At 43.6% G+C, this 66,817-nt stretch overlaps 2 protein-coding genes and 1 long non-coding RNA gene across 4 annotated transcripts in view; 2 read left to right on the top strand and 1 right to left on the bottom strand.

Moving 5' to 3' along the window:
- Nucleotides 1–1,510, top strand: part of pias1b (protein inhibitor of activated STAT, 1b) — a 21,654-nt gene extending 20,144 nt beyond the window's left edge. For both annotated transcript variants that reach the window (XM_029759539.1, XM_029759540.1), the window contains exons 12-13: nucleotides 1–177; nucleotides 1,093–1,510. The exon at nucleotides 1–177 is cut by the window's left edge and continues 1 nt beyond it. In XM_029759539.1, coding sequence (XP_029615399.1) covers nucleotides 1–177; nucleotides 1,093–1,428 — 513 coding nt within the window. In that variant the 3' untranslated portion in view covers nucleotides 1,429–1,510. The remainder of the gene's footprint in view (nucleotides 178–1,092) is intronic.
- A 19,695-nt stretch (nucleotides 1,511–21,205) lies between these two features.
- On the bottom strand, nucleotides 21,206–34,155 carry LOC115197739 (annexin A2). Its single transcript, XM_029759537.1, has 13 exons — nucleotides 34,057–34,155; nucleotides 32,393–32,450; nucleotides 32,083–32,176; nucleotides 31,388–31,482; nucleotides 30,727–30,840; nucleotides 30,197–30,287; nucleotides 29,937–30,016; nucleotides 29,436–29,495; nucleotides 29,020–29,113; nucleotides 25,030–25,125; nucleotides 24,564–24,622; nucleotides 22,803–22,925; nucleotides 21,206–22,384 (listed from the first exon to the last, which is right to left on the bottom strand). Exons 2-13 carry the CDS (start codon nucleotides 32,438–32,440, stop codon nucleotides 22,325–22,327), a joined length of 1,014 nt encoding a protein of 337 aa, XP_029615397.1. The 5' UTR covers nucleotides 32,441–32,450; nucleotides 34,057–34,155; the 3' UTR covers nucleotides 21,206–22,324.
- On the top strand, nucleotides 24,334–35,225 carry LOC115197740 (uncharacterized). The gene is made up of 3 exons (XR_003879055.1): nucleotides 24,334–24,420; nucleotides 32,326–32,330; nucleotides 35,215–35,225. It is a non-coding gene; the product is annotated as an uncharacterized LOC115197740 (long non-coding RNA).
- Nucleotides 35,226–66,817: the final 31,592 nt, after the last annotated feature.

The following is a 66,817-nucleotide window of genomic DNA, read 5'->3' as shown; positions in this document are numbered from 1 at the left end:
GTGTTGAACCTCCACAGCCAGGCGTCTCCGGTGGCCAGAGCTCCCAGCATGCCTCCTGTTGAGACCAGCTATATCCCTCCTCCTCCCCCTCTCATACAGGACTACAGCCACTACTACCACACCCCCAATGACCTGGACCTCAACTTCTTCTCATTCCTCCAGGGAGACAACCATCAGGTAATGACTTCACAGGATAGAACCATCAGGTAATGACTTCACAGGATAGAACCATCAGGTAATGACTTCACAGGATAGAACCATCAGGTAATGACTTCACAGGATAGAACCATCAGGTAACGACTTCACAGGATAGAACCATCAGGTAACGACTTCACAGGATAGAACCATCAGGTAATGACTTCACAGGATAGAACCATCAGGTAATGACTTCACAGGATAGAACCATCAGGTAATGACTTCACAGAATAGAACCATCAGGTAATGACTTCACAGGATAGAACCATCAGGTAATGACTTCACAGGATAGAACCATCAGGTAATGACTTCACAGGATAGAACCATCTGGTAATGACTTCACAGGATAGAACCATCAGGTAATGACTTCACAGGATAGAACCATCAGGTAATGACTTCACAGGATAGAACCATCAGGTAATGACTTCACAGGATAGAACCATCAGGTAATGATTTCACAGGATAGAACCATCAGGTAATGACTTCACAGGATAGAACCATCAGGTAATGACTTCACAAGATAGAACCGTCAGGTAATGATTTCACAGGATAGAACCGTCTGGTAATGACTTCACAGGATAGAACCATCTGGTAATGACTTAACAGGATAGAACCATCAGGTAATGACTTCACAGGATAGAACCATCAGGTAATGACTTCACAGGATAGAACCATCAGGTAATGACTTCACAGGATAGAACCATCCGGTAATGACTTCACAGGATAGAACCATCAGGTAATGACTTCACAGAATAGAACCATCCGGTAATGACTTCACAGGATAGAACCATCAGGTAATGACTTCACAGGATAGAACCATCAGGTAATGACTTCACAGAATAGAACCATCAGCATTACAACATGGTGACGACCCTCCCTCCTCTCTGCTCTCTGTAGCATTACAACATGGTGATGGCTGCAGCTGCTGCTGCCTCGGCTTCAGAAGACCATGAACTTCTCCTCAACCGCTTCCTGCCCTATAGCTCCTCCCAGATGTTCCTGGACCAACCAGGGACCCCCGGGGGCGGGAGTAACGCCCTGCCAGCAGCCAATGGGGGCAGCAACAGCGGGAGCAGCTCCAGTCTTGTTTCATCCAATAGTTTAAGAGAGAGGGATGGAGAGAGGGATGGAGAGAGGGATAGAGATGGAGACAGGGACAGCCAGTCGAGCAGGTCTGACGCAGCGGCCGCAGTCATATATGGCTCCATACCAGACGTGATCTCGTTAGACTGAAGGGAGGCGAGAGATCGTTCACAGAACGGGAAAAACAACTTGAGGGAGAAAATAGAAACGGAAGGAGATGAATAAAGAAAAACGTAGGAGAAAACAATGCTATGTACAGAGAGGAAAAATCTATTTTCAATTTGACTTATTATATCTATAAGCTCCCGACGACGATGACGATGATGATGATGATGAGTAACTTCAGTTGATATTTTTCTGTGGATACTGAAGATTTTTTTCACAGCCTCTTCCTTCACGTGCCCCCCCCCCCCCCCCCCCCCGATTATATCTGACCTTTTGTACTTCGTTTTTACTGTTTTATTTCAATATTCCACATCGACGGCATTATTTTTGTCTCAAAACATGTTTGGACTTGTGCTTCGGAGCGAGAAGAGGAATTTGTCCGTTTGTTTGTTTTTCGTCATCACTGTAGATTTTTTTTTCCTTTTTAAAACGTTAATTTCTTACTGTGGTCAATAATATTGTATTTAATTATTTTCAAGGTATTATTTATTATATGCTTTTAAGTTGTGTTGGATCAATGTGTGCTGTGTAAAAAGCATTCCCTATGCTCCATGTTGTTGCCACTAGGATCACACAGGCTAGCCTGGGTGCAGTCTCTCTGCTGTCATGCATAACAACGAGTGGAATGGTAGCACAGACAGACTGGTACCCAGGCTGGTTATACATCCACTACTGTGGTTTCTCTGGTTTGTGTGCTCATCTCTCTCATCTCTTTCAGTTAGCCGAGGAAACTTTACTGCAGCCTCCATCCTTAGTTGTTTTCACATTTAAAGAAATATTAGGAAAATAGTATTGAAATTGGCATCATAGTTACACACAGCAAATTGAAATGATGATGTGGGGAAATGGAGAGGAGGACAAAAGGATTTCAATCCGGTGTATTACTATGGTACCTTATTAAATGCACTATTTTCATGCAGGGTGTATCTTTGACTCCCCTTTTTTCACCAGGTCATCTAAAGAAAACAAAAACTCAAGTATATTGAAGTTGCATTTGTTTTGGAACAGAGAACAAACTGCATGGCTTTTCATGCCTGCTATCTCTGTCCGTCTCTTCTCTGTCCGTCTCTTCTCTGTCTCCTCTCACCTCACCAGAGTCCAGTAGCTCTATAACCTGTGTCCTTGTGGTCTGATTTAGAGTTGTCAGTGTGACTGTGCTAGAATTCCTATTGAATGCCTGACGGAGACGTCCTGTGACAGCAGCATCACGTGCCGCGTCCACACTAAAGGGCCGACCTGGACGGTACTGTGATGGCTTGGGGATTTGCTTTCGCTCTTTCCAGGGCTTTTTTTTTTTTTTTGAATTCAGCAACTTTTGTGGATGTGGAACCAGGCCAGTCCAGTACAGCTCGGCTCAGTTAGACCCTATAGTGTGGAATGGGCCGTAGTGGTTTTGATACCATCATTCTATCCTTTGTTCTGTTTCCTTCCTGTGTACACAGTTAGTATTATTTATTATTTCCTCTCTTAGTTTTGGTTGATTCATGAATATGCATTGCTATTGTCCTATGATATTTCTTTTAGTAATTCTGTGATTCATGAATATGCATTGCTATTGTCCTATGATATTTCTTTTAGTAATTCTGTGATTCATGAATATGCATTGCTATTGTCCTATGATATTTCTTTAGTAATTCTATGATTCATGAATATGTATTGCTATTGTCCTATGATATTTCTTTAGTAATTCTATGATTCATGAATATGTATTGCTATTGTCCTATGATATTTCTTTAGTAATTCTATGATTCATGAATATGTATTGCTATTGTCCTATGATATTTCTTTAGTAATTCTATGATTCATGCTATTTAAGAGGTCATTGTCGCTTGATCTGCATCGTTGTAACAAACCAATTCTCTTTTAGTTTTTTGTTTTTTTCTTCTGTCTGTTGTGCTATTGAATGATGTCAGTATCACAACAGAGGTTTGGAGCATTTTGATGGTCTCTGACTCTACTGTGTCGTTTTGATAATTGTATGAATTAAACCGATAGATACAGCAAGACGACAGACAAGTAATGGTATGCTCTGGCCCCTGCAGGAAATGGAGCTAGTAAATAAATCACTGTGTTACGAGCGGCTGAATCAAGGTGCTTTTGCAGAAGTGATTATGTTCCTGTTCTTCAATGTTTTTCGGACGTGAAGCATTTTTTGTTGTTGTTGTTGTGCAACTGTCTGTTCATATAACGGTGTCGCGATGACTATATGTCTTGGACGTGACACAGTGTTGAATGAAATAAGAGCTTGGAGATGCCTGGATTTGATCTTTCAGATTTTTTTAATAGTTTAAGTGAATGGCACCAAAACAGGACCCTGAACCTAAATGTCAAGACGGTAAGGAAGCCCTGAATGTGATTATTTAGAGAGTTAAATCGATCAGAGTCTGGTAAGGCAGTGCACTATGGCTGGCTCATTGGAAACAACTACAAAATATAGAACTAACCATCCGAAGCTGAGATTAGCATAAGATATACAGCTATCTAGCTTGGCTCAACGCAACAAATGTCTTGTTAACTAACTAGTTAAATCAAATCTTTGGCTGAAAGATCCCAGATTGCCCCTAAAAGATAGATAGACTGATATTATCTATGTTACTATCTCGCTAGCTGGTGGCCAGGTCCCCGGTGTCCGATATGGAGCTCTGCTGGTCGTCTCCTGCATAGCAACCTAACCCGGTTTAAAGTACCCCTTATGTTTTCCTTGAAAGTTTCCTTTAACTTTTTAAGTTAGTTGCACAAATCTTTTTAAGGTGAATTTACCCCTTAAATGAAGTGGGGGGAAAAGTTTCAGGTTACACATGAGATCTCTTAACTGCTTCGTTGAATATGGATATCAATGTGAACAGCATTTTGTGGAGGTGAATGTGGCTTTTCCTCTGGCCTGGTTCAAAAGGAGATAGTCCACCAGGTAGGTAGGTAGGTACTTCCCTAACCAATGGAAGGATCTAGAATGGGACATTCTTACGGTGTGGTGCCTTTTAGTATTCTTCACTTTTGGGGAAAAATTATATTTTTATTTTAGTATTCTTTCTAAAAATGTATATTGGTTAAACTCAGGAACTTTTTTTTAAGGAAGGTGCATTTTCCAACCGGTTAGGTGCGTAATCCCAACAGGGTGGAACCCAACAGGGTGGAACCCAGCAGGGTGGAACCCAACAGGGTGGAACCCAACAAGGTGGACATTTGGAGCCTAAATTAACCATAGCTCTGTGAGTGAGCAAGAATGAGCTAGCATATAATGGTGAACAGGATTCTATCAAACATATCTTATCGTTTTGAAATGTGGTTAATTTTCTCTTTAATTTAGCCTAGCAGGGTGGACATTTGAGTGGGACATACAGTGTAACAACGCGGACAAATAGATAAAACCAAGGGTTTATAATTATGTACCTTTCTAAACCATTGTTTCCCCACCAAAATAAATTCTGATACTTCCAGAATGTGGTGTCATTTTAGATATGGGGGGGGTTTCTTAAATGGAGAATTACAACAAACAGGATGGAAAGTGATATCAGGGACACCGAAAATCATAAATACAATAATCATGAAAAAATAAAACTTTCTTAATTATAGAATTTAACTAGGGGTGTGTTCGTAAATTCAATCTGGAGTGCCAGAGTGCGTCCTGGGCGTACGTAAATTCAAAATCAAATCAAAATGTATTAATAAAGCCCTTCTTACATCAGCTGATATCTCAAAGTGCTGTACAGAAACCCAGCCTAAACCCCCAAACAGCAAGCAATGCAGGTGTAGAAGCACAAAGCAATTCAATAGAAGCAATTCAGAGAGTGTTGTCAGATTGTCTGTTCTAAATTCAGAGAGTTTCTATTTTGGTTTTACTCGCCCTAGCAGAGCTGGTTAGGCTGTTTTCATGTTATCCAGAGCTTTGGTGACTGTGTTGCTGCTGACAACAATTGAATTACGCATTTTTGCCAACGTTTACCAAGACCAGCCATATTCAACGGGTGTTGAGGCTTTGTAAATTCACCAGTTGTTCTGCACTCTGGCACACTCAGACGAGTGCTCTGAAATCGGAGTAGATAGCCAGAGTGATTTTACGAACGCACCCCTAGGACTATAAAATAATGAAGTGGCAGTTAATACCCGGGTCATGGCAAGAACGTAGACATCCATTGAAAAAAAACAAGCTGTTAAAAATTAATACAATTCTCTTTTAAGGTCCATATTTTTGTGTTTTTAAGGTAAAGGACACCTGAAAAGCCTTTTGGAATGCCCATTTTTACACTAAATAAGAAGTGACATTTCCTGGGGACAGAAAGGGCCCAGCATTGTAGGAATGACCCAGCTGGTAAGTTAGCTACTCTGTAAGTTAGCTACTCTGTAAGTTAGCTACTCTGTAAGTTAGCTACTCTGTAAGTTAGCTACTCTGTAAGTTAGCTACTCTATAAGTTAGCTACTCTATAAGTTAGCTACTCTATAAGTTAGCTACTCTATAAGTTAGCTACTCTATAAGTTAGCTACTCTGTACATTAGCTACTCTGTACATTAGCTACTCTAAGTTAGCTACTCTGTAAGTTAGCTACTCTGTAAGTTAGCTACTCCGTAAGTTAGCTACTCCGTAAGTTAGCTACTCTAAGTTAGCTACTCTAAGTTAGCTACTCTGTAAGTTAGCTACTCTAAGTTAGCTACTCTGTAAGTTAGCTACTCTAAGTTAGCTACTCTAAGTTAGCTACTCTGTAAGTTAGCTACTCTGTAAGTTAGCTACTCTAAGTTAGCTACTCTAAGTTAGCTACTCTGTAAGTTAGCTACTCTAAGTTAGCTACTCTGTAAGTTAGCTACTCTAAGTTAGCTACTCTAAGTTAGCTACTCTGTAAGTTAGCTACTCTAAGTTAGCTACTCTGTAAGTTAGCTACTCTAAGTTAGCTACTCTAAGTTAGCTACTCTGTAAGTTAGCTACTCTAAGTTAGCTACTCTGTAAGTTAGCTACTCTAAGTTAGCTACTCTAAGTTAGCTACTCTGTAAGTTAGCTACTCTAAGTTAGCTACTCTGTATGTTAGCTACTCTAAGTTAGCTACTCTGTATGTTAGCTACTCTAAGTTAGCTACTCTGTAAGTTAGCTACTCTAAGTTAGCTACTCTGTAAGTTAGCTACTCTGTAAGTTAGCTACTCTAAGTTAGCTACTCTATAAGTTAGCTACTCTAAGTTAGCTACTCTGTAAGTTAGCTACTCTAAGTTAGCTACTCTGTAAGTTAGCTACTCTAAGTTAGCTACTCTGTAAGTTAGCTACTCTAAGTTAGCTACTCTATAAGTTAGCTACTCTATAAGTTAGCTACTCTAAGTTAGCTACTCTATAAGTTAGCTACTCTATGTTAGCTACTCTATAAGTTAGCTACTCTAAGTTAGCTACTCTGTAAGTTAGCTACTCTATAAGTTAGCTACTCTATAAGTTAGCTACTCTGTAAGTTAGCTACTCTAAGTTAGCTACTCTGTAAGTTAGCTACTCTAAGTTAGCTACTCTATAAGTTAGCTACTCTATAAGTTAGCTACTCTAAGTTAGCTACTCTAAGTTAGCTACTCTATAAGTTAGCTACTCTGTATGTTAGCTACTCTAAGTTAGCTACTCTGTAAGTTAGCTACTCTAAGTTAGCTACTCTGTAAGTTAGCTACTCTGTAAGTTAGCTACTCTAAGTTAGCTACTCTGTAAGTTAGCTACTCTAAGTTAGCTACTCTGTAAGTTAGCTACTCTAAGTTAGCTACTCTGTAAGTTAGCTACTCTAAGTTAGCTACTCTATAAGTTAGCTACTCTATAAGTTAGCTACTCTGTAAGTTAGCTACTCTAAGTTAGCTACTCTATAAGTTAGCTACTCTAAGTTAGCTACTCTATGTTAGCTACTCTGTAAGTTAGCTACTCTAAGTTAGCTACTCTGTATGTTAGCTACTCTAAGTTAGCTACTCTAAGTTAGCTACTCTGTAAGTTAGCTACTCTAAGTTAGCTACTCTAAGTTAGCTACTCTGTATGTTAGCTACTCTAAGTTAGCTACTCTAAGTTAGCTACTCTGTAAGTTAGCTACTCTAAGTTAGCTACTCTGTAAGTTAGCTACTCTAAGTTAGCTACTCTAAGTTAGCTACTCTAAGTTAGCTACTCTATAAGTTAGCTACTCTAAGTTAGCTACTCTAAGTTAGCTACTCTGTAAGTTAGCTACTCTAAGTTAGCTACTCTGTATGTTAGCTACTCTGTATGTTAGCTACTCTAAGTTAGCTACTCTGTAAGTTAGCTACTCTAAGTTAGCTAATCTGTAAGTTAGCTACTCTAAGTTAGCTACTCTGTAAGTTAGCTACTCTAAGTTAGCTACTCTGTATGTTAGCTACTCTAAGTTAGCTACTCTGTAAGTTAGCTACTCTAAGTTAGCTACTCTATAAGTTAGCTACTCTATAAGTTAGCTACTCTAAGTTAGCTACTCTAAGTTAGCTACTCTGTAAGTTAGCTACTCTAAGTTAGCTACTCTGTAAGTTAGCTACTCTAAGTTAGCTACTCTGTAAGTTAGCTACTCTAAGTTAGCTACTCTGTAAGTTAGCTACTCTAAGTTAGCTACTCTATAAGTTAGCTACTCTATAAGTTAGCTACTCTATAAGTTAGCTACTCTAAGTTAGCTACTCTAAGTTAGCTACTCTAAGTTAGCTACTCTAAGTTAGCTACTCTATAAGTTAGCTACTCTAAGTTAGCTACTCTATAAGTTAGCTACTCTAAGTTAGCTACTCTGTAAGTTAGCTACTCTAAGTTAGCTACTCTGTAAGTTAGCTACTCTATAAGTTAGCTACTCTAAGTTAGCTACTCTGTAAGTTAGCTACTCTAAGTTAGCTACTCTGTAAGTTAGCTACTCTAAGTTAGCTACTCCAAGTTAGCTACTCTAAGTTAGCTACTCTAAGTTAGCTACTCTGTAAGTTAGCTACTCAAAGTTAGCTACTCTATAAGTTAGCTACTCTAAGTTAGCTACTCTGTAAGTTAGCTACTCTAAGTTAGCTACTCTGTAAGTTAGCTACTCTAAGTTAGCTACTCTATAAGTTAGCTACTCTATAAGTTAGCTACTCTAAGTTAGCTACTCTAAGTTAGCTACTCTAAGTTAGCTACTCTAAGTTAGCTACTCTATAAGTTAGCTACTCTAAGTTAGCTACTCTATAAGTTAGCTACTCTAAGTTAGCTACTCTGTAAGTTAGCTACTCTCAGTTAGCTACTCTGTAAGTTAGCTACTCTATAAGTTAGCTACTCTAAGTTAGCTACTCTGTAAGTTAGCTACTCTAAGTTAGCTACTCTGTAAGTTAGCTACTCTAAGTTAGCTACTCTAAGTTAGCTACTCTATAAGTTAGCTACTCTAAGTTAGCTACTCTATAAGTTAGCTACTCTAAGTTAGCTACTCTAAGTTAGCTACTCTAAGTTAGCTACTCTAAGTTAGCTACTCTGTAAGTTAGCTACTCTATAAGTTAGCTACTCTAAGTTAGCTACTCTAAGTTAGCTACTCTAAGTTAGCTACTCTAAGTTAGCTACTCTATAAGTTAGCTACTCTAAGTTAGCTACTCTATAAGTTAGCTACTCTAAGTTAGCTACTCTGTAAGTTAGCAACTCTGTAAGTTAGCTACTCTAAGTTAGCTACTCTATAAGTTAGCTACTCTAAGTTAGCTACTCTAAGTTAGCTACTCTGTAAGTTAGCTACTCTAAGTTAGCTACTCTGTATTTTAGCTACTCTGTATGTTAGCTACTCTAAGTTAGCTACTCTGTAAGTTAGCTACTCTAAGTTAGCTACTCTGTAAGTTAGCTACTCTAAGTTAGCTACTCTGTAAGTTAGCTACTCTAAGTTAGCTACTCTGTAAGTTAGCTACTCTAAGTTAGCTACTCTATAAGTTAGCTACTCTGTAAGTTAGCTACTCTAAGTTAGCTACTCTGTAAGTTAGCTACTCTAAGTTAGCTACTCTGTAAGTTAGCTACTCTAAGTTAGCTACTCTGTAAGTTAGCTACTCTGTAAGTTAGCTACTCTAAGTTAGCTACTCTAAGTTAGCTACTCTATAAGTTAGCTACTCTATAAGTTAGCGACTCTAAGTTAGCTACTCTAAGTTAGCTACTCTAAGTTAGCTACTCTAAGTTAGCTACTCTATAAGTTAGCTACTCTAAGTTAGCTACTCTATAAGTTAGCTACTCTAAGTTAGCTACTCTGTAAGTTAGCTACTCTAAGTTAGCTACTCTATAAGTTAGCTACTCTAAGTTAGCTACTCTATAAGTTAGCTACTCTGTAAGTTAGCTACTCTAAGTTAGCTACTCTATAAGTTAGCTACTCTAAGTTAGCTACTCTAAGTTAGCTACTCTAAGTTAGCTACTCTATAAGTTAGCTACTCTAAGTTAGCTACTCTAAGTTAGCTACTCTGTAAGTTAGCTACTCTAAGTTAGCTACTCTATAAGTTAGCTACTCTAAGTTAGCTACTCTATAAGTTAGCTACTCTATAAGTTAGCTACTCTGTAAGTTAGCTACTCTATGTTAGCTACTCTATAAGTTAGCTACTCTAAGTTAGCTACTCTAAGTTAGCTACTCTGTAAGTTAGCTACTCTAAGTTAGCTACTCTAAGTTAGCTACTCTAAGTTAGCTTGCCGGGCTAGAAAGTTAAAGAAACAAGATGAAAAAAGTAACTACAGGAAAGTGGTATATTAAATTCTGAAGCTATTTGGTTATCTTGATTGTTTAATTTCTATTTTTCTTTCTCACAAAATAAATGTGATCTCTTTGACGGGCCATCTCCATGGTAACCAGGTACTTAATCTTTATGCCTTTCAAGCTACTGTAAAAACCCTTAAGTATGCCCTTACTGAAAGAGATATTTGAGCGGCTCTATGCAACGCTCCCCGGACGATGCTGGGCAATTGTACGCCGCCCAATGGGACTCCTGATCATGGCCGGTTGTAATACAGCCTGGGATCGAACCCGGGTCTGTAGTGACGCCTCTAGTACTGCGATGCAGTGCCTTAGACCGCTGCGCAACTCGGGAGGCCTTCCTGTTTGCTTTTTAATGTGTGTTTGTTTTTTTTGTCCTGCTGGAAGACCCAAAACCTTCAATGTAGAACCAGTTTTTAGACACTGGGTTTAACATTGGACTCCAAAACACTTGATAATCTGCTAATTTCATGATGTCTTGCGCATGTTCAAGGCCCCCAGTACCAGAGGCAGCAAAGCAAGCACCATTATCAAACCTCTCCCATCTTTGATTGTAGGGAGGCTGTTCTTTTCATTGAATGCTTCATTTGGTCGTCAGTAAATAAACACAGCGGTGATCTGTATTGCCAAAAAACTCACATTTTTGTTTCATTGGTCCAGAGAACATTTTTCAGAGGATTTAGGGTTGTTTAGGTTTTTGAGAAGTTCAAATCAGGCTTTCTTGTCTCCTTCAGCAGTGGGGTCTTCCTATGTTTACCAACGACCAAATGGAGTGTTGAAAGAACTAGCTCCACAATGAGATAGGGAGCAGGCCAGGCAGCAGTCTGTTAGTGTAACAGTGTAGGTTCCGTCCCTCTCTTCGCCCCAACCTGGGCTCGAACCAGGGACCCTCTGCACACATCAACAACTGACACCCATGAAGCATCGTTACCCATCGCGCCAAAAAAGCCGCGGCCCTTGCAACGCAAGGGGAACAACCACTTCAGGTCTCAGAGCGAGTGACGTCACTGATTGAAACGCTATTAGCGCGCACCACCGCCAACTAACTAGCCATTTCACATCGGTTACATTAGCCAGCCTGCCATTTTAGTGGAGTCTGCCATTAGCACAGTCAGTGTAGTCAGCTCAGCTATCCCCATTGAGACCGTGTCTGTGCCTCGATCTAGGTTGGGCAAAACTAAACATGGCGGTGATTGCCTTAGCAATCTCACTGGAATAAAGACCTCCTCCATTCCTGCCATTATTGAAAGAGATTGTGATACCTCACATTTCAAAATAGATTTACTTAATGTTAGATCCCTCACTTCCAAGGCAGTTATAGTCAATGAACTAATCACTGATCATAATCTTGATGTGATTGGCCTGACTGAAACATGGCTTAAGCCTGATGAATTTACTGTGTTAAATGAGGCCTCACCTCCTGGTTACACTAGTGACCATATCCCCCGCGCATCCCGCAAAGGAGGAGGTGTTGCTAACATTGACGATAGCAAATTTCAATTTACAAAAAAAAACAAAGTTTTCGTCTTTTGAGTTTCTAGTCATGAAATCTATGCAGCCTACTCAATCACTTTTTATAGCTACTGTTAACAGGCCTCCTGGGCCATATGCAGCGTTCCTCACTGAGTTCCCTGAATTCCTATCAGACGTTTTAGTCATAGCAGATAATATTCAAATTTTTGGTGACTTTAACATTCACATGGAAAAGTCCACAGACCCACTCCAAAAGGCTTTCGGAGCCATCATCGACTCAGTGGGTTTTGTCCAACATGTCTCTGGACCTACTCACTGCCACAGTCATACTCTGGACCTAGCTTTGTCCCGTGGAATAAATGTTGTGGATCTTAATGTTTTTCCTCATAATCCTGGATTATCGGACCACCATTTTATTGCGTTTACAATTGCAACAAATAATCTGCTCAGACCCCAACCAAGGAAGATCAAAAGTCGTGCTATAAATTCTCAGACAACCCAAAGATTCCTAGTTGCCCTTCCAGACTCCCTCCACTTACCCAAGGACGTCAGAGTACAAAAATCAGTTAACCACCCAACTAAGGAACTCAATTTAACCTTGCGCAATACCCTAGATGCTGTCGCACCCCTAAAAACAAAAAACATTTGTCATAAGAAACTAGCTCCCTGGTATACAGAAAATACCCGAGCTCTGAAGCAAGCTTTCAGAAAATTGGAACGGAAATGGTGCTCCTCCAAACTGGAAGTCTTCCGACTAGCTTGGAAAGACAGTACCGTACAGTATCGAAGAGCCCTCACTGCTGCTCGATCATCCTATTTTTCCAACTTAAGAACAATCCAACATTTATTTTTGATACTGTCGCAAAGCTAACTAAAAAGCAGCATTCCCCAAGAGAGGATGGCTTTCACTTCAGCAGTGATAAATTCATGAACTTCTTTGAGGAAAATATCATGATCATTAGAAAGCAAATTATGGACTCCTCTTTAAATCTGCGTATTCCTCCAAAGCTCAGTTGTCCTGAGTCTGCACAACACTGCCAGGACCTAGGATCAAGGGAGACATTCAAGTGTTTTAGTACTATATCTCTTGACACATTGATGAAAATAATCATGGCCTCTAAACCTTCAAGCTGCATACTGGACCCTATTCCAACTAAACTACTGAAAGAGCTGCTTCCTGTGCTTGGCCCTCCTATGTTGAACATAATAAACTGCTCTCTATCCACCGGATGTGTACCAAACTCACTAAAAGTGGCAGTAATAAAGCCTGTCTTGAAAAAGCCAAACCTTGACTCAGAAAATATAAAAAACTATCGGCCTATATCGAATCTTCCATTCCTCTCCAAAATGTTTGAAAAAGCTGGTGCGCAGCAACTCACTGCCTTCCTGAAGACAAACAATGTATACGAAACGCTTCAGTCTGGTTTTAGACCCCATCATAGCACTGAGACTGCACTTGTGAAGGTGGTAAATTACCTTTTAATGGCAACAGACCGAGGCTCTGCATCTGTCCTCGTGCTCCTAGACCTTAGTGCTGCTTTTGATACCATTGATCGCCACATTCTTTTGGAGAGATTGGAAACGCAAATTGGTCTACACGGACAAGTTCTGGCCTGGTTTAGATCTTATCTGTCGGAAAGATATCAGTTTGTCTCTGTGAATGGTTTGTCCTCTGGCAAATCAACTGTAAAATTCGGTGTTCCTCAAGATTCTGTTTTAGGACCACTATTGTTTTCACTATATATTTTACCTCTTGGGGATGTCATTCGAAAACAATGTTAACTTTCACTGCTATGCGGACGACACACAGCTGTACATTTCAATGAAACATGGTGAAGCCCCAAAATTGCCCTCCCTGGAAGCCTGTGTTTCAGACATAAGGAACTGGAAGGCTGCAAACTTTCTACTTTCAAACTCAGACAAAACAGAGACGCTTGTTCTAGGTCCCAAGAAACAAAGAGATCTTCTGTTGAATCTGACAATTAATCTTGATGGTTGTACAGTCCTCTCAAATAAAACTGTGAAGGACCTCGGCGTTACTCTGGACCCTGATCTCTCTTTTGACGAACATATCAAGACTGTTTCAAGGACAGCTTTTTTCCATCTACGTAACATTGCAAAAATCAGACATTTTCGGTTCAAAATTGATGCAGAAAAATGTATCCATGCTTTTGTTACTTCTAGGTTTGACTACTGCAATGCTCTACTTTCCGGCTACCCGGATAAAGCACTAAATAAACTTCAGTTAGGGCTAAATATGGCTGCTAGAATCCTGACTAGAACCAAAAAATGTGATCATATTACTCCAGTGCTAGCCTCCCTACACTGGCTTCCTGTTAAGGCAAGGGCTGATTTCAAGGTTTTACTGCTAACCTACAAAGCATTACATGCGCTTGCTCCTACCTATCTTTCCGATTTGGTCCTGCCGTACATACCTACACGTACGCTATGGTCACAAGACGCAGGCCTCCTAATTGGCAGGGCTTTCTCCTATAGAGCTCAATTTTTATGGAATAGTCTGCCTACCCATGTGAGAGACGCAGACTTGGTCTCAACCTTTAAGTCTTTATTGAAGACTCATCTCTTCAGTAGGTCCTATGATTGAGTGTACTCTGGCCCAGGAGTGTGAAGGTGAACGGAAAGGCACTGGAGCAACGAACAGCCCTTGCTGTCTCTGCCTGGCAGGTTCCCCTCTCTCCACTGGGATTCTCTGCCTCTAACCCTATTACGGGGGCTGAGTCACTGGCTTACTGGTGCTCTTCCATGCCGTCCCTAGGAGGGGTGCGTCACTTGAGTGGGTTGAGTCACTGACGTGATCTTCCTGTCTGGGTTGTCGCCCCCTCTTGGGTTGTGCCGTGGTGGAGATCTTTGTGGGCTATACTCGGCCTTGTCTCAGGATGGTAAGTTGGTGGTTGAAGTTATCCCTCTAGTGGTGTGGGGGCTGTGCTTTGGCAAAGTGGGTGGGGTTATATCCTGCCTGGTTGGCCCTGTCCGGGGGTATCATCGGATGGGGCCACAGTGTCTCCTGACCCCTCCTGTCTCAGCCTCCAGTATTTATGCTGCAGTAGTTTATGTGTCGGGGGGCTAGGGTCAGTCTGTTATATCTGGAGTATTTCTCTTGTCTTATCTGGTGTCCTGTGTGAATTTAAGTATGCTCTCTCTAATTCTCTCTTTCTTTCTCTCTCTCGGGGGACCTGAGCCCTAGGACCATGCATCAGCACTACCTGGCATGATGACTCCTTGTTGTCCCCAGTCCACCTGGCCGTGCTGCTGCTCCAGTTTCAACTGTTTTGCCTGCGGCTAGGAACCCTGACCTGTTCACTATGATTACTATTGTTTGACCCTGCTTGTCATCTATGAACATTTGAACATCTTGGCCATGTTCTGTTATAATCTCCTCCCGGCACAGCCAGAAGAGGACTAGCCACCCCTCATAGCCTGGTTCCTCTCTAGGTTTCTTCCTAGGTTTTGGCCTTTCTAGGGAGTTTTTCCTAGCCACCGTGCTTCTACACCTGCATCGCTGGCTGTTTGGGGTTTTAGGCTGGGTTTCTGTACAGCACTTTGAGATATCAGCTGATGTAAGAAGGGCTATATAAATAAATACATTTGATTTGATTTTTTCCACTCCTATCAACCTGGTGTTCCTCTCCCATCAACCTGGTGTCCCTCTCCTATCAACCTGGTGTTCCTCTCCTATCAACCTGGTGTTCCTCTCCTATCAACCTGGTGTTCCTCTCCTATCAACCTGGTGTTCCTCTCCTATCTCCTATCAACCTGGTGTTCCTCTCCCATCAACCTGGTGTTCCTCTCCCATCAACCTGGTGTTCCTCTCCTATCAACCTGGTGTTCCTCTCCCAATCAACCTGGTGTTCCTCCTATCAACCTGGTGTTCCTCTCCCATCAACCTGGTGTTCCTCTCCCATCAACCTGGTGTTCCTCTCCTATCAACCTGGTGTTCCTCTCCCATCAACCTGGTGTTCCTCTCCTATCAACCTGGTGTTCCTCTCCTATCAACCTGGTGTTCCTCTCCCATCAACCTGGTGTTCCTCTCCCATCAACCTGGTGTTCCTCTCCCATCAACCTGGTGTTCCTCTCCTATCAACCTGGTGTTCCTCTCCTATCAACCTGGTGTTCCTCTCCTATCAACCTGGTGTTCCTCTCCTATCAACCTGGTGTTCCTCTCCTATCAACCTGGTGTTCCTCTCCCATCAACCTGGTGTTCCTCTCCTATCAACCTGGTGTTCCTCTCCTATCAACCAGGTGTTCCTCTCCCATCAACCTGGTGTTCCTCTCCTATCAACCTGGTGTTCCTCTCCCATCAACCTGGTGTTCCTCTCCCATCAACCTGGTGTTCCTCTCCTATCAACCTGGTGTTCCTCTCCTATCAACCTGGTGTTCCTCTCCTATCAACCTGGTGTTCCTCTCCCATCAACCTGGTGTTCCTCTCCTATCAACCTGGTGTTCCTCTCCTATCAACCTGGTGTTCCTCTCCTATCAACCTGGTGTTCCTCTCCCATCAACCTGGTGTTCCTCTCCCATCAACCTGGTGTTCCTCTCCCATCAACCTGGTGTTCCTCTCCCATCAACCTGGTGTTCCTCTCCCATCAACCTGGTGTTCCTCTCCTATCAACCTGGTGTTCCTCTCCTATCAACCTGGTGTTCCTCTCCCATCAACCTGGTGTTCCTCTCCCATCAACCTGGTGTTCCTCTCCCATCAACCTGGTGTTCCTCTCCCATCAACCTGGTGTTCCTCTCCCATCAACCTGGTGTTCCTCTCCTATCAACCTGGTGTTCCTCTCCTATCAACCTGGTGTTCCTCTCCCATCAACCTGGTGTTCCTCTCCCATCAACCTGGTGTTCCTCTCCCATCAACCTGGTGTTCCTCTCCTATCAACCTGGTGTTCCTCTCCTATCAACCTGGTGTTCCTCTCCTATCAACCTGGTGTTCCTCTCCTATCAACCTGGTGTTCCTCTCCTATCAACCTGGTGTTCCTCTCCCATCAACCTGGTGTTCCTCCTATCTCCTATCACGACCTCCTGATGTGGTCGTCTGCTGCAATAGCAACAAGGAGAGATTAGTTGTGTGTTCCGTTCTGCACCCCACTGTTATTCGTCTGTTTGTGGCCGGGCCTGTTAACTTGCACCGTTCTTACCATTCTCCTTCGACCTCTCATCAACGAGCTGTTTTCACTGTCTATTAGGTTAGTATTGTGGAGTAACTACAATGTTATTGATGCATCCTCAGTTTTCTTCTATCACAGCCATTAAACTCTGTAACTGTTTTAAAGTCATGGTGAAATCCCTGACCTGTTTCCTTCCTCTCCGGCAACTGAGTTAGGACGGACGCCTGTATCTTTATATTGACTGGGTTTATTTATACATCATCCAAAGTGTAATTAATAACTTCACCATGATCAAAGGGATATTCAATGTCTGCTTTAAAAAATGTTTTTACCCATCTACCAATAGGTGCCCTTCTTTACAAGGCATTGGAAAACCTCCCTGGTCTTTGTGGTTGAATCTGTGTTTAAAATGCACTGCTCGACCTTCCAGATATTTGTATGTGTTGGATACAGAGATGAGGTAATCATTCAGAAATCATATTGAACACAGAGTGAGTCCATGCAACTTATTATGTGACTTGTTAAGCACATTTTTACTCCAGAACTTATTTAGGCTTGCCATAAAAGGGATTGAATACTTATTGACTCAAGACATTTCAGCTTTTCATTTTAAATTGTGTACAAAATTCAAAAAACATAAGTCCTCTTTGACATTATAGGGTATCGTGTGTAGGTCAGTAACCAAAAAATCTAAATTTAATCCATTTTAAATTCAGGCTGTAACAACAACAACATGTGGAAAAGTCCAGGGGTGTGAATACTTCCTGTAAATCCTGAAGTGAAGTGTGTACACGTTATGCATTTCAGTGCCAACAGAAATTGTATTGGGATATTGAATTTGAATATAATATTTTAGAATTTGTAATGCACTTATTGAATTCATAAATTGAACTTGTATTTCATGATTTGAAATTTTATTGAGTGAATATTGCATTCAGTTAAAAGTATTTCAATTCAATTGAATATTCAAATTCAATATTTATATACAGTTTCAATATGGTACATATTGCATTCATTGTCTGAATTAAATTGACAAACAATTATTTCAAATTGATCAAAGTTTGATATATTCAATCTGATGCATTCAGATTCCGTTTCTAAATTCAGATTGAAAACTGCTCCGAACGACATCCTGGTACTTTGCCTGCAAGGACGAATAGAAGAACTAGGATACATGGAACTCCCTTCCAGCCAATCACAAAGTACAACAGGCTGCAGTAGTGAGCATTAACTACCAGAACTAGTCTTTATTTTTATTTATTTTTCTCCCCAATTTTGTGATATCCAGTCTTGTCTCATTGCTGCAACTCCCGTACGGACTCGGGAGAGGCGAAGGTCGAGAGCCATAGGTCCTCCGAAACCCAACCAAGCCGCACTGTTTCTTGACACAATGCCCACTTAACCAGGAAGCCAGCCGCACCAATGTGTCGGAGGAAACACCGTACACCTGGAGACCATGTCAGCGTGCACTGCACCCGGCTCGCCACAGGAGTCGCTAGAGCGCGATGAGACAAGGACATCCCTGCCGGCCAAACCTGGACTATGCTGGGCTAATTGTGCGCCGCCTCATCGGTCTCCCGGTCACGGCCGGCTGTGACACAGCCCGGGATCGAACCCGGGTCTGTAGTGACGCCTCAAGTACTGCGAGGCAGTGCCTTAGACCGCTGGCCAATCAGGAGGTCCTACCAGAAGTATTCTAAGATCAAGGACAATGTTGCACAATGCCACTGTACCCCCTCTGGACCCCCTCTAGACCCCCTCTGGACCCCCTCTAGACCCCCTCTAGACCCCCTCTGGACCCCCTCTAAACCCCCTCTGGACCCCCTCTAGACCCCTTCTGGACCCCCTCCGGACCCCCTCTGGACCACGTCTGGACCCCCTCTGGACCCCCTCTGGACCACGTCTGGACCCCCTCTGGACCCCCTCTGGACCCCCTCTGTACCCCCTCTAGACCCCCTCTAGACCCCCTCTGTACCCCCTCTGGACCCCCTCTGGACCCCCTCTAGACCCCTTCTGGACCCCCTCCGGACCCCCTCTGGACCCCCTCTGGACCCCCTCTGGACCACGTCTGGACCCCCTCTGGACCCCCTCTGTACCCCCTCTAGACCCTCTCTGGACCCCCTCTAGACCCCCTCTAGACCCCCTCTGTACCCCCTCTAGACCCCCTCTGGACCACCTCTATCAACAGTACGTTTCAACTGTCTGTCATAGTTTAATCACTTGCCAGTTAGTAGAATGCAGGATATCTAGAATAGTTAAACAGCTGCTGTAAATTCATGGAATAACTACACTGAACAAAAATATAAACGCAACAGTTTCTAAGATTTTACTGAGCTACAGTTCATAAGGACATCAGTCAACTGAAATAAATGCATTAGGTCTTAGTCTATGGATTTCACATGACTGGGAATACAGATATGCATCTGTTGGTCACAGATACCTTAAAAAAAAGTAGGGGAGTGGATCAGAAAACCAGTCAGTATCTGGTGTGACCATTAGCCTCATGCAGCGCAACACATCTCCTTCACATAGAGTTTATCAGACTGTTGATTGTGGAATGTTGTCCCCACTCCTCTTCAATGGCTGTGTGAAGTTTCTGGATATTTGTGGGAACTGGAACACGCTGCCGTACACGTCGATCCAGAGCATCCCAAACATGCTCAATGAGTGACGTGTCTGGTGAGTATGCAGGCCATGGAAGAACTGGGACGTTTTCAGCTTCCAGGAATTGTGTACAGATCCTTGTGACACGGGGCCGTGCATTAACATGCTGAAACATGAGGTGATGGCGGTGGATGAATGGCACGACAATGGGCCTCAGGATCTCAAGGTATCTGTGCATTCAATATTGCCATCAATAAAATGCTATTGTGTTTGTTGTCCGTAGCTTATGCCTGCCCAGAGCGCGATGGGACAGAGCTGACCAAATCCGTACCATAACCTTGGTACAGTTGAAACCGGGATTAATCCATGAAGAACACACTCCTCCAGCGTGCCAGTGGTCATCGAAGGTGAGTATTTTCCCACTGAAGTCAGTTACGACGCTGAACTGCAGTCAGATCAAGACCCTGGTGAGGACGACGAACACGCAGATGATCTTCCCTGAGACGGTTTCTGACAGTTTGTGCAGTTGTACAACCCACAGTTTCATCAGCATGTCAATTGCACTGCTCCTTCAAAACTTGAGACGTGTGGAATTGTGTTGTGTGACAAAACTACACATTATAAAGTGGCCTTTTAGTGTCCCCAGCACAAGGTGCACCTGTGTAATGATCATGCTGTTTAATCAGCTTCTTGATATGCCACACCTGTCAGGTGGATGGATTATCTTGGCAAAGGAGATAATCCAGGGATGTAAACAAATTTGTGCACTACATTTTAGTGAAATAAGCTTTTTGTGTGTATGGAACATTTCTGGGATATTTAATTTCAGCTCATGAAACATTGGACCAACACTTTACATGTTGTGTTAATATATTTGTTCAGTATAAATTACAGAGTTAAAAGGAAGCTTGTACAGAATACAAATATTCCAAAACATGCATCCTGTTTGTAGTAAGGCACTAAACTAAAACTGCAAATTAGCATCATGTCCTGAATACAAAATGTTGTGTTTGGGGCAAATCCAACACATTACTGAATACCACTCTTCATATTTTTTCACCACTAAACCTGGTTCTGCTTTCCACCAGACACTGGGAGATGAATTCACTTTTCAGCAGGACAATAACCTAAAATACAAGGCCAATATACACTGGAGTTGCTTACCAAGACACACAGAATTATCCTGAGTGGCCTAGTTACAGTTTTGACTTAAATCGGCTTGATAATCTATTGCAATATTTGAAAATGTAGCAAGGATCAACAAGCAACTTGGCAGAGCTTGAAGAATTTAAAAAATAAAGTGCAAATATTGTTCAATCCAGGTGTGCAAAGCTCTTAAACACTCACAGCTGTAATCGTTGACTCAGGTGTGAATACTTATGTAAACTATGCATTTCATTTTCAATAAATTTGCAAAAACTGTTTTTACTTTGTCGTTATGGGGTGTTGTGTGTAGATGTGAGATTTTTTATTTTGAATTCAGGCTGTAACACAATATGTGCAACAAGGGGCATGAATACTTTCTGAAGGCACAGTAGGTGATGTGTACTACATCATGAAGTGTGTACATACAAATACAAAGTGTATTCCTTTGCCATGTTGGTTTGCAGTATTGCTTTAGTGCCTTATTGCAAGTTTTGGAATATTTGTATTTCGTTGTTTTCAAACTGAGCTGTCCTGCACCTCCGTTTCCTTCCTGTCCTGCACCTCCGTGTCCTTCCTGTCCTGCACCTCCGTGTCCTTCCTGTCCTGCACCTCCGTTTCCTTCCTGTCCTGCACCTCCGTTTCCTTCTTGTCCTGCACCTCCGTTTCCTTCTTGTCCTGCACCTCCGTTTCCTTCCTGTCCTGCACCTCCGTTTCCTTCCTGTCCTGCACCTCCGTTCAGAAGGACGACAGTATCTCCGATGTGTTTGGGGTGGTTTAATTATTAACTTGACCAGGCTTAGAGACATATCAGACATGTAATCAGCACTACATACAGCAGCTTGTTTAGGATTATGCTGTGCTGGAGGTTCAATTAACGTTTTATATTAAAATATTACCAAACAAAACACTTTAAATCATTTAATACAGCCTTTTCAGTGGAAACACGAGAAGATTCAATTACATCCTGTTTAGAATGTGTTGATGTCCTGTAAATTAATACAACTATCTTAATGGTTAAATTAATACAACCATCTTAATGCTGTTTATATAAGTTGAATTCAGAAGTAATTTGTTCTACAATGTTCAAGTTTAGCACTTTAATTAATAAACTAGCTTTGATTTCCAGTAAAAGTGATCTACATTATTCAGTCTGAATATAGAATATTAATTATGGATTCAACATCTCGTCGCCATTAACCTCTCCTTTTTATAAATTGGGGAATAACTAAGAAAAAAGTGAAATATTTCATTTTATTCCAAAGATAATGTGGATAAAAAGCATGTCAGTTTCAGACCAGAGAAGAAGAGTAGCTACTGAACTACCCCTACCACACTCTAGTGGTCACCTAGAGTAACTGCATACGATTACAAGCTGACTATTTCTTGCCTCTTGGAAAATGGGTCAAGATGTGATATTGAAAATGACTTGGTAGAGCATGACGCTTGCAATGCCAGTGTTCTCGGTTCGATTCGCACGGGGAGGACCAGTACAAAAAAGTATCCACTCACTACTGTAAGTCGCTCTGGATGAAAGCACCTTTTAAATTACTAAAATATTAAAATGTGAAGAACACTTTGCCAAAGTAAGTTTATTACCAGTTAGCTAGGTTTGTTACAGGAAAACAGTGGGTTCAATATCTTCATGGAATGAAATACTTCAGTAGAATGATGCCGTCACTTTGAAGCTATTAATACCCATATGATAAACGTCCAATAGTATGAGTACACCTCTAACGTAGGGAGTTGTAGTCCAGTAGCTGCCTAACTAATACCTGGACATTGTAGTCCAGTGGGGGTTGTAGTCTAGTAAGCAACCATTCCAGCAGTGGACATAATGACCAGTACGCCGAAGGCTTGTAGGTAATGAAGTCCAGATGATTAGTCGTCTCCTCCACACAGAGACAGCATGGCCTTCTGGTAATCCCCCTTAGTGTGCTCCTGGAGAGGAGAGAGACAGGGTCATTTTTAATCATTTTCATTAGTGTAATGTAGTGTGGGGAGGTGTTGATGTGGTGTGTTATTGTAGTGTATAGAGGTGTGTTATTGTAGTGTTAGTGTGGGGAGGTGTGTTAGTGTAGTGCTAGGGTGTATTAGTGTAATTTTACTCACAGAGATGGTCTGGAACAGACAGTGTTAGTGTGGGGAGGTATAGAGGTGTGTAGAGGTGTATTAGTGTAGTGTAGAGGTATTATTGTAGTGTAGAGGTATTATTGTAGTGCAGAGGTATTATTGTAGTGCTAGGGTGTAGATGTGGTGTATTATTGTAGTGTAGAGGTATTATTGTAGTGTTAGGGTGTATTATTGTAATGTAGTGTGGGGAGGTATTGATGTGGTGTGTTATTGTAGTGTTACTCACAGAGATGGTCTGGAACAGAGACTTTCCGGTCTGACTCTTGAACTCTGTTCTGATCTTCATGAGGTCAACTTCACAACGAGACACCATGATCCTCGTCACCACCTTCTCCTTCGCACTTTTACCCTGCAGATTATACAAATACATCATATTATCACCACCTTCTCCATAGCGCCTTTGCTCTGCAGCAGTAGGAGTACCGGTACTCTGCACAGAGGAGAGGAGAGACACAGTAAGCAGGCTAGTAGTAGGAGTACCGGTACTCTGCACAGAGGAGAGGAGAGACACAGTAAGCAGGCTAGTAGTAGGAGTACCAGTACTCTGCACAGAGGAGAGGAGAGACACAGTAAGCAGGCTAGTAGTAGGAGTACCAGTACTCTGCACAGAGGAGAGGAGAGACACAGTAAGCAGGCTAGTAGTAGGAGTACCAGTACTCTGCACAGAGGAGAGGAGAGACACAGTAAGCAGGCTAGTAGTAGGAGTACCAGTACTCTGCACAGAGGAGAGGAGAGACACAGTAAGCAGGCTAGTAGTAGGAGTACCAGTACTCTGCACAGAGGAGAGGAGAGACACAGTAAGCAGGCTAGTAGTAGGAGTACCAGTACTCTGCACAGAGGAGAGGAGAGACACAGTAAGCAGGCTAGTAGTAGGAGTACCAGTACTCTGCACAGAGGAGAGGAGAGACACAGTAAGCAGGCTAGTAGTAGGAGTACCAGTACTCTGCACAGAGGAGAGGAGAGACACAGTAAGCAGGCTAGTAGTAGGAGTACCAGTACTCTGCACAGAGGAGAGGAGAGACACAGTAAGCAGGCTAGTAGTAGGAGTACCAGTACTCTGCACAGAGGAGAGGAGAGACACAGTAAGCAGGCTAGTAGTAGGAGTACCAGTACTCTGCACAGAGGAGAGGAGAGACACAGTAAGCAGGCTAGTAGTAGGAGTACCAGTACTCTGCACAGAGGAGAGGAGAGACACAGTAAGCAGGCTAGTAGTAGGAGTACCAGTACTCTGCACAGAGGAGAGGAGAGACACAGTAAGCAGGCTAGTAGTAGGAGTACCAGTACTCTGCACAGAGGAGAGGAGAGACACAGTAAGCAGGCTAGTAGTAGGAGTACCAGTACTCTGCACAGAGGAGAGGAGAGACACAGTAAGCAGGCTAGTAGTAGGAGTACCAGTACTCTGCACAGAGGAGAGGAGAGACACAGTAAGCAGGCTAGTAGTAGGAGTACCAGTACTCTGCACAGAGGAGAGGAGAGACACAGTAAGCAGGCTAGTAGTAGGAGTACCAGTACTCTGCACAGAGGAGAGGAGAGACACAGTAAGCAGGCTAGTAGTAGGAGTACCAGTACTCTGCACAGAGGAGAGGAGAGACACAGTAAGCAGGCTAGTAGTAGGAGTACCAGTACTCTGCACAGAGGAGAGGAGAGACACAGTAAGCAGGCTAGTAGTAGGAGTACCAGTACTCTGCACAGAGGAGAGGAGAGACAGTAAGCAGGCTAGTAGTAGGAGTACCAGTACTCTGCACAGAGGAGAGGAGAGACAGTAAGCAGGCTAGTAGTAGGAGTACTCTACACAGAGGAGAGGAGAGACAGTAAGCAGGCTAGTAGTAGGAGTACTCTGCACAGTAAACAATCTGAATTTCAACACTATATGATGCAACATGCTGTAAACTGATGCCATCTACAGTAGTCCTTGTACTGTTTACTATTTGCAAGTCCAAATTAAACTAGTCAAAGAACCAGGAATAAATAAATATATATTAATTACCTTCATGGCCTCTGCAAGTCTGCTGGCGAAGTACAGCGGCTTGTTCTCAAAACACTCGACTGGAACACAGAGGAAGTCAGAACCTGCTAATTAGTAAGGAACTCCCCACCTGGCTATCCAGGTCTAATTAGTAAGGAACTCCCCACCTGGCTATCCAGGTCTAATTAGTAAGGAACTCCCCACCTGGCTATCCAGGTCTAATTAGTAAGGAACTCCCCACCTGGCTATCCAGGTCTAATTAGTAAGGAACCCCCCACCTGGCTATCCAGGTCTAATTAGTAAGGAACTCCCCACCTGGCTATCCAGATCTAATTAGTAAGGAACTCCCCACCTGGCTATCCAGGTCTAATTAGTAAGGAACTCCCCACCTGGCTATCCAGGTCTTAATTGAAAGGAAAAACAAAAACCTGCAGAGACTCGGCACGTAGAATGAGTTTGACCACCCTGGTTTAAAGTAAGGACTTACCGAGTGTGAGGAAGGACTTCTCCAGGTCTCCCTTCACCTCCTTCCTGATGCTCTCCTGCATGTCGTATGGACTGTAACTCTTGTACCTGTCAAACACTGGAGTAGACAACACACATTCAGACTGTCTTATACCTGTCAAACACCTCGGGACGACAGGGATGCTTATAGTCTCTGTTAGTCTATAAGGCATGTCCCTTTCTGCAGGTCTTAGTCTGTCAGGTATACCGCCATCGATAAAAGACAGTATGGTGCAGCCGTCGTCATCGACCTGGCCAAGGTATTCGACTTCGTCAATCACAGTATTCTTATCGACAGACTTGACAGCCTTGGTTTCTCAAATGACTGCCTCGCCTGGTTCACCAACTAGTTCTCAGATAGAGTTCAGTGTGTCAAGTCGGAGGGCCTGTTGTCCAGACCTCTGGTAGTCTCTATGGGGGTACCACAGGGTTCAATTCATATTCATTCATTCATTCATTCATTCATTCATTCATTCAATATATATAAAAATAAATGATGTTGCTCTTGCTGCTGGTGATTCTCTGATCCACCTCTACGCAGACGACACCATTCTGTATACTTCTGGCCCTTCTTTGGACACTGTGTTAACTAACCTCCAGACGAGCTTCAATGCCATACAACACTCCTTCCGTGGCCTCCAACTGCTCTTAAATGCTAGTAAAACTAAATGCATGCTCTTCAACCGTTCACTGCCCGCAACTGACCACCCAGCCAGCATCACTACTCTGGACGGTTCTGACTTAGAATATGTGGACAACTATAAACACCTAGGTGTCTGGCTAGACCAGGGGTGTCAAACGTCCGGCCCGCGGGCCGGATCAGGCCCGCAAAGGGGTTTAATCCGGCCCGCGAGATGATTTTGTAAAGTATAAAAATGAGCTGCAATTTCTCAAAATAAACTGCTGTTCCAATTGCATCCACTGGATGGCGCAATAGCAATTGTGTTAAGCAAGCAAACTGTTTATACCGGAGCAGAGCAAGTAGGTCAAGCAAGTGCAGCCAGTCAGGATGAGCTACTTTGTTTTGCCCGCGATATTTATTACGACTTCTACTTTCTAACATTATTTGCTTTGGCTCCATCATTGCCCCAATATGTCTCTGTCAAAAAAGATACAAGTGGACGCGGGTCTGGCGGGTCTGAAGAAACAGCAGTCTGTGTTTACTCACAGCCGAGACATCAGTGACGCTGCAGTGAAAGCTAGCTACCTCATTGCTAATGAAATCGCAGTGGCTTCAAAACCATTTAGTGAGGGTGAATTTGTAAAAACATGCATGATGAAGGCAGCGGAGATTGTGTGCCCTGAAAAGCGCCAGGCTTTTGCAAATATCAGCCTGACAAGAAACACAGTTGCAGTCAGGATTTCCGATCTTTCAGTGGATTTGGACAGCCAGTTGAAGCAAAAAGTAAAGTCATTTATTGGGTTTTCAGTTGCAATTGATGAAAGTACGGACATTACAGATGTTGCACAACTGGCCATTTTCATCCGCGGAGTTGATGACACATTGACCGTCACCGAGGAGTTCGTGGAGTTGGTGCCGATGACAGATACAACGACAGCAGCTGATATTTTCGGCGCGCTGGACAGGGTCGGAGTGGACTGGTCCCGCGCTGTCAGCCTGGCTACAGATGGTGCGCCCTCAATGATCGGGAAAAAAAGCAGGCGTTGTGACAAAGTTCAGAGAGAAAGTGCAATCTGCAAATGGAGGACGTGATTTTTGGACTTTTCACTGTATTTTGCACCAGGAGGCTTTGTGTTGCAAGTCATTAAAGATGGATAACGTCATGAAGGTGGTCATCCAAACTGTTAATTTCATCCGATCCAGAAGCCTGAATCACCGTCAGTTTGACAGCCTTCTCAGAGAGAAAGACCACATCTATGGCCTGCCATACCACACTGAGGTAAGATGGTTAAGCCGAGGTGCTGTGCTTAGGCGTTTCTTTGATTTACGAGAAGAAATTGAACAGTTCATGGAAGAAAAGGGCAAACCAGTGTTAGAATTTCATTCCGCAGAATGGATGCAGGACCTTGCATTTATGGTGGATGTTACAGAGCACCTGAATAACTTGAACAAACAGCTGCAAGGGCGCAACAAAGTCGTCACGCAGTATTATGACATTGTGGGAGACGCAACTCGCCGGTGGTGATGCAGCTCACTTCTCCTGTCTGAAAAATGTGTGCGTGACCCAACATGTGGCAGACATGAAGCGGTTCAAAGATAAAATAACGGGACTGTTACGGGAGTTTGAGCAACGCTTTCAGATTTTTGGTGAACTGGAGAAAGACTTCAACGTTTTTTGCCATTCACCGTGAATCCCTCTGATCTGCCCGTCAGCTTGAAATAATAGACTTGCAGTGTGACTCGGATATGAAGGGCAAATTTGCCGCAGCTGGCTTGGACACATTTTATCAGAATCTCTTGCCAGGTTACCCCAACTTGACAGCCCTCGCTGCAAAACTGTTGTGCATGTTTGGAACCACATATCTTTGTGAGCAAGTTCTCTGTAATGAGCATAAATAAAACAAAGCTGTGCTCAAGGCTCACGCACAAGCACTTGAATCACATCCTGAAGTTGGCTGCCACTCAGGATGTGACGCCTGATATTGATGTGCTGGTGAAAGCTAAAAGATGCCAGGTATCAGGAGTCAACTAAACTATGCAACCCCACTTAAAGTGCTGCATGAGACACCCTGATATAGTTCTGTGATCTGTGATATACTTCTGTGAATCACTGAGGCATTGTGTGTTTGTGTGTTCTTTTTCTTTAGAATTTTCAAATAAACTTGAGGTGTTTTATGATTAATAGTGATGTTGTGCTTGTACTATTGTGGACACACTGTCCTCAGGCTCCAGCTTTATGTTGATCGTATTAAAACAAAGAAAACAATCTGAAGTTGTTGTTTTTAAGTTATATATACCATGATTTTACCGGTCCGGCCCACTTGGGAATAGATTTTCCTCCATGTGGCCCCTGAGCTAAAATGAGTTTGACACCCCTGGGCTAGACTGTAAGCTCTCCTTCCAGACTCATATTAAACATCTCCAATCCAAAATTAAATCTAGAATCGGCTTTCTATTTCGTAACAAAGCCTCTTTCACTCATGCTACCAAACATACCCTCGTAAAACTGACTATCCTACCGATCCTTGACTTGGGCGATGTCATTTACAAAATAGCCTCCAACACTCTACTCAGCAAACTGGATGCAGTCTATCACAGTGCCATCCGTTTTGTCACCAAAGTCCCATATACTACCCACCACTGTGACCTGTATGCTCTCGTTGGCCGGTCCTCGCTAGTTATTCGTCGCCAGACCCACTGGCTCCAGGTCATCTATAAGTCCTTGCTAGGTAAAGCTCCGCCTTCTCAGCTCACTGGTCTCCATAGTAACACCGACCCATAGCACGCGCTCCAGCAGGTATATCTCACTGGTCATCCCCAAAGCCAACACCTCCTTTGGCTGCCTTTCCTTACAGTTGTCTGCTGCCAATGACTGCAACGAATTGCAAAAAAAAAAAAAAAAAAAAAATATTCGCTGAAGCTGGAGACTTACATTTCCCTCACTAACTTTAAACATCAGCTATCTGATCGCTGCAGCTGTACATAGTCCATCTGTAAATTGCCCACCCAATCCCCATATTGTTTTTATTTACTTTTCTGCTCTTTTGCACCCCAGTATCACTACTTACACACCATCATTAATCTGCTAAACTGTAATTACTTTGCTACTATGGCCTATTTATTGCCTTACCTCCTCATGCCATTTGCACACACTGTATATAGACTCTTTTTTTCCTATTGTGTTATTGACTGTACGCTTGTTTATTCCATGTTTAACTCTGTTGTTGTTTGTGTCGCACTGCTTTGCTTTTTCTTGGCCAGGTCGCAGTTATAAATGAGAACTTGTTCTCAACTGGCCTACCTGGTTAAATAAATAAAAATGTGGTGTCTGTTAGTCTGTCAGGTATGTACCTTTCTGCAGGTGGGGAACACTCCTCTCTGACATGATGGAGATCCAGGTGGCCACATCCGTTCCTTTCCTCTTCACTCCAGCATCATACAGGGCCTGGAGACACCATTATATAACACATTACTACATACAGGGCCTGGAGACACCATTATATAACACATTACTACATACAGGGCCTGGAGACACCATTATATAACACATTACTACATACAGGGCCTGGAGACACCATTATATAACACATATAACACTATAACCTTAAACATACAGGGCCTGTATGGCATCATAGTAGACACCATCATTAAACTCTGTTGTAGTGAACCTTACTCAGCTTTTCAAACAGCTGGGTTTATTCTTGTGTAGATCTGGTTGATGTATCCATGGTGACAGACTACTAAACAGGACAGTATATTGTTCTTACTCTGGCATCTTCATCGATCTTCTCATAGTCCACCACACTGGAGGGTTCTGCCCTCTTGGCCTGTCGACAGATAAGATTAGAACAGGATCAAAGATCAACTCAATAACAGACAAAATCACTGCAGTCGTACCTGCACCAGAAATAGTTGGGGTTAGTTAGGGTCAGGGATGGAATTATTTTTTTTTTAATCCACTGGCCCGCCGGGCTCGTCGACTTTAATTTGTTTTAGCCCTGGTCCAAAACCTGTGTCATGTGATATTGTAAAAGACAGTTTCTCTAGCCAGCAGGTTATTCCGGGCACATTTTTTCTACAAGCCTGGTCTAAAAAGTACTAACCTCGGGCTAGCTTAATTTCCATCCCGGGTTAGGGTCGTACCTGCACCAGGGCCACTTAGGGTCGTACCTGCACCAGGGCCCCCTAGGGCCGCCCCTGCACCAGGGCCCCCTAGGGCCGCCCCTGCACCAGGGCCGCCCCTGCACCAGGGCCACTTAGGGTCGTACCTGCACCAGGGCCAGCAGCAGACTCCTGAAGTCTCCCGAGGTGTCTCCAGCCACATCCTTCTCCAGATCTTTCTTGAACACTGAGGAGATCGATCAGAGACATTCATACTACAAATGACAACATGATACATTCAGCCACATCATCATTTTCCCCACAGGCCTAAAACTCAGTGGTCTAATGATGTAATGTACTAGGTAGACAGACACAGAAAGAGAATTATAAACATATTATAAATGTAGCTCTGTGGATTCAGACTCACGTTCCTTGTAGACGGTCTTAATCTCAGACAGTTCTGAGGAGCTGCGAGAACAGACAATCTCTATCAGAACCTCCTCGTCTGTTCCTAGACCCTGCAGATACACAGGCATGTTGCGTTACCTAACATTGTACTGTAAGGTTAGGATTATATTGTAAAATGTCTGTTTCATCTCGTGGCTTTTATCCCTCCCAACTGCACTGTAGACATCCTACCAGGAGAGGGCAGTACAGAACACTACACAGCCATCACATTATAATGGTGTTACTGTAGACATACTACCAGGAGAGGACAGTACAGAACACTACACAGCCATCACATTATAATGGTGTTACTGTAGACATACTACCAGGAGAGGACAGTACAGAACACTACACAGCCATCACATTATAATGGTGTTACTGTAGACATACTACCAGGAGAGGGCAGTACAGAACACTACACAGCCATCACATTATAATGGTGTTACTGTAGACATCCTACCAGGAGAGGGCAGTACAGGTTTGGGTGATTGAAAGAGACTTGTCTCGTACCTTAATGGATCCTTTGATCTCGGAGGCGTCGTACTGAGCTGTACTCTTCATCAGACCTAAGATCACAGTCTCCAACGACCCAGATAGAGCAGCCTTCAGGGCTGTCACCAGATCCTACAGGAGAGAAACACAGAGCGCGTTACTTAGATACTCTGACTGGAACACGGCCTGTAACAGACCAGACAGGCCGTGTTCCAGTCAGAGTAACAGACCAGACAGGCCGTGTTCCAGTCAGAGTAACAGACCAGACAGGCCGTGTTCCAGTCAGAGTAACAGACCAGACAGGCCGTGTTCCAGTCAGAGTAACAGACCAGACAGGCCGTGTTCCAGTCAGAGTAACAGACCAGACAGGCCGTGTTCCAGTCAGAGTAACAGACCAGACAGGCCGTGTTCCAGTCAGAGTAACAGACCAGACAGGCCGTGTTCCAGTCAGAGTAACAGACCAGACAGGCCGTGTTCCAGTCAGAGTAACAGACCAGACAGGCCGTGTTCCAGTCAGTAACAGACCAGACAGGCCGTGTTCCAGTCAGTAACAGACCAGAAGAGACAACCCTCACAGGTGTCATGACAGTTTACGTGACATTAGATCAGTGAAGGGTCATCTTATTGGTTGAGCCAGTTGACCCTAGTTTATCTTATTGGTTGAGTTGTCCTCCTGTACCTTCTTGGCTCTCCTCTCATAAGCGAAAGCGACCTCTCTCCTCTGGCTGTAGGTCCTCTTGGTCAGAACAGCGATGATGGTCGCTTCGTCCACTCCTGAGGTGACATCCCAGATATACATAACGTCAGATCATTCAGGAATAAGTGGGCATTGTTCATTGAATAAAATTATCAGTAAATCTGAATGACGAGGAACTCTTTAGTGGTTAGTCATTAATGATAGTGAACTGGCTATCCGTTATACCAGTCTGGAGAGGGATGACTGGTAACTGGTTGCATGTGCCAGTCTGGAGGGAACTAGCTTGTCTGGATGTAACTCTGTCTGCCACTAACTGGTATTATGAGGCTGCTGCTATTACTGAGGCATTGCCTTGGGAACATTCCCAGTTCAGTCAGGAAGCTGACTCATAAATACCACAGACTGTTGCCACATGGATACCTTTTACCCAGCCAGAGCTCCTAACCCAGCCCATAACCCAGCCAGAGCCCCTAACCCAGCCAGAGCTCCTAACCCAGCCAGAGCCCCTAACCCAGCCAGAGCCCCTAACCCAGCCAGAGCCCCTAACCCAGCCAGAGCCCCTAACCCAGCCAGAGCCCCTAACCCAGCCAGAGCCCCTAACCCAGCATCTAACCCAGCCAGAGCCAAACCTAGCCTCTAACCCAGCCAGAACATTCTTCATCATATGCCTCTCTTACCCTTGGTCTTGATAGCAGTCTCTATTCTGGCAGCATCTTTGTCTGGATCGAAGTCAATCGCAGGAACAACAGTTGGGTATTTGGGCTCACAGGACTGTAATATATAATAGTTTACATTAATATAGTTTAATATTAATATAGTTTAATATTAGGGACGACAGTCAAGTATTTGGGCTCAAAGGAGATTCAGAAAACATAAGAGTATTGATGGTCACTGTTACAGTAGTGGAATACTAGTAGCAGGAGGAGTACTGCAGTGTCATTTTCTACTGGAGTTTAACACCAACATTGAAACATCAATACTACTTACCCCCATATTAAGAGACAGTTGTCCCAGGAACTCAGATACCAGCGCCATGTTGACTGTCCTGTAGAGGGGAAGATGAGAAGTATTGATTGTTTTAGAGCCAGTTCTCCTGCTGACAACCGTGTAGTGAAATGTCCTGATCACCAGACCATTCCAAAGATCTTATTGGTTCACCAGACCATTCCAAAGATCTTATTGGTTCACCAGACCATTCCAAAGATCTTATTGGTTCACCAGACCATTCCAAAGATCTTATTGGTTCACCAGACCATTTCAAAGATCTTATTGGTTCTCTCAGGAGATGATTACATTCCTCTACTCACTGCAGCGTCTCTCTGAACCAATCATCTCTCTGTCGATATCTAAGGCACCAAGTCCTCTGTCTGTTTATCAAAATGACTAACTAGATGTAACAGTCTGTCAACTATTATACATCCAGCCTAGACACACCCTGATGAAACACAGAGAACTAACCTCTACTACACCCTAACCCCTACACCCTAACCCTTACTACTACACCCTGATGAAACACCAGCTAGCACAGAGAACTAACCCCTACACCCTAACCCCTACTACTACTACTACTACACCACCCTGATGAAACACCAGCTAGCACAGAGAACTAACCTCAACAACCTAAACCCCTACAACTACACCCTAACCCCTACAACTACACCCTAACCCCTACAACTACACCCTAACCCCTACAACTACACCCTGATGAAACAGAGAACTAGAACTAGCTAGCACAGAGAACTAACCTCAACTACACCCTAACCCCTACACCCTAACCCCTACAACTACACCCTAACCCCTACTACACCACCCTGATGAAACACCAGCTAGCACAGAGAACTAACCTCAACTACAACAACCTAAACCCCTAAATCCTAACACTACACCCTAACCCCTACTACTACCACCACCACCACACCCTAACCCTTAACCCCTACACCTTAACCCCTACTACCACACCCTAACCCATTTGGCAGACAACCAGCACAGACACACCCTGAAGCTAGCAGCAGAGCCCTCTGTCTCAGGGAGGTACAGCTGAATCACTGCCTTCCCAGTACTGCTCACACCCTAACCCCTACACCCTAACCCCTACACCCTAACCCCTACTACCACACCCTGAAGCTAGCAGCAGAGCCTCTGTCTCAGGGAGGTACAGCTGAATCACTGCCTTCCCAGGACTGCTCACACCCTAACCCCTACACCCTAACCCCTACTACCACACCCTGAAGCTAGCAGCAGAGCCTCTGTCTCAGGGAGGTACAGCTGAATCACTGCCTTCCCAGTACTGCTCACACCCTAACCCCTACACCCTACACCCTACTACCACACCCTAACCCCTACTACCACACCCTGAAGCTAGCAGCAGAGCCTCTGTCTCAGGGAGGTACAGCTGAATCACTGCCTTCCCAGGACTGCTCATACAGAGAAAAAGACTGCATTCTGAACATACATATATTCTCCTGGACATGAAGATAATAGAAACAGATACAATGCATGACAACACTGTGAATCTAACTTGGGTTTTAGTCCCCTACAAGCAAAAACTCAGAGTTAGTTTTGGTATGATAGAAATCCTTCCAAGAGCTAGATGAAGCCAATTGTTGGATACATTTATTGTAATGAATATATAAAAGTAATTGTCAGTTTACCTGACTGTGCTGAAGAGAGCTGTGGTGCTGTAGAATAGTCCTGGCTATGTGGCTTGGAATGGGTGTGGTGCTTAAATACCAGAGGGAGGTTCTGCATGTCGCTCTAGAACCTATAATAAAGCTCTGTGCTCAGTCTCCACCCCTGAGTCCGAACATAAGGACATATACATGCCTTAAGGTACAACACACAAGCATTTTACCTACTTTGTAGATTTAAAACAGACTAATCATTATATCAGTCCAAAATATCAAATTCACAGTTTATGCTACAAAATCAACTTTATAGGAAGTTAAAAAAAAGAAGAAGTTATATTTCACTCATAAATAGAGTAAGGCATTGTTGGCAGAATAGATGGATGTAGTTCAATGCGTTATTATTATAATTCACCAATACGTTTCTTAGTAGTCCAAATATTTCTATTAATATTAATTACAGCTGACCTGCCTCCACCCAGGAGGCACCGTTTCACTTTCAATTACTCCATATTCTGGACAAAAACGGACGAATGTAACTAATGCTGGGAATGTCAATACAATGAAAACTATGAAGGGAAATGATCACAAGTCATCCGTAGCATAGCTAATAGGCTAGTTTATGTATTTAACTGAAACCACGGAGCCTAACGTTAACCAGCTAACTAACCACTGGGAGCGGATTGGTGGATGACTTCCCCCATATCGGTTTCCGGTGGCTACGACTACAGATACAGGGGCCGTGTGGTTAGCAAGCTAGCTGTGCTGAACTTGAATATATCTCTTCGTTGTTAATTAAATGTATTTTGTATAGATCAAATGGGAGGGCAGGCACGTCCCCATACAGATATCAAAACGTGTGTTAACACCAATGAGGTATATAAACACTGTATTGCCGAGGTTATTGAGAGGGTTTGAAACCCTGGTCACATTAACACTTCCTGGTAGGAGCAGTCCTCCACAGGAATGAATCCAATTCAATTTAAAGTCCTTGTTTCAAGGACAAATTTACGTATTTCATTATTTTCTTGTTGTAGTGGGCTCAGTAACATTAGTACTCTCCAAAAAAAATACTTTAATTTAAAAGTATGTATTAAAGTGTCTAATAGAATAAAGGTGTCAAAAACGAATGTAGACATTATTAAATGTATTTCTATAGCTTCCTAAATATGTTTTACATTTGAGGAGGAGAGCCAAGATGGAGTCATGGTGGCTTCAACACAATGGAGGGGGAGAGCCAAGATGGAGTCATGGTGGCTTCAACACAATGGAGGGGGAGAGCCAAGATGGAGGCATGGTGGCTTCAACACAATGGTGGGGGAGAGCCAAGATGGAGGCATGGTGGCTTCAACACAATGGTGGGGGAGAGCCAAGATGGAGGCATGGTGGCTTCAACACAATGGTGGGGGAGAGCCAAGATGGAGTCATGGTGGCTAAAACACAATGGTGGGGGAGAGCCAAGATGGAGGCATGGTGGCTTCAACACAATGGTGGGGGAGAGCCAAGATGGAGTGTCGTGGAAAATTGTCTTAAGAACATAATACTCTTACAAGAACTTGTGAATTCAATATAGACTTTAATACAGAGTAGCAAAGCTGAGCCCTTCCATTGAAGGACCCTACCACACGCAACAGAGCCGAGCCCCTCCATGAAAAAGACTAAATTCTCATATTACACAGTCCCATCTTTATAGGATTCTGTCTTTGCATAACGTATAGAGTCCCCTCCCTCTATATGAAAATAGCTTCCCTTGACCGTTCTTTACCATTATCTCTCCATATCCGTTGTTGCTTGTTAACGCCCACATCCGACAGCTGTATAGGTTATAATGCTAGCAGGGCCTCCTCATGTGGTTTCTCTGTACTTCTTTGTCTGGCTATCTTGAGTATTTGGGCCCTTTCTGCATAACTCAGGTCTGGTTGTCAGGTCGCTATGCCTCCCACCGTGGCCTGTTGCTCTATCAGAACCGGATGTCTTCTTCTCCTCCTATAGCCAAAGTATTTATGTTCTTTCCCCTTCAACACAAATGCTTATCTCCCACAGGAGTCACGTTGGCTAAAACACAATGGTGGGGGAGAGCCAAGATGGAGTCATGGTGGCTTCAACACAATGGTGGGGGAGAGCCAAGATAAAGTCACGTTGGCTAAAACACAATGGAGGGGGAGAGCCAAGATGGAGTCATGGTGGCTTCAACACAATGGTGGGGGAGAGCCAAGATGGAGTCACGTTGGCTAAAACACAATGGTGGGGGAGAGCCAAGATGGAGTCATGGTGGCTTCAACACAATGGTGGGGGAGAGCCAAGATGGATTCACGTTGGCTAAAACACAATGGAGGGGGAGAGCCAAGATGGAGTCATGGTGGCTTCAACACAATGGTGGGGGAGAGCCAAGATGGAGTCATGGTGGCTTCAACACAATGGTGGGGGAGAGCCAAGATGGAGTCATGGTGGCTTCAACACAATGGTGGGGGAGAGCCAAGATGGAGTCACGTTGGCTAAAACGGAATGGTGGGGGAGAGCCAAGATGGAGTCACGTTGGCTAAAACACAATGGTGGGGGAGAGCCAAGATGGAGTCATGTTGGCTAAAACACAATCGTGGGGGAGAGCCAAGATGGAGTCATGGTGGCTTCAACACAATGGTGGGGGAGAGCCAAGATGGAGTCATGTTGGCTAAAACGGAATGGTGGGGGAGAGCCAAGATGGAGTCACGTTGGCTAAAACACAATGGTGGGGGAGAGCCAAGATGGAGTCATGTTGGCTAAAACACAATCGTGGGGGAGAGCCAAGATGGAGTCACGTTGGCTAAAACACAATGGAGGGGGAGAGCCAAGATGGAGTCATGGTGGCTTCAACACAATGGTGGGGGAGAGCCAAGATGGAGTCACGGTGGCTTCAACACAATGGTGGGGGAGAGCCAAGATGGAGTCACGTTGACTAAAACACAATGGAGGGGGAGGGCCAAGATGGAGTCATGGTGGCTTCAACACAATGGTGGGGGAGAGCCAAGATGGAGTCATGGTGGCTTCAACACAATGGTGGGGGAGAGCCAAGATGGAGTCACGTTGGCTAAAACGGAATGGTGGGGGAGAGCCAAGATGGAGTCACGTTGGCTAAAACACAATGGTGGGGGAGAGCCAAGATGGAGTCACGTTGGCTAAAACACAATGGTGGGGGAGAGCCAAGATGGAGTCACGTTGGCTAAAACACAATGGAGGGGGAGAGCCAAGATGGAGTCATGGTGGCTTCAACACAATGGTGGGGGAGAGCCAAGATATAGTCACGTTGGCTAAAACACAATGGTGGGGGAGAGCCAAGATGGAGTCACGTTGGCTAAAACATTTTCATTACGAATTATACATCATTCAAAATGTGCCAAAATATAAAGAGGGAAAAAGAACACCAACCAAACTGAATTTAACTCATTAAGTAAATAACTCAGAAGTGTTTAAACATTTATGGTTCTAGTTGGTTCTATGGTTCTGTAGATGGTTCTAGGTGGTTCTAAGGATTGTTCTGCTGGATGGACCGTTGGATCTGCCTCCTCATCCACGTGTCTCATCAATTCTCTCTTTATACTTCTGCTAAAGGCTAACCCCACCTTCCCTGGGCCTCCAGCCCTGCCCTTCCCTGGGCCTCCAGCCCTGCCCTTCCCTGGGCCTCCAGCCCTGCCCTTCCCTGGGCCTCCAGCCCTGCCCTTCCCTGGGCCTCCAGCACTGCCCTTCCCTGGGCCTCCAGCCCTGCCCTTCCCTGGGCCTCCAGCACTGCCCTTCCCTGGGCCTCCAGCCCTGCCCTTCCCTGCCTGGGAGGAGAGAAGAGAGGTGCTAGCGGGACAAACGGGACTGGCCAGTACTGAAAGGAGGTGGGGGGTTAGGGCTAGCAGCACAACCGACAACCCTGAGGGTGAATAGAATGTTTCAGATTTCATCTTTCCACCATGATGATACCTTTCATGCTGTTGAATATTTCTACAGCTACTTATTATATGAATATTTCTACAGCTACTTATTAATATGAATATTTCTACAGCTACTTATTATATGAATATTTCTACAGCTACTTATGAATATTTCGACAGCTACTTATTATATGAATATTTCTACAGCTACTTATTAATATTTCTACAGCTACTTATGAATATTTCTACAGCTACTTATGAATATTTCTACAGCAACTTATTATATGAATATTTCTACAGCTACTTATTATATGAATATTTCTACAGCTACTTATTTTCTCTGTTGTCATGGTTGTGTTCTGGGCAAAACACAGAGGTTAGAGTTAAGGTTGGAGATATTTTCTATTTGATTAGGATCCCCATTATCTGTTGCAAAAGCAGCAGCTACTCTTCCTGGGGTCCACACAAACATGAAACATGACATAATACAGAACATTAAAAGACAAGAACAGCTCAAGGACAAACTACATCAATTCAAAAAAGGCACACGTAGCCTACATATCAATACATACACACAAACTATCCAGGTCAAATAGGGGAGAGGCGTTGTGCCATGAGGTGTTGCTTTATCTGTTTTTTGAAACCAGGTTTGCTGTTTATTTGAGCAATATGAGATGGAACTGAAGATCTCGTACAATGCTGTATACTACTCCCTTAACAGAACAGTGCAAACTGGCGCTAACCAGAATAGAAAGAGGAGTGGGAGGCCCCGGTGCACAACTGAGCAAGAGGACAAGTACATTAGAGTGTCTAGTTTGAGAAACAGACGCCTCACAAGTCCTCAACTGGCAGCTTCATTAAATAGTACCTGCAAAACACCAGTCTCAACGTCAACAGTGAAGAGGCGACTCCGGGATGCTGGCCTTCTAGGCAGAGTTGCAAAGAAAAAGTAATATCTCAGACTGGCCAATAAAAAGAAAAGATTAAGATGGGCAAATGATCAGAAAGAAAAACAAGGACATTTCTAAGTGACCCCAAATTTTTAAACGATAGTGCATGTTTTCTCAACAACAGGTTATGGTCAATAATATCAAAGGCTGCACTGAAATCTAACAGTACAGCTCCCACAATCTTCTTATTATCAATTTCTTTCAACCAATCATCAGTCATTTGTGTCAGTGCAGTACATGTTCAGTGCCCTTCTCTATAAGCATGCTGAACGTCTGTTGTTCATTTGTTTACAGAGAAATAGCATTGTATTTGGTAAAACACACTTTTTTCCAACAGTTTGCAGCAAGCTGATAGGTCTGCTGATAGAACCAGTAAAGGCCGCTTTACCACTCTTGGGTAGCAGAATGACTTTGGCTTCCCTCCAGGCCTGAGGACAAAGACTTTCCTTATAAGCTCAGATTAAAGATATGACAGATAAGAGTGGCTATACAGTCAGCTACCATCCTCAGTAGCTTTCCATCTAAGTTGTCAATGCCAGGAGGTTTGTCATTATTGATCGATAACAATACATTTTCCACCTCTCCCACGCTAACTTTACATAATTCAAACTTGCAATGCTGTTCTTTCATTATTTGTTTTTTTATGCATGAATACGATGGCTCACTGTTCGTTGTTGGCATTTCCTGTTTGCCCACTTTGCCAATGAAGTAATCATTAAAATCATTGGCAACATCAAATGGTTGTGTGATGAATCAGCCATCTGATTGGATGAAAGATGGAGTGGAATTTGTCTTTCTGCCCATAATTTCATTTAAAGTTTTTTATATCATTGATCATAATCTGCACATCTATCACTCCAGTGTTAATGCTAAATTGTAATTATTTCGCCTCTATGGCCTATTCATTGCCTTACCTCCCTACTCTTCTACATTTGCACACACTGTACATAGATTTTTCTATTGTGTCATTGACTGCACGTTTATTTGTGTAACTCTGTTGTTGTTGTTTGTGTCGCACTGCTTTGCTTTATCTTGGCCAGGTCACATTTGTAAATGAGGACGTGTTCTCAACTGGCCTACCTGGTCAAATAAAGGTGAAATAAAAAATAAAATGTAAAAATAAATCTTGGCTTCATAATCCAGATTCTTCTTCTTTTTGTTGAGTTTAGTAACATCGTCAGGAAGTCAGCCAGTCAGATGTGCAGGCAGACTTATTAGCCACTCCTTTTGCCTCGTCTCTTTCAACAATACAGTTTTTCATTTCCTCATCAATCCATGGAGCCTTAACAGTTCTAACAGTCAGTTCCTCATCAATCCACGGAGCCTTAACAGTTCTAACAGTCAGTTCCTCATCAATCCATGGAGCCTTAACAGTTCTAACGGTCAGTTCCTCATTAATCCATGGAGCCTTAACAGTTCTAACGGTCAGTTCCTCATCAATCCATGGAGCCTTAACAGTTCTAACGGTCAGTTCCTCATCAATCCATGGAGCCTTAACAGTTCTAACAGTCAGTTTCTTAACAGGTTCATGTTTATCAATAACTGGAAGAAGCAATTTCATAAATTCATCAAGAGTAGCATCTGGATGCTCCTCATTAATCACATCACACATTTTAATTAACATCATCCACATATGAGTCACAGTAAAGTCTTTCATATGATTTCTTATACATTATTTTAGGCCCAGCGGTTGGAACTTTGTCTTTCCTGGATATAGCCACTATATTGTGATCACTGCATCCAATGGGTACGGATACAGCTTTAGAACAAAGTTCTACATTATTAGTAAAAATGTGATCTATTTCCTGTAGTGTTTGTAAATACGCTGGTAGGTTGATTAATAACCTGAACCAGATTACAGGCACTGGTTACAGGGAGAAGATTCCTCTTGAGCGGACAGCTTGGTGAAAACCAGTCAATATTCAGGTCCCCAGAAAAGTAGACCTCTCTGTTTACATCACATACACTATGAAGCCTTTCACACATATTATTTAGATTCTGACTGTTTGCACTTGGTGGCCTATAGCAACACCCCAAAAGAAAAGGCTTTAGATGTTCCAAGTGAACCTGCAACCACAACACTTCAATAACACTTGACATAAGATCTTCTCTAAGCATTACAGGGATATGGCTCTGAATATACACAGCAACACCTCCCCCATAAGCATTCCTGTCTCTTCTATAGATGTTATATCCTTGTATTGCTCAAGCTGTATCATCAAATGAATTGAGGGGTATGTCTCATGATTAATAACTTATGGTGTGATCGTGGTAACGTACAGGAAGTCATTTTCCCGATCTGGACTACCTCACCATCAAATGCCAACTTCATTACCTTCTAAGATCATTTTCTTTGGTTAATGTCACTGACGTGTATATTATCCCCTAAGTCAACACTGCGACGGCTCTCAAGGAACTACGACTTTATGCAAACTGAAACCGCATATCCTGAGGCCGTATTTATTGTAGCTGTGGACTATAAAGGAAATCTGAGGAGAAAATCTATCAACACATCATTGTAGCTGGGAACTATAAAGGAAATCTGAGGAGAACACTCCCGAAAATCTGTCAACACATATCCTGTGCAACACGCTTCCTACAAGGCTCTCCCCGCCTTCCCTTTGGCAAATCAGATCACGCCTCCATTCTGCTCCCATGGTAAGGACTGTTAAACGTTGATCTGACCAAGATGTTTTCATCACGCAGACTGGGAAATATTCCAGGTCGCCACTGGGAATAGTGTCAACGTGTACACTGACTCTGTGACTGGGTTTGTCAGGAAGTGGATAGAGGATGTTGTTCCCACTGTTACTGGGTTCATCAGGAAGTGGATAGAGGATGTTGTTCCTACTGTGACTGGGTTCATCAGGAAGTGGATAGAGGATGTTGTTCCTACTGTGACTGGGTTCATCAGGAAGTGGATAGAGGATGTTGTTCCCACTGTGACTGGGTTCATCAGGAAGTGGATAGAGGATGTTGTTCCTACTGTGACTGAGTTCATCAGGAAGTGGATAGAGGATGTTGTTCCCACTGTGACTGAGTTCATCAGGAAGTGGATAGAGGATGTTGTTCCTACTGTGACTGGGTTCATCAGGAAGTGGATAGAGGATGTTGTTCCTACTGTGACTGGGTTCATCAGGAAGTGGATAGAGGATGTTGTTCCTACTGTGACTGGGTTCATCAGGAAGTGGATAGAGGATGTTGTTCCTACTGTGACTGGGTTCATCAGGAAGTGGATAGAGGATGTTGTTCCCACTGTGACTGGGTTCATCAGGAAGTGGATAGAGGATGTTGTTCCCACTGTGACTGGGTTCATCAGGAAGTGGATAGAGGATGTTGTTCCTACTGTGACTGGGTTCATCAGGAAGTGGATAGAGGATGTTGTTCCTACTGTGACGGGGTTCATCAGGAAGTGGATAGAGGATGTTGTTCCTACTGTGACTGGGTTCATCAGGAAGTGGATAGAGGATGTTCCTACTGTGACTGGGTTCATCAGGAAGTGGATAGAGGATGTTGTTCCTACTGTGACTGGGTTCATCAGGAAGTGGATAGAGGATGTTGTTCCTACTGTGATGATTACAACTTATCCCAACCAAAAACTGTGGATAGATGGCAGCATTTAACCACGGCAAGGTAACTGGGAACATGGACGAGTACAAATAGTCTAGCCATGCCCTCCGTAAAGCAATCAAACACTCTCGTTCTGGCCTAGAAGGCATCCCAAGCCATGTCCTCAGAACATGTGCAGACCAGCTGGCTGCAGTGTTTTACGGACATATTCAATCTCTCCCTATCGCAGTCTGTTGTTCCCACTTGCTTCAAAATGTCAACCATTGTTCCTGTACTAAAGAAAGCGAAGGTAACGGAACGAAATGACTATCCTGGGTCTGAACCCCTCCCTGTGCAACTGGGTCCTAGACTTTCTGGCAGGCCGACCCCAGGTGGTGAAAGTAGGTAACAACGCCGCCAATGCGGGGGCCCCACAGGGGTGTGTGCTCAGCCCCCTCCTGTATTCCCTGTCCACCCATGACTGCGTGGCCACTCAGGTCTCAAACTCAATCAACAAGTTTGCTGACGACACAACAGTGGTAGGCCTGATTACCAACAACGACGTGACAGCCTACAGGGAGGAGGTGAGAGCCCTGGAGGAGTGGTGGCAGGACAGTAATCTCTCCCTCAATGTTAACAAAACAAAGGAGCTGGTTATGGACTACATGAGATAACAGAGAGCACGCCCCCATCCAGATGAGCAGGGAGAGGGTCAAAAGCATGGTGAAGAAGGCGCAAAAGCAAGCTGAAGAAATTTGGCTTGGGCCCTAAGACCCTCACAAACCTTTACAGATGCACCACAGAGAGCATCCTGTCGGGCTGTATTACCGCCTGGTACAGCAATTGCAAATACGTGTTGTCAGCCCAAAGCATCTATCAATTTTGCTATGGGGTTTTGTACTATTTAAATATTAGTATTCTCGACATAGCTCATGCCCTACAGGACATCTACAGCACCCGGTGTCACAGGAAGGCCAAGAAGAGCATCAACGACCTCAGAAAGGCCAAGAGCATCAACGACCTCAGGAAGGCCAAGAAGAGCATCAACGACCTCAGGAAGGCCAAGAGCATCAACGACCTCAGGAAGGCCAAGAAGAGCATCAACGACCTCAGAAAGGCCAAGAGCATCAACGACCTCAGAAAGGCCAAGAAGAGCATCAACGACCTCAGGAAGGCCAAGAGCATCAACGACCTCAGGAAGGCCAAGAAGAGCATCAACGACCTCAGAAAGGCCAAGAGCATCAACGACCTCAGGAAGGCCAAGAGCATCAACGACCTCAGCCATCCGAGCCACGGCCTGTTCACCCAGCTACCATCTAGAAGGCGGAGACAGTACAGGTGCATCAAAGCTGGGACAAAGAGACTGATTAACAACTTCTATCTCCAGACCATCAGACTGATAAACAGCTTCTATTTCCAGGCCATCAGACTGTTAAACAGCTTCTATCTCCAGACCATCAGACTGTTAAACAGCTTCTATCTCCAGACCATCAGACTGTTAAACAGCTTCTATCTCCAGTCCATCAGACTGATAAATAGTCACCACTAGTGCTTAATGCCGTTCCAGGACCCAGTTGCACAGCGCAGGGTTGAGACCCAGGGCCTCCAGCTTGATGATGAGCTTGGAGGGTACTATGGTGTTGAATGCTGAGCTACAGTCAAAGAACAGCATTCTTACATAAGTATTCCTCTTGTCCAGATGGGATAGGGCAGTGTGATGGCGATTGCATCGTCTGTGGATCTATTGGGGCGGTAAGCAAATTGAAGTGGGTCTAAGGTGACAGGTAAGGTAGAGGTGATATGATCCTTGACTTGTCTCTCAAAGCACTTCATGATGACAGAAGTGAGTGCTACGGGGCGATAGTCATTTAGTTCAGTTACCTTTGCCTTCTTGGTTACAGGAACAATGGCATGTACTCATATTCCATCAATATTATGTCATCAAATCACTGTTTATTTGGCATATGCACAGGTTACAGTGGAGTGTATACAGGAATATGACATGGCATTGTAACAGTGGAGTGTATACAGGAATATGACATGGCATTGTAACAGTGGAGTGTATACAGGAATATGACATTGCATTGTAACAGTGGAGTGTATACAGGAATATGACATGGCATTGTAACAGTGGAGTGTATACAGGAATATGACATGGCATTGTAACGTGGACTATTGAACTAACAATGTGTAACAGCCCCCACAAGCTCCTCCCTCACGTCCCACTACTAGCTCCGGATTGGTACACCAGATAATGTGATTTAACTAAAGATTGTTGGTATCCATTACTGGGAGTTACAGGAGAGGAACTGGGAGTTACAGGAGAGGTACTGGGAGTTACAGGAGAGGTACTGGGAGTTACAGGAGAGGTACTAGGAGTTACAGGAGAGGTACTGGGAGTTACAGGAGAGGTACTGGGAGTTACAGGGAGAGGTACTGGGAGTTACAGGAGAGGTACTGGGAGTTACAGGGAGAGGTACTGGGAGTTACAGGAGAGGTACTGGGAGTTACAGGAGAGGTACTGGGAGTTACAGGAGAGGTACTGGGAGGTACTGGGAGTTACAGGAGAGGTACTGGGAGTTACAGGAGAGGTACTGGGAGTTACAGGAGAGGTACTGGGAGTTACAGGAGATGTACTGGGAGTTACAGGAGAGGTACTGGGAGTTACAGGAGAGGTACTGGGAGTTACAGGAGAGGTACTGGGAGTTACAGGAGAGGTACTGGGAGGTACTGGGAGTTACAGGAGAGGTACTGGGAGTTACAGGAGAGGTACTAGGAGTTACAGGAGAGGTACTGGGAGTTACAGGAGAGGTACTGGGAGTTACAGGAGAGGTACTGGGAGTTACAGGAGAGGTACTAGGAGTTACAGGAGAGGTACTGGGAGTTACAGGAGAGGTACTGGGAGGTACTGGGAGTTACAGGAGAGGAGTTACAGGAGAGGTACTGGGAGTTACAGGAGAGGTACTAGGAGTTACAGGGAGAGGTACTGGGAGTTACAGGAGAGGTACTGGAAGTTACAGGAGAGGTACTGGGAGTTACAGGAGATGTACTAGGAGTTACAGGAGAGGTACTGGGAGTTACAGGAGAGGTACTGGGAGTTACAGGAGAGGTACTAGGAGTTACAGGAGAGGTACTGGGAGTTACAGGAGAGGTACTGGGAGTTACAGGAGAGGTACTGGGAGTTACAGGAGAGGTACTGGGAGTTACAGGAGAGGTACTGGGAGTTACAGGAGAGGTACTGGGAGTTACAGGAGAGGTACTGGAAGTTACAGGAGAGGTACTGGGAGTTACAGGAGAGGTACTGGGAGTTACAGGAGAGGTACTGGGAGTTACAGGAGAGGTACTAGGAGTTACAGGAGAGGTACTGGGAGTTACAGGAGAGGTACTGGGAGTTACAGGGAGAGGTACTGGGAGTTACAGGAGAGGTACTGGGAGGTACTGGGAGTTACAGGAGAGGTACTGGGAGGTACTGGGAGTTACAAGAGAGGTACTGGGAGTTACAGGAGAGGTACTAGGAGTTACAGGAGAGGTACTGGGAGTTACAGGAGAGGTACTGGGAGTTACAGGAGAGGTACTGGGAGTTACAGGAGAGGTACTGGGAGTTACAGGAGAGGAGTTACAGGAGAGGTACTGGGAGTTACAGGAGAGGTACTGGGTTTTAAATGTTGCATTATTAAAATAAATACTCGTTTTCTAAATTCAAACGGACCCCTGCTGAGGAGAGGAGACAGGCCTGTTGATTGGATGAGAGGAGGAAGGGAGACAGACCTGTTGATTGGTTGATTCTTCTGTTCTGCCTGTACATGTTTAATCATCGTCACTCTCCCTCTGAAAGGCTCTGTTCCAGGAGACTGCAGTAGCAGGGCTGCTCATTGGATGATACTTCTGCCTGTACATATCCGTCTGAATGGCACTTGGTTTCATCACAGCCTGTCAGTCCTGAGGGTCCTGTGTGAGTGGAGGTTCAGGCCAGAGCATGTTTCTGTTGGTTTAACAGCAGGTTTAACAGGTTACAGTCCGCTGCTCCATCTCCTCATTAGATCTGTCACCTGGGGATTTCATAACATACTACTCCTCTACATTCCTCTGTCTCTCTCTGCCGTGAAACCACGCTCTTAATGAGAGCACGACATTCAGCGTGGGAATGTGCTTTAATGTATCTCATTGATCTCACTGTCTTCTTGATGAACTGTGTGTATATCCTGTCTATTTGGAGCGGGCAGGTAGCTTAGTGGTTAGAACGTTGAGCCAGTAACCGAAAGGTTGCTGGATCGAATCCCCGAGCTGTCCCTGAATAAAGCAGTTAACCCACTGGTTCCCGGTAGGCCGTCATTGTAAATAAGAATTTGTTCTTAACTGACTTGCCTAGTTAAATAAAGGTTACATTTTATTTTATTTTTAATATAGCTTAGCTGACGGACACTATCTGATTGGCCATAAGGCAGGGGAGCCCTTTGTGACCATCTTCAAGGCAGCAGAGGGTCCGAGGGGCTTACGACCTGCAGTAACCCCACGGCAATGTGACCCCTCCCCCTGTCCTCGGCCCTCTACCCTGGTCCCCACCCTGGTCCCCACCCTGGACCCCACGCTGGACCCCACCCTGGTCCCCACCATGGACCCCACCCTGGTCCCCACCCTGGTCCCCACCCTGGACCCCACCCTGGTCCCCACCTGGACCCCACGCTGGACCCCACCCTGGTCCCCACCCTGGACCCCACCCTGGTCCCCACCCTGGACCCTACACTGGTCCCCACCCTGGACACCACCCTGGACCCCACCCTGGTCCCCACCCTGGACCCTACACTGGTCCCCACCCTGGACACCACCCTGGACCCCACCCTGGACCCCACCCTGGTCCCCACCCTGGTCCCCACTGGTCCCCACCCTGGACCCCACCCTGGTCCCCACCCTGGTCCCCACCCTGGACCCCACCCTGGTCCCCACCATGGACCCCACCCTGGTCCCCACCCTGGTCCCCACTGGTCCCCACCCTGGACCCCACCCTGGTCCCCACCCTGGACCCCACCCTGGACCCCACCCTGGTCCCCACCCTGGACCCCACCCTGGTCCCCACCCTGGTCCCCACCCTGGACCCCACCCTGGTCCCCACCCTGGACCCCACCCTGGTCCCCACTGGTCCCCACCCTGGACCCCACCCTGGTCCCCACTGGTCCCCACCCTGGACCCCACCCTGGTCCCCACTGGTCCCCACCCTGGACCCCACCCTGGTCCCCACCCTGGACCCCACTAGGGTTGAATATTTTCCCGGTATTTTTGAAATGTTTCATCCCGGGAATAAATCACTTTTCTCCTGGGTAACCCATATTTCCCGCCAAAATCATGTGTCATTCTAAAGCATTATCAATATGTCTGGATTTGATTAGAGCTTTGATCAACATAGTCACACTCTTCCTGGTCTTAGCCCTAGTCTTAAACACAAGGTACAAGGTACAGATCCAAACTAGTGATGGGAGAATACAGTTACAGTAATAGTGAGTCACAGTGTTATTTTTGGAGGATATTATATAGATACTTTGACACAAAGCATCAATTTGTTTAAAAAAAAAAGTAGCGTTAGCTACAGCTAGTCTGGTTTGGTAAAACTCTGGTTTGGTAAAACGCTGGTTTGGTAAAACACTGGTTTAGTAAAACGCTGGTTTGGTAAAACTCTGGTTTGGTAAAACTCTGGTAAAACTCTAGTAAACCGCTGGTTTGGTAAAATGCTGGTTTGGTAAAACGCTGGTAAAACGCTGGATTGGTAAAACTCTGGTTTGGTAAAACTCTGGTAAACCGCTGGTTTGGTAAAACGCTGGTAAAACGCTGGATTGGTAAACCTCTGGTTTGGTAAAACTCTGGTATTTTTCATCCTGTAGCCTGTTCTTCTTTTTAAATAGTGAGCCAACGTGTTTTCAGCACTTTTATCTCCCTGACGGATCGAAACTTGTTTTCTCGTGGCCCTCTCTCGTCTCTCTGCAGCAGACACATGGTGAGAAATGTGTTTGGAACATCAAATCGCAATAAAATCACAGTATCAAATTGCATCGTGACAAATGTAAGAATTGCAATATATTATCGTATCGGGCACCTAAGTATTGTGATCATTTCGTATCGTAAGGTCCCTGGCAAATCCCAGCCCTCATCCGGACCTCAATCAGGCTGACAGTGGTGTGATGGCTGTTGGTTGGCTGTGGTTGGCTGTTGGTTGGCTGTGGTTGGCTGTGGTTGGCTGTGGTTGGCTGTTGGTTCGCTGTGGTTTATAGTTTATAATAATATAATGCCTTTTAGCAGATGCTTTTATCCCAAAGCGACTTAGTCACGCGTGCTTACATTTTAAGTATGGGTGGCCCCAGCCCCTTTGGAGTTGTAAGAGCCACCGATGTTAACAAAGTGTTACTAAGGTGTCAAAGATGGCAGTTATATTGTATAGTTTCATGCTAAATGATAGAGTTGAGATGAAACTGGTCGTCCATGGAACAGGTAGTGTGTTTGTCTAAAGGTTAGTGTTGCCTAGGAAGTCAGTCCACACCCTTCCCCTCCCCTCCAACACAGTAACAGCAACAGTAGGAGTCAGTAAGCCAAGGTAAATACTGTTCATCCACACCATGTTCTCTACTGTGAGGCAGAGCCCCTCCCATGATTATAGCTCTCACAGTGCCTTTTGAAAGTATTCATACCCATTCATTTATTCCTTATTTAGTTGTGTTACATCCTGAATTCAAAATGGATGACATTAGTTTTTTCCTCAGCTATCTACACACAATACCCCATAATCAACAATGGAAAACATGTTCTAAGAAATGATTGCACATTTATTGAAAATTAAATACAGAAATATTTAATTTACATACGTTTTCACACCCCTGAGTCAATACTTGGCAGAATCACCTTTGGCAGTGATTACAGCTGTGAGTCTTGCTGGTTAAGTCTCTAAGAGTTTTCCACACCTGGTATGTGCAACACTTGCCTATAATTCTTTTATAAATTCTTCAAGCTCCGTCCAATTGGTTGTTGGTCATTACTATACATTTTCAGGTCTTGCAATAGATTTTCAAGACGATTTAAGTCAAAAGTGTAACTAGGACACTCAGAAACAATCAATGTCATATTTGGTATGATTTTCAATACATTTCAGTTAAAACTCAGGAACATGATGCAGCAACCACTATGGAGAGTGGCACTCAGTAATGTGTTGTTTTGGATTGGAGAGTGGTACTCAGTAATGTGTTGTATTGGAGAGTGGTACTCAGTAATGTGTTGTATTGGAGAGTGGTACTCAGTAATGTGTTGTATTGGAGAGTGGTACTCAGTAATGGATTGGATTGGAGAGTGGTACTCAGTAATGTGTTGTATTGGAGAGTGGTACTCAGTAATGGATTGGATTGGAGAGTGGTACTCAGTAATGTGTTGGATTGGAGAGTGGTACTCAGTAATGTGTTGGATTGGAGAGTGGTACTCAGTAATGGGTTGTATTGGAGAGTGGTACTCAGTAATGTGTTGTATTGGAGAGTGGTACTCAGTAATGTGTTGGATTGGAGAGTGGTACTCAGTAATGTGTTGTATTGGAGAGTGGTACTCAGTAATGTGTTGTATTGGATTGGAGAGGTGTACTCAGTAATGTGTTGTATTGGAGAGTGGTACTCAGTAATGTGTTGGATTGGAGAGTGGTACTCAGTAATGTGTTTGATTGGAGAGTGGTACTCAGTAATGTGTTGTATTGGAGAGTGGTACTCAGTAATGTGTTGGATTGGAGCGTGGTACTCAGTAATGGGTTGTATTGGAGAGTGGTACTCAGTAATGTGTTGTATTGGAGAGTGGTACTCAGTAATGTGTTGTATTGGAGAGTGGTACTCAGTAATGTGTTGTATTGGATTGGAGAGTGGTACTCAGTAATGTGTTGGATTGGAGAGTGGTACTCAGTAATGTATTGGATTGGAGAATGGTACTCAGTAATGTATTGGATTGGAGAGTGGTACTCAGTAATGTGCTGGATTGGAGAGTGGTACTCAGTAATGTGTTGGATTGGAGAGTGGTACTCAGTAATGTATTGGATTGGAGAGTGGTACTCAGTAATGTGTTGGATTGGAAAGTGGTACTCAGTAATGTGTTGGATTGGAGAGTGGTACTCAGTAATGTGTTGTATTGGAGATTGGTACTCAGTAATGTGTTGTATTGGCGAGTGGTACTCAGCAAAGTGTTGTATTGGATTGGAGAGTGGTACTCAGTAAAGTGTTGTATTGGATTGGAGAGTGGTACTCAGTAATGTGTTGTATTGGATTGGAGAGTGGTACTCAGTAATGTGTTGGATTGGAGAGTGGTACTCAGTAATGTATTGGATTGGAGAGTGGTACTCAGTAATGTATTGGATTGGAGAGTGGTACTGAGTAATTTGTTGTATTGGAGAGTGGTACTCAGTAATGTGTTGTTTTGGATTGGAGAGTGGTACTCAGTAATATGTTGTATTGGAGAGTGGTACTCAGTAATGTGTTGGATTGGAGAGTGGTACTCAGTAATGTGTTGTATTGGAGAGTGGTACTCAGTAATGTGTTGTATTGGAGAGTGGTACTCAGTAATGTGTTGGATTGGAGAGTGGTACTCAGTAATGTGTTGTATTGGAGATTGGTACTCAGTAATGTGTTGTATTGGAGAGTGGTACTCAGTAATGTGTTGTATTGGATTGGAGAGTGGTACTCAGTAAAGTGTTGTATTGGAGAGTGGCACTCAGTAATGTGTTGTATTGGAGAGTGGTACTCAGTAATGTGTTGTAATGGATTGGAGAGTGGTACTCAGTAATGTGTTGTATTGGAGAGTGGTACTCAGTAATGTGTTGTATTGGAGAGTGGTACTCAGTAATGTGTTCTATTGGAGAGTGGAACTCAGTAATGTGTTGGATTGGAGAGTGGTACTCAGTAATGTGTTGTATTGGAGAGTGGTACTCAGTAATGTGTTGTATTGGATTGGAGAGTGGTACTCAGTAATGTGTTGGATTGGAGAGTGGTACTCAGTAATGTATTGGATTGGAGAGTGGTACTCAGTAATGTATTGGATTGGAGAGTGGTACTGAGTAATTTGTAGTATTGGAGAGTGGTACTCAGTAATGTGTTGTAATGGATTGGAGAGTGGTACTCAGTAATGTGTTGTATTGGAGAGTGGTACTCAGTAATGTATTGGATTGGAGAGTGGTACTCAGTAATGTGTTGTATTGGAGAGTGGTACTCAGTAATGTGTTGTATTGGAGAGTGGTACTCAGTAATGTGTTGTATTGGAGAGTGGTACTCAGTAATGTGTTGTATTGGAGAGTGCTACTCAGTAATGTGTTGTATTGGAGAGTGGTACTCAGTAATGTGTTGTATTGGATTGGAGAGTGGTACTCAGTAATGTGTTGGATTGGAGAGTGGTACTCAGTAATGTATTGGATTGGAGAATGGTACTCAGTAATGTATTGGATTGGAGAGTGGTACTCAGTAATGTGTTGGATTGGAGAGTGGTACTCAGTAATGTGTTGGATTGGAGAGTGGTACTCAGTAATGTATTGGATTGGAGAGTGGTACTCAGTAATGTGTTGGATTGGAAAGTGGTACTCAGTAATGTGTTGGATTGGAGAGTGGTACTCAGTAATGTGTTGTATTGGAGATTGGTACTCAGTAATGTGTTGTATTGGCGAGTGGTACTCAGCAAAGTGTTGTATTGGATTGGAGAGTGGTACTCAGTAAAGTGTTGTATTGGATTGGAGAGTGGTACTCAGTAATGTGTTGTATTGGATTGGAGAGTGGTACTCAGTAATGTGTTGGATTGGAGAGTGGTACTCAGTAATGTATTGGATTGGAGAGTGGTACTCAGTAATGTATTGGATTGGAGAGTGGTACTGAGTAATTTGTTGTATTGGAGAGTGGTACTCAGTAATGTGTTGTTTTGGATTGGAGAGTGGTACTCAGTAATATGTTGTATTGGAGAGTGGTACTCAGTAATGTGTTGGATTGGAGAGTGGTACTCAGTAATGTGTTGTATTGGAGAGTGGTACTCAGTAATGGATTGGATTGGAGAGTGGTACTCAGTAATGTGTTGGATTGGAGAGTGGTACTCAGTAATGTGTTGGATTGGAGAGTGGTACTCAGTAATGGGTTGTATTGGAGAGTGGTACTCAGTAATGTGTTGTATTGGAGAGTGGTACTCAGTAATGTGTTGGATTGGAGAGTGGTACTCAGTAATGTGTTGTATTGGAGAGTGGTACTCAGTAATGTGTTGTATTGGATTGGAGAGGTGTACTCAGTAATGTGTTGTATTGGAGAGTGGTACTCAGTAATGTGTTGGATTGGAGAGTGGTACTCAGTAATGTGTTTGATTGGAGAGTGGTACTCAGTAATGTGTTGTATTGAGAGTGGTACTCAGTAATGTGTTGGATTGGAGCGTGGTACTCAGTAATGGGTTGTATTGGAGAGTGGTACTCAGTAATGTGTTGTATTGGAGAGTGGTACTCAGTAATGTGTTGTATTGGAGAGTGGTACTCAGTAATGTGTTGTATTGGATTGGAGAGTGGTACTCAGTAATGTGTTGGATTGGAGAGTGGTACTCAGTAATGTATTGGATTGGAGAATGGTACTCAGTAATGTATTGGATTGGAGAGTGGTACTCAGTAATGTGTTGGATTGGAGAGTGGTACTCAGTAATGTGTTGGATTGGAGAGTGGTACTCAGTAATGTATTGGATTGGAGAGTGGTACTCAGTAATGTGTTGGATTGGAGAGTGGTACTCAGTAATGTGTTGGATTGGAGAGTGGTACTCAGTAATGTGTTGTATTGGAGATTGGTACTCAGTAATGTGTTGTATTGGCGAGTGGTACTCAGCAAAGTGTTGTATTGGATTGGAGAGTGGTACTCAGTAAAGTGTTGTATTGGATTGGAGAGTGGTACTCAGTAATGTGTTGTATTGGATTGGAGAGTGGTACTCAGTAATGTGTTGGATTGGAGAGTGGTACTCAGTAATGTATTGGATTGGAGAGTGGTACTCAGTAATGTATTGGATTGGAGAGTGGTACTGAGTAATTTGTTGTATTGGAGAGTGGTACTCAGTAATGTGTTGTTTTGGATTGGAGAGTGGTACTCAGTAATATGTTGTATTGGAGAGTGGTACTCAGTAATGTGTTGGATTGGAGAGTGGTACTCAGTAATGTGTTGTATTGGAGAGTGGTACTCAGTAATGTGTTGTATTGGAGAGTGGTACTCAGTAATGTGTTGGATTGGAGAGTGGTACTCAGTAATGTGTTGTATTGGAGATTGGTACTCAGTAATGTGTTGTATTGGAGAGTGGTACTCAGTAATGTGTTGTATTGGATTGGAGAGTGGTACTCAGTAAAGTGTTGTATTGGAGAGTGGCACTCAGTAATGTGTTGTATTGGAGAGTGGTACTCAATAATGTGTTGTAATGGATTGGACAGTGGTACTCAGTAATGTGTTGTATTGGAGAGTGGTACTCAGTAATGTGTTGTATTGGAGAGTGGTACTCAGTAATGTGTTCTATTGGAGAGTGGAACTCAGTAATGTGTTGGATTGGAGAGTGGTACTCAGTAATGTGTTGTATTGGAGAGTGGTACTCAGTAATGTGTTGTATTGGATTGGAGAGTGGTACTCAGTAATGTGTTGGATTGGAGAGTGGTACTCAGTAATGTATTGGATTGGAGAGTGGTACTCAGTAATGTATTGGATTGGAGAGTGGTACTGAGTAATTTGTAGTATTGGAGAGTGGTACTCAGTAATGTGTTGTAATGGATTGGAGAGTGGTACTCAGTAATGTGTTGTATTGGAGAGTGGTACTCAGTAATGTATTGGATTGGAGAGTGGTACTCAGTAATGTGTTGTATTGGAGAGTGGTACTCAGTAATGTGTTGTATTGGAGAGTGGTACTCAGTAATGTGTTGTATTGGAGAGTGGTACTCAGTAATGTGTTGTATTGGAGAGTGGTACTCAGTAATGTGTTGTATTGGAGAGTGGTACTCAGTAATGTGTTGTATTGGATTGGAGAGTGGTACTCAGTAATGTGTTGGATTGGAGAGTGGTACTCAGTAATGTATTGGATTGGAGAATGGTACTCAGTAATGTATTGGATTGGAGAGTGGTACTCAGTAATGTGTTGGATTGGAGAGTGGTACTCAGTAATGTGTTGGATTGGAGAGTGGTACTCAGTAATGTATTGGATTGGAGAGTGGTACTCAGTAATGTGTTGGATTGGAAAGTGGTACTCAGTAATGTGTTGGATTGGAGAGTGGTACTCATTAATGTGTTGTATTGGAGATTGGTACTCAGTAATGTGTTGTATTGGCGAGTGGTACTCAGCAAAGTGTTGTATTGGATTGGAGAGTGGTACTCAGTAAAGTGTTGTATTGGATTGGAGAGTGGTACTCAGTAATGTGTTGTATTGGATTGGAGAGTGGTACTCAGTAATGTGTTGGATTGGAGAGTGGTACTCAGTAATGTATTGGATTGGAGAGTGGTACTCAGTAATGTATTGGATTGGAGAGTGGTACTGAGTAATTTGTTGTATTGGAGAGTGGTACTCAGTAATGTGTTGTTTTGGATTGGAGAGTGGTACTCAGTAATATGTTGTATTGGAGAGTGGTACTCAGTAATGTGTTGGATTGGAGAGTGGTACTCAGTAATGTGTTGTATTGGAGAGTGGTACTCAGTAATGTGTTGTATTGGAGAGTGGTACTCAGTAATGTGTTGGATTGGAGAGTGGTACTCAGTAATGTGTTGTATTGGAGATTGGTACTCAGTAATGTGTTGTATTGGAGAGTGGTACTCAGTAATGTGTTGTATTGGATTGGAGAGTGGTACTCAGTAAAGTGTTGTATTGGAGAGTGGCACTCAGTAATGTGTTGTATTGGAGAGTGGTACTCAGTAATGTGTTGTAATGGATTGGAGAGTGGTACTCAGTAATGTGTTGTATTGGAGAGTGGTACTCAGTAATGTGTTGTATTGGAGAGTGGTACTCAGTAATGTGTTCTATTGGAGAGTGGAACTCAGTAATGTGTTGGATTGGAGAGTGGTACTCAGTAATGTGTTGTATTGGAGAGTGGTACTCAGTAATGTGTTGTATTGGATTGGAGAGTGGTACTCAGTAATGTGTTGGATTGGAGAGTGGTACTCAGTAATGTATTGGATTGGAGAGTGGTACTCAGTAATGTATTGGATTGGAGAGTGGTACTGAGTAATTTGTAGTATTGGAGAGTGGTACTCAGTAATGTGTTGTAATGGATTGGAGAGTGGTACTCAGTAATGTGTTGTATTGGAGAGTGGTACTCAGTAATGTATTGGATTGGAGAGTGGTACTCAGTAATGTGTTGTATTGGAGAGTGGTACTCAGTAATGTGTTGTATTGGAGAGTGGTACTCAGTAATGTGTTGTATTGGAGAGTGGTACTCAGTAATGTGTTGTATTGGAGAGTGGTACTCAGTAATGTCTTGTATTGGATTGGAGAGTGGTACTCAGTAATGTATTGGATTGGAGAGTGGTACTCAGTAATGTGTTTGATTGGAGAGTGGTACTCAGTAATGTGTTGTATTAGAGAGTGGTACTCAGTAATGTGTTGGATTGGAGAGTGGTACTCAGTAATGTGTTGTATTGGAGAGTGGTACTCAGTAATGTGTTGTATTGGAGAGTGGTACTCAGTAATGTGTTGGATTGGAGAGTGGTACTCAGTAATGTGTTGTATTGGAGAGTGGTACTCAGTAATGTGTACAATAATGCCTTCTGCCTTCTGTCTGTACTGGGGCCCCTCCTGTTCAGCCTGTACATTAATGATCTGCCTTCTGTCTGTACTGGGGCCCCTCCTGTTCAGCCTGTACATTAATGACCTGCCTTCTGTCTGTACTGGGGCCCCTCCTGTTCAGCCTGTACATTAATGACCTGCCTTCTGTCTGTACTGGGGCCCCTCCTGTTCAGCCTGTATATTAATGACCTGCCTTCTGTCTGTCCTGGGTCTGAGGTTCAGATGTTTTCAGATGATACAGTGATATATGTGCAGGCAAAGAGCAAACAACAAGCTGCACAAGAACTCACTACTGTAATGGTCCAGGTGGTATCTGATGCTACTGAACCAGATGTCTGTGTATCAGGGGAGAAGCTCCAGGTGGTATCTGATGCTACTGAACCAGATGTCTGTGTATCAGGGGAGAAGCTCCAGGCGGTATCTGATGCTACTGAACCAGATGTCTGTGTATCAGGGGAGAAGCTCCAGGTGGTATCTGATGCTACTGAACCAGATGTCTGTGTATCAGGGGAGAAGCTCCAGGCGGTATCTGATGCTACTGAACCAGATGTCTGTGTATCAGGGGAGAAGCTCCAGGCGGTATCTGATGCTACTGAACCAGATGTCTGTGTATCAGGGGAGAAGCTCCAGGCGGTATCTGATGCTACTGAACCAGATGTCTGTGTATCAGGGGGAGAAGCTCCAGGTGGTATCTGATGCTACTAAACCAGATGTCTCTGTATCAGGGGAGAAGCTCCAGGTGGTATCTGATGCTACTGAACCAGATGTCTGTGTATCAGGGGAGAAGCTCCAGGTGGTATCTGATGCTACTGAACCAGATGTCTGTGTATCAGGGGAGAAGCTCCAGGCGGTATCTGATGCTACTGAACCAGATGTCTGTGTATCAGGGGAGAAGCTCCAGATGGTATCTGATGCTACTGAACAAGATGTCTGTGTATCAGGGGAGAAGCTCCAGGTGGTATCTGATGCTACTGAACCAGATGTCTGTGTATCAGGGGAGAAGCTCCAGGCGGTATCTGATGCTACTGAACCAGATGTCTGTGTATCAGGGGAGAAGCTCCAGGTGGTATCTGATGCTACTGAACCAGATGTCTGTGTATCAGGGGAGAAGCTCCAGGCGGTATCTGATGCTACTGAACCAGATGTCTGTGTATCAGGGGAGAAGCTCCAGGCGGTATCTGATGCTACTGAACCAGATGTCTGTGTATCAGGGGAGAAGCTCCAGGCGGTATCTGATGCTACTGAACCAGATGTCTGTGTATCAGGGGGAGAAGCTCCAGGTGGTATCTGATGCTACTAAACCAGATGTCTCTGTATCAGGGGAGAAGCTCCAGGTGGTATCTGATGCTACTGAACCAGATGTCTGTGTATCAGGGGAGAAGCTCCAGGTGGTATCTGATGCTACTGAACCAGATGTCTGTGTATCAGGGGAGAAGCTCCAGGCGGTATCTGATGCTACTGAACCAGATGTCTGTGTATCAGGGGAGAAGCTCCAGATGGTATCTGATGCTACTGAACAAGATGTCTGTGTATCAGGGGAGAAGCTCCAGGTGGTATCTGATGCTACTGAACCAGATGTCTGTGTATCAGGGGAGAAGCTCCAGGTGGTATCTGATGCTACTGAACCAGATGTCTGTGTATCAGGGGAGAAGCTCCAGGCGGTATCTGATGCTACTGAACCAGATGTCTGTGTATCAGGGGAGAAGCTCCAGATGGTATCTGATGCTACTGAACAAGATGTCTGTGTATCAGGGGAGAAGCTCCAGGTGGTATCTGATGCTACTGAACCAGATGTCTGTGTATCAGGGGAGAAGCTCCAGGTGGTATCTGATGCTACTGAACCAGATGTCTGTGTATCAGGGGAGAAGCTCCAGGCGGTATCTGATTTTAAGTACCTTGGAATCATACTTGATTCCAACCTCTCTTTTAAAAAGCAGGTGAAAAAGGTAATTCAAATGACCAAATTCAACCTCGCTAATTTCCGATTTATACCAAATTGTTTGACTATAGAGGTTGCAAAACTGTATTTCAAATCGATGATACTCCCCCACTTAACATACTGCTTGTCTAGTTGGGCCCAACTTGCTGTATAACATTAAAACCTATTCAGTCTGTCTACAAACAGGCTCTCAAAGTGCTTGATAGGAAGCCCAATAGCCATCATCACCGTTACATCCTCAGAAAGCATGAGCTCCTGAGTTGGGAAAATCTGGTGCAATACACCGACGCATGTCTTGTATTCCAGATCCTAAATGGCCTGGCTCCCCCTCCACTCAGTATTTTAGTTAAACAGAAAACCCAAACATATGGCAGCAGATCCACAAGGTCTGCCATGAGAGGGGACTGTATAGTTCCCTTAAGGAAAAGCACCTTTAGTAAATCCGCTTTCTCTGTGAGAGCTTCCCATGTCTGGAATACACTGCTATCAGACACACATAACTGCACCACATATCAAACTTTCACAAAAACCATGGAGACATGGCTAAAGGTCAATCAGATTTGTGAACATAATCCCTAGTTGTGTTTTGTCGCTTTCCATGTTGTCTGTTGTCTGTAGCTTGTGAGGTGTGGAAACACTTTATTGCTTTTATGGATTTTGTCTTGTTGCTTTTTGTGCTATGTTGCTCTGTCTGTATGCTATGTCTTGCTTGTTCTATGTTGCTCTGTCTGTATGCTACATCTTGCTTGTCCTATGTTACTCTGTCTGTATGCTAGGTCTTGCTTGTCCTATTTTGCTCTGTCTGTATGCTACGTGCTGCTTGTCCTATGTTGCTCTGTGTGTGCTCACTGCTCAATGATTGTTTATATTGTAATTGTTTTTAATAACCTGCCCAGGGACTGTGGTTGAAAATTAGCCGGCTGGCTAAAACCGGCACTTTTACTGAAACGTTGATTAATGTGCACTGTCCCTGTACAAATAAAATAAACTCAATGTATTGTATTGGAGAGTGGTACTCAGTAATGTATTGGATTGGAGAGTGGTACTCAGTAATGTGTTGGATTGGAGAGTGGTACTCAGTAATGTGTTGTATTGGAGAGTGGTACTCAGTAATGTATTGGATTGGAGAGTGGTACTCAGTAATGTATTGGATTGGAGAGTGGTACTCAGTAATGTGTTGTATTGGATTGGAGAGTGGTACTCAGTAATGTGTTGGATTGGAGAGTGGTACTCAGTAATGTGTTGGATTGGAGAGTGGTACTCAGTAATGTATTGGATTGGAGAGTGGTACTCAGTAATGTATTGGATTGGAGAATGGTACTCAGTAATGTATTGGATTGGAGAATGGTACTCAGTAATGTATTGGATTGGAGAATGGTACTCAGTAATGTATTGGATTGGAGAGTGGTACTCAGTAATGTGTTGGATTGGAGAGTGGTACTCAGTAATGTGTTGTATTGGATTGGAGAGTGGTACTCAGTAATGTGTTGTATTGGAGAGTGGTACTCAGTAATGTGTTGTATTGGAGAGTGGTACTCAGTAATGTGTTGTAATGGATTGGAGAGTGGTACTCAGTAATGTATTGGATTGGAGAGTGGTACTCAGTCATGTGTTGGATTGGAGAGTGGTACTCAGTAATGTGTTGTATTGGATTGGAGAGTGGTACTCAGTAATTTGTTGTATTGGAGAGTGGTACTCAGTAATGTGTTGTATTGGAGAGTGGTACTCAGTAATGTGTTGTAATGGATTGGAGAGTGGTACTCAGTAATGTATTGGATTGGAGAGTGGTACTCAGTCATGTGTTGGATTGGAGAGTGGTACTCAGTAATGTGTTGTATTGGATTGGAGAGTGGTACTCAGTAATGTGTTGTATTGGAGAGTGGTACTCAGTAATTTGTTGTATTGGAGAGTGGTACTCAGTAATGTGTTGTATTGGAGAGTGGTACTCAGTAATTTGTTGTATTGGAGAGTGGTACTCAGTAATGTGTTGTATTGGATTGGAGAGTGGTACTCAGTAATTTGTTGTATTGGAGAGTGGTACTCAGTAATGTGTTGTATTGGATCTGCCTCAAACATAACACTTTGTATTCAGGACAAATAGTGAATTGCTTTGCCACATTTTTTGTGCCTTGTTGCAAACAGGATGCATGTTTTATTTTATTTATTTAAACTTTATTTAACTAGGCAAGTCAGTTAAAAACACATTTCTATTTATAATGACGGCCTACCAAAAGGCAAAAGGACTCCTGCGGGGACGGGGGCTGGGATAAAAAATTTAAATAAATTAAATTAAAATATAGGATTAAACACACAAGAGAGAGGTCCTGGATGGCAGGAAGCTTGGCCCAAGTGATGTACTGGGCCGTTCGCACTACCCTCTGTAGTGCCTTGCAAGTTCCTTGGTGTCCACATCACCAACAAACTAACATGGTCCAAGCACACCAAGACAGTCGTGAAGAGGGCATGACAAAACCTATTCCCCCTCAGGAGACTGAAAAGATTTGGCATTGGTCCTCAGATCATCAAAAGGTTCTACAGTTGCACCATCGAGAGCATCCTGACTGGTTGCATCACTGCCTGGTATGGTAACTGCTCGGCCTCCGACCGCAAGGCACTACAGAGGGTAGTGCGAACGGCCCAGTACATCACTTGGGCCAAGCTTCCTGCCATCCAGGACCTCTATACTAGGCAGTGTCAGAGGAAAGCCCAAACATTGTCAAAGACTCCAGTCACCCAAGTCATAGACTGTTCTCTCTGCTATCGCACGGCAAGCGGTACCGGAGCGCCAAGTCTCGGTCCAAGAGGCTTCTAAACAGCTTCTACCCCCAAGCCATAAGACTCCTGAACATCTAATCAAATGATTACCCAGACTATTTGCATTCGCGTCCGACTCGTTAAAGAAAACATCTTCGTCCAGTACAAGGTGAATAATCACTGTTCTGATATCTAGAAGCTCTTTTCGATTATAAGAGACGGTAGCATCAACATTATGTACAAACACGGAAAAACACACAATAGCATAATTGGTTAGGATCCCGTAATCCCGGCGCCATTGTGCAGCTTGCGTAAGAAACAGAGCAGAGTCTCATGCCTTTCATGCGACCTTTCAAATCATCATTAGAGTCTCATCATGCAGCCTTAGAATGTATTAAACATCAAAACATATAGCCCCAATGTTGGTAGAACATCTGAGGTGAGATAAATAACTCTACATGAAGCATATAGGAGGACCTGTTTCTTTGTTAACCGCTTAGCACAGAATAGCCGCATGTGCTCACTCCCTCGGAAATCGTTTGGGAAAAATATTATTTATGTTTTATTCAGCTTTGTTCAATTCTATTCTTGTTACTATAAAATCATATAAAATAATGCCACAGGAATTCTAAGCAAATCTTGTCTGCTAAATGAACTAGTGTAGCCTACAGCCATATGGAATAGCCAGATCAGGGCCGAACGAAAGGAAAACTCAGAATATGCAATTCTGTTCTTCTGAAATAGACTACATTTTCTTCATATCATAATGCTTCTTTAGACCTGTCTAAAATAAATAATGGATTTATTGTGAAGGTGTAGGATATATAACATGGATTTATTAGACTTTTTAGGTCCGCATCAGTGGCTACGCGTGGAAGCCGGGAGATGTTAAACGTGTTTATGTTCATTAACGGCAATTACCGGGAGACAGGCAGTTATTCGCATGACAATCACCAGTTATTCGCAATCACCAATCACCGGCACGACCGCAACAGCTCTAGTTGTGTTCGTTTTAAGATAGTTACCTAGGCTGGATGTGGCTGGCTGACAGCATGCTATCACTCTGTCATGTCTGAGTTCTTTCTGACAAAGGACCAACTCACACTCCTTCTAATCAGGGTGGAATGGACTGTTTGGGGTTGAGTCCTAATCAGGGTGGAATGGACTGTTTGGGGTTGAGTCCTAATCAAGATGGGATAGACTACATGGGATAGTGCAGAACACAGTGTGTGTGACAATAATGATTACACTGGCTCATCTACCTGTAGAAGACTAAAACCAACCAACCAGGGTTCAGGCCCAAGACTAAAACCAACCAACCAGGGCTCAGGCCCAAGACTAAAACCAACCAACCAGGGCTCAGGGCCAAGACTAAAACCAACCAACCAGGGCTCAGGCCCAAGACTAACACCAACCAACCAGGGCTCAGGCCCAAGACTAACACCAACCAACCAGGGCTCAGGGCCAAGACTAAAACCAACCAACCAGGGCTCAGGGCCAAGACTAAAACCAACCAAGCAGGGCTCAGGCCCAAGACTAAAACCAACCAACCAGGGCTCAGGCCCAAGACTTAACACCAACCAACCAGGGCTCAGGCCCAAGACTAAAACCAACCAACCAGGGCTCAGGCCCAAGACTAAAACCAACCAACTAGGGCTCAGGCCCAAGACTTAACACCAACCAACCAGGGCTCAGGCCCAAGACTAAAACCAACCAACCAGGGCTCAGGCCCAAGACTAAAACCAACCAACCAGGGCTCAGGCCCAAGACTAAAACCAACCAACCAGGGCTCAGGGCCAAGACTAACACCAACCAACCAGGGCTCAGGGCCAAGACTAACACCAACCAACCAGGGCTCAGGGCCAAGACTAACACCAACCAACCAGGGCTCAGGGCCAAGACTAACACCAACCAACCAGGGCTCAGGCCCAAGACAAATGCTCTGTCTTTATTTGTGTTTGGTATCTTGACATCAAGATACATGCCTAGTTAAATAAAGGTTAAATAAATACAATAAAAATACCAAACACACATCACAGATTTTATAGGGCCCCACTTAGATTTGTTTATTAACCATTATTTGACCAGGTATATTAACAGAAAACATGACTTTCTCTCGTACGCTAAGGACCCGGGGACGAGCAGAATAATACGCCTAAATAAACATTGTAGCTCGCTATGTTAATTCATTATTAAATATCTCATGCTAGAAAGGTTGGAGACCCTTGGCCTAGGGAGTGTCTAGTATAGCATAACTCAGTAGGTTGGGTTGCTAGGGAGTGTCTAGTATAGCATAACTCAGTAGGTTGGGTTGCTAGGGAGTGTCTAGTATAGCATAACTCAGTAGGCTGGGTTGCTAGGGAGTGTCTAGTATAGCATAACTCAGTAGGTTGGGTTGCTAGGGAGTGTCTAGTATAGCATAACTCAGTAGGTTGGGTTGCTAGGGAGTGTCTAGTATAGCATAACTCAGTAGGCTGGGTTGCTAGGGAGTGTCTAGTATAGCATAACTCAGTAGGTTGGGTTGCTAGGGAGTGTCTAGTATAGCATAACTCAGTAGGTTGGGTTGCTAGGGAGTGTCTAGTATAGCATAACTCAGTAGGTTGGGTTGCTAGGGAGTGTCTAGTATAGCATAACTCAGTAGGTTGGGTTGCTAGGGAGTGTCTAGTATAGCATAACTCAGTAGGCTGGGTTGCTAGGGAGTGTCTAGTATAGCATAACTCAGTAGGTTGGGTTGCTAGGGAGTGTCTAGTATAGCATAACTCAGTAGGTTGGGTTGCTAGGGAGTGTCTAGTATAGCATAACTCAGTAGGTTGGGTTGCTAGGGAGTGTCTAGTATAGCATAACTCAGTAGGCTGGGTTGCTAGGGAGTGTCTAGTATAGCATAACTCAGTAGGTTGGGTTGCTAGGGAGTGTCTAGTATAGCATAACTCAGTAGGTTGGGTTGCTAGGGAGTGTCTAGTATAGCATAACTCAGTAGGCTGGGTTGCTAGGGAGTGTCTAGTATAGCATAACTCAGTAGGTTGGGTTGCTAGGGAGTGTCTAGTATAGCATAACTCAGTAGGTTGGGTTGCTAGGGAGTGTCTAGTATAGCATAACTCAGTAGGTTGGGTTGCTAGGGAGTGTCTAGTATAGCATAACTCAGTAGGTTGGGTTGCTAGGGAGTGTCTAGTATAGCATAACTCAGTAGGTTGGGTTGCTAGGAAGTGTCTAGTATAGCATAACTCAGTAGGTTGGGTTGCTAGGGAGTGTCTAGTATAGCATAACTCAGTAGGCTGGGTTGCTAGGGAGTGTCTGTTTAATGTGTCTGTTTTATGGACATTTAAAGGAATGCAGTGAGTTTGGCATAGAGAATGGCTACTCAGGGATATTCAAGGTAACTATCAGACCTGTGTGTGTAACAGTACTATAAGGCTACATTGTAGCACAGTGTGTAACAGTACTATAAGGCTACATTGTAGCACAGTGTGTAACAGTCTACTATTAGGCTACATTGTAGCACAGTGTGTAACAGTACTATTAGGCTACATTGTAGCACAGTGTGTAACAGTACTATAAGGCTACATTGTAGCACATTGTGTAACAGTACTATAAGGCTACATTGTAGCACATTGTGTAACAGTACTATTAGGCTACATTGTAGCACAGTGTGTAACAGTCTACTATAAGGCTACATTGTAGCACAGTGTGTAACAGTCTACTATAAGGCTACATTGTAGCACAGTGTGTAACAGTACTATTAGGCTACATTGTAGCACAGTGTGTAACAGTACTATTAGGCTACATTGTAGCACAGTGTGTAACAGTACTATAAGGCTACATTGTAGCACAGTGTGTAACAGTCTACTATTAGGCTACATTGTAGCACAGTGTGTAACAGTACTATTAGGCTACATTGTAGCACATTGAGTAACAGTACTATAAGGCTACATTGTAGCACAGTGTGTAACAGTCTACTATAAGGCTACATTGTAGCACAGTGTGTAACAGTACTATTAGGCTACATTGTAGCACAGTGTGTAACAGTACTATAAGGCTACATTGTAGCACAGTGTGTAACAGTACTATTAGGCTACATTGTAGCACATTGAGTAACAGTACTATTAGGCTACATTGTAGCACATTGTGTAACAGTCTATTATTGACTATGACCTGTAAAACAGTGTCAGTGATAACACTAGGTTGGGTCCCTAACACATTCCCGAGCTACAGATAACATGAAACTCTCTCACAGCTCTAGACATCAGATAACACCGAGCAGCACAGAAAAGTTCAACTCTGTGAGGCTGAAACATTAGTTGGCTGATCTCTCTCACTACATCTGTGGCTCATTCTTTAGTTAGACCCATAAATGGCTGTAGTCGTGGCAACGGAGCAAAGTAAACAACCAAACAGTCATGTGAGAGCAGTGAGTCACCACCGAGGTATTCCACTCGAGGAGGAGGAGGAGGAGGAGGAGGAGAATGATTAAAAACCTTTAGCTAAAACATTCAGTATTTTCTATTCATTCTGTGCCTCTGGCAGGTCTTGCTTAGTTTTGCGATTTGACTGGAGTAGACTGTTCACTGACATCTTACCTATATAGGAGACAGTGCTGAAGTGTAGCAGTATAGTGGTGTGGTAGTATAGTAGTGTATTGTAGCAGTATAGCAGCTTAGTAATATAGTATTGTGGTAGTATAGTAGGGTAGTAGGGTAGTGGTAAAGTAGTATAGTATAGCAGTATATTAGTGCAGTAGTATAGAATTGTTGTAATATAGTAGTATGGTAGTGCACTATTGTAGTATAGTAGTGCAGTGGTATAGTAGTGTAGTAATAGTAGTATAGTAGTGTAGTGGTATAGTGGTGTAGTAATAGTAGTATAGTAGTGTAGTGGTATAGTAGTGTAGTAGTGTAGTGGTATAGCAGTGTAGTAGTGTAGTGGTATAGCAGTGTAGTAGTAGTAGTATAGTAGAGTAGTGGTATAGTAGTGTAGTGTAGTAGTATAGTAGTGTAGTTGTACAATAGTGTAGTATAGCGTAGTAGTGTAGTGTAGTGTAGTGGGATAGTAGTATAGTGTGGTAGTATAGTAGTGTAGTGGTATAATAGTATGGTATATTAGTATTGTAGTATAGTAGTGTGGTGGTATAATAGTATAGTATATTAGTATTGTAGTATAGTAGTGTAGTGGTATAGTAGTGTAGTAATAGTGGTATAGTAGTGTAGTGGTATAATAGTGTAGTATAGTGTAGTAGTGTAGTGGTATAGTAGTGTGGTAATAGTAGTATAGTAGTGTAGTGGTATAGTAGTGTAGTAATAGTGGTATAGTAGTGTAGTGGTATAATAGTGTAGTATAGTGTAGTAGTGTAGTGGTATAGTAGTGTGGTAATAGTAGTATAGTAGTGTAGTGGTATAGTAGTGTAGTGGTATAATAGTGTAGTAATGGTAGTATAATAGTGTAGTGGTATAGTAGTGTAGTGTAGTAGTGTAGTAGTAGAGGTATAGTAGTATAGTGTAGTGATATACTAGTGTAGTATAGCAGTGTAGTGGTATAGTGGTATAGTAGTGTAGTGGTATAATAGTATATAGTATATTAGTATTGTAGTATAGTAGTGTAGTGGTATAGTAGTGTAGTAACAGTAGTATAGTAGTGTAGTGGTATAGTAGTGTAGTAACAGTAGTATAGTAGTGTAGTGGCATAGTAGTATAGTGTAGTAGTAGAGGTATAGTAGTGTAGTAATAGTAATATAGTAGTGTAGTGGTATAGTAGTGTAGTAATAGTAGTGTAGTAGTGTAGTGGTATAGTAGTGTAGTGTAGTAGTGTAGTAGTAGAGGTATAGTAGTGTAATGTTATAGTAGTGTAGTGGTATAGTAGTATAGTGTAGTGGTATAGTAGTGTAGTAACAGTAGTATAGTAGTGTAGTGGTATAGTAGTATAGTGTAGTAGTGTAGTGGTATAATAGT

Source organism: Salmo trutta, chromosome 7 (genome assembly GCF_901001165.1).
Source record: "Salmo trutta chromosome 7, fSalTru1.1, whole genome shotgun sequence".
Taxonomy (NCBI): Eukaryota; Metazoa; Chordata; class Actinopteri; order Salmoniformes; family Salmonidae; genus Salmo; species Salmo trutta.
This window is presented reverse-complemented; position numbering and strand designations above follow the sequence as displayed.

Coding starts and splice junctions, on each gene's coding strand:
- LOC115197739 (XM_029759537.1), bottom strand. CDS start 32,440: ATGGCGCTGGTATCTGAGTTCCTGGGACAACTGTCTCTTAATATGGGG. Junction 30,017..30,196: donor TAAGACCGTCTACAAGGAAC/GTGAGTCTGAAT, acceptor CGATCTCCTCAG/TGTTCAAGAAAGATCTGGAG. Junction 25,126..29,019: donor TGTTCCCCACCTGCAGAAAG/GTACATACCTGA, acceptor TGTCTACTCCAG/TGTTTGACAGGTACAAGAGT.